Raw genomic sequence first — 72,089 nt, forward strand, 5'->3', positions numbered from 1 at the left:
TTTATGTTTTTGTAATTTTAGTTTTTTTATTTTAAAATAATTTAAAAACTCCAACTTGAAACTACTCTCCAATTTGATGAACATTGAGTGATACAAAGTCTTTCATCCATATAGGTGGTTTCTTGCCTCTGCAGGATTTTCTGAGTTTTGACTGTTCTGAAGATATAACAGGTATAGTCTGAGACTGTTGAGTCATTGGTGCTTGTGTAGTTAGTGTCTGCTGACCAACTGTTGTTGGTGGTTTTGGAGGCAGTGAATCATGTAATTGTTGAGTTGCTGGTGCTTGTGTGGTCAGTATCTGTTGAGATGTTGAATCTGAAGGAAATGGATTACTTGACCGCGTGACATTATTTCATGTTGATTGTGTATGCTTGCTACAAGATTGAGGAAAGTCCCAGGACTTGTGTGTAATGAGGATAGATCTTCAGTAAATTGTAGGTTATACATAAATTGATTGTTGCTTTGAGGATGAGTAAAAATAAGTTGTCTATTGCATTGCTTGCTTTTAAAAGGGAATATCTTCCTTAAACATGACATCTCTGTTGATAAAAAATATTTTATCAGCTATGTCATATAGTAAGTATCCCTTTTGGACAGAAACATATCCCATATGAATAGAAGGCTTTGATCTAAGCATTAGTTTATCATGTTGTTGAACTATCTTAACATAGCATAAACATCCTATAACTTTCAGATGCTGCACAGATGGCTTCCTGCCATATAACTTCTCATAGGGAGTTTTGTTTTCAATAGCTGTGCTAGGCAATCTATTGATAAGGTAAACAACAACTTGAATGCAATATCCCCAGAATTTGATAGGAATACCAACCTGAAATCTGATTGCTCCAGTTACCTCTAGGATATGTCTATGTTTCCTCTCAGCTACTCCATGTTGCTGAGGGGTATATGGACATGTTTTTTTGATGAACTACTGCTAGACTACTGAATATATCATTGCAGACTGAATTAACAAACTTTGTTTTATCTGTTCTAACCACTTTCACTGATTTATCAAACTGTGCTTTCGCAAATGCAAGGAACTGTTGCACAATCATACATACATCAGGTTTTAATTGTAGGAGAAATATCCATGTCATTCTGCTGAAATCATCAACCACAGTTAGGAAGTATTTGTTGCCATCAATAGTAGGTACTTTATAAGGCCCATATGAATTAGCTCAAACCAAGTAGTAGTTCTAATGCTACTGACAGAAAAGGGTTGCCTTGTTTATTTTGCATAAGGAGATATACTACACTTATCTACTCTAGCAGATATTATTTTTACTTTTACTGGGAGTATCTTCTTCAGAACAGTAGTGGAGACATGGCCAAATCTTTTGTGCCAAAGGTCTATATCATTTGAAGTAATCTTTTTATTGAACTCAAGTTCCTTTGCTACTAGGCTAACTACTTCATTTCCTTGTGCTGTTTGTCTACTCAGAACTTACAACCCACTGTCTTCTTTACCAATCGCTTTTACCCTCCCACTGAAGAGTTCCTGAAATATACAAAAATCAGGAAAGAAATCAATTGAATATTTCAGCTCCTTGGTTACCTTAGAAACTGACAAACGATTATACTTGAATTGGGGAATATAAAACATATTGGTTATAATGTTTTGATATGTTATGGTGCTAGATCAAATATGAGTAATCTGTGTTGTTTCTCCATTTGGTAGATATACCTTCATTGGTTGACTTGTTTGAGCTATGGAAGCTTTGTTTAATAATTCTAAGTCAGCTACCATATAGTTTGTAGCTCCTGTATCTATTATCTATTCTTGCAAACTATTTGATGCAAGTAATGCACATGGTATACCTATTGCATTTGCTGTAGGAAGTGTTGCAGAAGATGTTGTGTTGTTTTTATTCAGCAGCTGCACTATGTGATCATACTGCTCCTTGGTGAATGTGCAGTTTCCTAGTTGAGGCAAATGAAGTTTTCTGCATTTGTGTAGTTGTGTTACCTCATGTGTTGGTTGTCATCTGTAAATTCTGCAGATTATTTTCTGTCCAGCCTTGAGTGGTAGCTCTTGGTAGTTGATTATTCTGCAACATTATTTCAGACAATACATTGTAGGCAGCATGTGGATTAACATTTTTCTTCCTTGACCTGCTGGATATCCCACTATTTTGTAGCAGTTTTCTTTGCTATGACCCTTCATTTTGCCGACCTCAATGTAAGCATCTAATTTTTGACTATATTTAAATTTTTTCCCGCTCATCTCACCGATACACCATTTTCCACTCCACTTTTCTTGCCCCCACTCTTTATCCCCACTCCACTTTCTTGTCCCCACTCAAAAAACCAAAAAACCCCCGTATCCCATTTTCAGCCGTTAAAACACACATAACACACAAAGGAAAAACGGACCAGACCCCCTCTTCTACACCAAAAAAACTAGCGCCTCATGCTCCTTCACTAAGGCAGCCGCGAAAAGCTGCCATCTTCTTCCTTAAACCACCAGCAAAAGACTAGCCAAAATTCCAGTCCCAACACCACCAAACACACTCAAAAGATCGAGGTTGCTGGGTTATTCGGTGGAGGTATCCATCGTGGTTCTCGTTTTCGGTTTCGGTCGCCAATGAGTTCTCCGTCCATAGCTCAAAGTCCCAATTGTTGTCCTGTCCGTGTCTCTATTTGGTCGTCAATTTTGTCGCTTCTGTATACTCGTTTATTTCTTAATAAAGGAATGTTTCTACTAATTAAAAGGTTTTTTTTCTCTCTCACTTCAATTCATTCTCTAATCATCAATGGCTCAACATCATGTTTTGTTTTACTAAATCCATCAAATTTTTGGGTTGCTCTGTTTTGTTGAATGCCGAGTTTGCTCTCTGTTGCTCCATTTTTGTGGAATATTTTAATATCTTATCAGCTCTTGTTTGTTAGAATTTGAGTTATTATTGTGTTCATTTAAAATGTATTGTTGGGATAATAACTTGACTGTTATTGGTGAAAGGTTCGAATATCCAGTTGGGTTTTAGTTTAAGAGATATTGAATTGGTATTTGGTAGGCTAATTTACTAATCTACTAATGTTTCTTTGATTACTTTAATCATGTTAATCTTGTTTCATGTTAAGTGCTTTTTCTACGAAATGTTTAATGCTATAATAACTTATTTGTCTGGATAAGTTGAATTAGTAGAGGTCATTATCATGTTTCGTTGGTTTCTTTTGTTAAAGTCAAAAACAATGATGGAGGAGGAAGACAACAATTTGTTTAAATAAAATAGACCATGTTCATAGGTAAAGTGGGGTTTAGGTCCGGGGATATTGGATTTGGGCCAAATGTTTACTAGGCCCAACATCAATAAACAAATATGTTAACCTTTATTAAGGGCTTTAGATATAGATGAGCTTCTCAATAATAACAATGACTAAATCTTACACTTTGTCCGCAATAACTTTTATGGTTCATGGTCTTATAATAATCTCAAAACTAGTTTAGGAAGAATAGCTCATAAATCGTTAGTATGCTTTTAGGCATGCTCTTAATATCAAATTATCATGATTATGTATATGTTCGCGTGGCATAATTATGACTTTTAAAATTAAAATCAAAGTATGTGTTCGCGCAACTTGGAGTAAAACAATCTTAAATTAATAAAGTGTTATTAGTCATGTATATGTACGCGTGACATGACTTCGAAATACCAAACAAAACGAATACACATATACGTGATTCGTTTCAAGATAATTCTATAATTACAAATAGCAAGCAATAAAAACAGATATGGATAAAACATAGAAATCAATAAATCACAGTATGTCCAAAATTAATTTAAGTCAAGTTGTAGTCAATAAAATGACCGTGCTAGAACCACGAGACTCGGGGAATGCCTTACACCTTCTCCCCGGTTAACAGAATTCCTTACCTGAACTTTGTTTTCGCAGACCAATAATAAAAAAGTCAAACTTTTCTTTGACTAGAGATTCAAATAAAAGGTGACTTGGAACACCAAAAATCAATTCCAAGTGGCGACTCTGAATAATAAATAATCCCTATTTAAAAATTGTCACTTTAATTGAAAAAACTCTATTACCCACGTACCATACATATATCTTTTTTGGGGTATAAAATGGGTGTGACACTCACCGTACAGATTGAAATACTTTCTTGGCTTCTAATAGTTGCCTCCATTTCTAGTGTACATGGCCACATCATATTGTTGTAGTAGTAGTGGGGTTTGCCCCCAATAGCCCTGCAATTGCTGCAACAGACTTCTGAATTTCATCACTAATAACCATAACATATTGTCACGGGCCCAAATCCTTACATTGGGTAGCGGCACCTGCTTGCCTGTGCGGCGCCTGCAGCTCCCCTCGCTGTAGGCCAGCCTTGTTTTCTTTCCCAGGATTCCAAGCACGATCCTGTGCTTGTTGGTGGGACTCGCCCGTAGGCTCGCCCCAACTCGTGCCGCCCGTAAGATGTCTAGGCCCTTGGCCCTAGACATGTCGTGGCGCTCCATCTTAGGATCTCAATCCATGCGCGCCCTGGGGGGATTGGACTAGGACATGCCTTGTCCTTAGCCCAAGACTGAGCATTGCTCCCGCGTGCACAACCCAATCCTCAAGCTAGACACTCGCCTAGTGCATCCGCGACTAGCTCGTGCCTCGCCAGAGTAAGGCAACCTTTACCTTAGCCATTGTCATGCGCGTCTTTCGTGCCATGCCCATACATAGCCCTCTTGCAGCACGCTTCCATTCCGAAGTAGTGCAGTATCGCCCACACCTGCACCTTTAGGCCAACAGACCCTTGATTGCATGGTTGAACCCAAGCCATGCTCAAAAGTCAACACATGATGCCCCTATGACAGGTGCGTCAAGTATCCAATCGGCACGAAGGTCTCCTTCCAACATTCGGCAGCCCGCGGGGCTGGCCGTCCCACACTGCGAGCCTCCAGCGCCACTTTGATGCCCAACGCTTGCCCGAAGGTGTTGCGCCGCCCATAGAGTTTCCCTAACTCGTATAGGTACCTTTGAAACTCCTTTGAGTCATCTAGGCAGGCCCTTGAGGTTGCCCCAAGGTAGCTCGTTCTATACGGCTCGGTGACAGCACGTATGGGGGAGGCAGGTCGGAGCTTTTATCACCTATACCCCCCTTATATATGCTTAAAATTAAAAAGCCCAAGTTGCCCGAGTAGACAGTTTTACGTTAGACCATCAGAAGGACCTTTTCTCACCAGTTCTTGGCCGAAATCACAACTCCAAAGTGCGAGTTGTGACATCCTCCCACACTCATAATGTCATCGTCCCCGATGACACATCATGGATTAGGACATCCCGGAGTCTGCCCCCTCAGGCATGCCTTTTTCAGCTCCCTTTGTCCTGTGGGATGGACTTCCTCGAAGTCCTTTCTCAAAAGGAGTCGTGCCCCATGCACTTCTCCCCCAAGTATCTTCCAAGCGTGCCTCTGCAATTCACCTCCATTCGGTGTTCACTTGGAAAGTGCCTCCGCACTTGCACCCTCTGGTGTCTAACTTTGTGATTGACCCACACTAGTCAATCACACCATGACCCTCACGGTCTTCATGTCCGTCTGAAGCTTTCCTTCATAGGTTAGCACATCAATGTGCTCTTTTGACGTCGCTCCCGTAGCCTTAAGATGCCCTCTTTGGCATGGCTCCCGTAACCTTTTGCTCCCGTAGCATTAAGACGCCCTCTTGGCATAGCTCCCGTAGCATTCCGCTCCCGTAGCTTTCCTTGCCCTCACTACCTTGAAGATGTGTTCGCTTCCAGACCCACGACTTCGCCCATATGCCTCTTGCATAGGCGGGATCCTCCCACACTCAATGTAGAGGATACATATTTAGCACTGTCGTCCCATTTGGCATTCGGCCAGCACTTGGGACGACCTTTGGTGAGTACTACATTCCCAAAGTCATAGTATCGTCGCATTTCCGAACAAAGCTCTTTGTTTTTCAGTTGTCACTTCCTCAGCAAGTAGCCAATGCTCCCGATAGTACTTCAATACTCTCCCTTTAGATAGCCACCCTCTTGGTCCTGCTAGCACAGCTTCCCGGTTCGGTGTGCCTCGCACCTGGACACTCACGGTCCCCGATCATTCGACATACTCCTTTCTAGAATGATGACACCTTGTAACTTAGAAACTCGCCCGATTCCGAAGCTTCGCTATACCCTTGAATTCGTTTCCTCACCTTGGCAATGCCCTCAGGCAACCCAAAGGTCTTCTCCCGTAGGAAAGACACTCAACTTGATGCGTTGCACGCATCCTTGGTAAGATCTCCGCTATGATCATGCCCAAGTTTATAGTCCATGGCTCCCACTCTTCGCAATATGGTTGCACGACCTGGCAAATATAGCTTTCTCTTGGCCATCCGACTCATCGGCATATCACCTCATTCAGTAGCACCTTAGACTCTTGAAATACAATGGAATCACCCATTTCTTTCTTTAACCATCAGTATCGGGTTCTCGATCTCTGGTGGCATATGAACATCAATCTCTGCTTTGACGTGATCTCTGCACTAACATCCAAAATGCGCTCGCCATATCCACACCTTTGCCTTGACATTGTGCCATGGCATAGTATGGCCTTAATCGGCTCTGATACCAAGTGTCACGGGCCCAAATTCTTATATTGGGTAGCGGCACTTGTTCTCCCGTGCGGTGCCTGCAGCTCCCCTCGCTGTAGGCCAGCCTTGTTTCCTTTCCCAGGATTCCAAGAACGATCCTGTGCCTGTTGGTGGGACTCGCCCGTAGGCTCACCCCAACTCGTGCCGCCCGTAAGATGTCTAGGCCTTTGGCCCTAGACATGTCGTGGTGCTCCATATTAGGATCTCAATCCATGCGCGCCCTGGGGGGATTGGACTAGGACATGCCTTGTCCTTAGCCCAAGACTGAGCATCGCTCCCGCGTGCACAACCCAATCCTCAAGCTTGACACTCGCCTAGTGCATCCGCGACTAGCTCGTGCCTCGCCCTAGTAAGGCAACCTTTAGCCCTTGACCATTGTCATGCGCGTCTTTCGTGCCATGCCCATACATAGCCCTTTTGCAGCACGCTTCCATTCCGAAGTAGTGCAGTGTCGCCCACACCTGCACCTTTAGGCCAACGGACCCTTGATTGCATGGTTGAACCCAAGCCATGCTCAAAAGTCAACACATGATGCCCCTATGACAGGTGCGTCAAGTATCCAATCGGCACGAAGGTCTTCTTCCAACATTCGGCAGCCCGCGGGGCTGGCCGTCCCACACTTCGAGCCTCCAGCGCTACTTTGATGCCCAACGCTAGCCCGAAGGCGTTGCGCCGCCCATAGAGTTTCCCTAACTCATATGGGTACCTTTGACACTCCTTTGAGTCATCTAGGCAGGCCCTTGAGGTTGCCCCAAGGTAGCTCGTTCTATACGGCTCGGTGACAGCACGTATGGGGGAGGCAGGTCGGAGCTTTCATCACCTATACCCCCCTTATATATGGTTAAAATTAAAAAGCCCAAGTTACCCGAGTAGACAGTTCTACGTCAGACCATCAGAAAGTACTTTTCTCACCAGTTCTTGGCCGAAATCATAACTCCAAAGTGCGAGTTGTGACAATATGCTTGGTTAAAAGAAGGCATAAGTCTCATTAGTAGAATTTGGCTTCTTGCTTGACTGTAAGAGTCATGAAGCCCCATCAAGAATTGGAATAACTTGAGTTTTTGCAGATAAACTACAAAGTCTCTTGACTTTGGGCAATCACACCCTGGTGCAGGAACTAAAGCTTCAAATTCTTCCCACAAATCTTTAAGCTTTGAAAAATACAGATACTGACGCAGTCCCTTGACTTAGAGTAGTTATTTCTTTATGTAGATTATATGATTTAAAGTCATCTATTTGATCAAATCTCTCATGTAAATTATTTCACACTACTTGAATACTCGAGGCATACATTATACCTCCAAGAAGGCCATTAGTTACAGAATTCATTAGCCAAGATAACACAATAGCATTTACTCGTTCCCAGCGATTCCACATATTTTCTGAAAATTTTTCTTTAGAACAAGTACCATCAACTAACCACAATTTATTTCTCCCTAACAAGGCCATCCTCATAGATCTATACCACATAGAATAGTTTTCGATACCTGTTAGTTGAAGCAAGATCATTTGGATCCCACTCACGTCAGATGGGCTCAAGAACAAGGGATGATTGTAGTAAAGATTTGGTGTGAGACCTAGCATAACACCTGCAGATTGATTCACAATAGAATTGACTGGATTGACTGGTGGCATAGCACCTGCAAATTGATTCACAACAGAATTGACTGGTGTGGGTTGTTCTTCAATTGCCATTGCCTAGAATCTTCAATAGGCTGTTAAATTGCGATGATTGTTTCTTGAACAAGATTGCGGAATTTTGTATGATCGAGTTTCAAGCTCTTAAAAGCTTGTTGCTTTGATACCATGAACTGATACTTGGGATTTACCCAGATGAAGAATTGAGAGAGAGACGAGAGAGATGAGAAGAATGAGGAGTGAAAAGTATTATCTATTAGCTTAATCCTTCACCGATCTATATTACACATTACTTATATAGAGTTAAGAACCCAACTAACAGTTAACCAACTCATATAGCCGTTAGGCTTTTAGCTAACTAACTAAGTGACACTATGAAATGACTAGTTTACCCTTATGTCTAATTATGTTACACCTTTCTCTACCCTCCCCTCAAGCTAGGTACTGAAAAAACATGAAGAATCTATCATGTTTCTCTTTTATACGCCCCTTAAAAAATATTAGTTAAAAGGAGGGTTTGCCTATTTTACCCTTATTTATGTCTTTAAGATATAATCTCTTTATATTGAATATTTATTCTATATATGTGTTTTTTTCATCTTCAAGGATAATTATTACTAAGGATAAAAAAGGAAAAAAACAATCAATTTTGTATTGAACTTCTAAATTGACAAATAATGTGAGACAACTAAGTCGAGGGAGTACTTTAGTTGCCATAATTAGAAAAGGAAATAACTGTTGTAACCTTTCATAGCAGGCATCCTTCAAATTTCAACGGTTATTCTTATTAATTGTTGCAACCGTTCGACTCATTTTGGAAGAACATGACCTTTGATAATACAAATAGCAATTAAAAAAGAAGGAAAAATGCCCAGGAAAAAGATAAATAGCGATCCTCATCTATGCAGATGCCACATTACTATCCTTTATGTCCCTCCTTTATATAAATATACAGATTGGACTGTATTCTTATTTAGTTTTTGCTTGTTGGCCTCTTCATAGGAGGCAATTTTTTTTGTCAGCTTGTATTTTTCACTTAACAGCTTTGTTGAATCCTAGTCAAAAGATATCATATATGTAATACTTATTTCCAGAGTACGGGAGTTTTGAAATTGCGTGTCTTGTTACTATTATCAAGCAGAATGCAATAAATGCAAACGTAATTCATTTTTTCGACCGAAAAGAAGTGGACTGCTGATGAATGATCATGCATTTTTTGTTTGGATAGGTACAAGTACAACTGTACAAGTAGGAGAGACTGAGATTGGGTGTGGCACGCAATGGGCAAGACTAGCAAGTTCCGTTCGGCTTTACCATAAAAATACTTATACTTCAAAATGCAAGCATTTAACTCCTTTGAGCCTTTGCCAATACAAATCAACAAGAATAATTTCCATATTTTCAATTGAAGTTGTGTTGTTGATCACCTATATATCAACTTTGCAACTATTCGTCATCTGAATGGCAATTTCCATCAAGACTTTCCCATGTAAATGATCTCGCGCTACCTGTAGCAAGATCAATTGAATCACTTCATGTGGGCTTCAATACTACATTTGGAGCTTTCACCGCCTTTCTCATCTACCAAGCTCTCCCAGATGAGAGCAATAACTTTGAAGCATACTTATAAAATGTACTCTGGCAACAAAGAGAAGCAGATTAACGTCAGAAAAGGCCAAAAGTGAGTTCAAATATAATTGACTGTTCCTAATTTCCTTATTTCTGTTTTAAAACTCTGAACAATATACCATTAGATTGTCAAACGTTGGACCTACGAAAATGATGGAGTTCCAACGGTTAAATTTGAAGAATAAACTGACATGCCTGCTTGGGAATTGCAGGAGCATGAGAAAGCTGAAGCAGATACATGCCTACGTCACTACATCTCCTAAGCTCTTTACCACTGACCGTTGCTTCCTAATCTCTCGTCTTATTTTCTTCTGCGCAGTTTCTCAATCAGGGTCTCTCATCTATGCCAACGCCGTATTCAGATTCGTCCCTCGCAAAACTCTCTTCATTTACAACTCCATGATCAGAGCTTACGCTTCAATAATCCATGACCCCGACTTCATTTCAGCCCTTAATTTTATACAAATAAATGTTCTTTGATGATATTACACGTGACTGTATTACATTTCCCTTCGTGTTAAAACATTGCGGGAACATAGTTGGTGAATTGGTCGGTGTTAGCCCAAGTGAAGTTTGTTTTGATGATTAACAAAAAAATTCAAGCATGAACCAGGTCCATACAAAGTGAACACAAACACGGGCAGAATTCGAGCACAAGACATGCACGTGAAAGAGATAAACTTAAGTGGTTATATATGATATCTCATGAATGAAAATGTTGCATAAGTGAGAAGGATAAGGACTCCTTACTTGAAGAGAACTCTATCCTAGATAAGGGAAGAGTTAGAAGTTGAAGATAACAAGAACTCTTCCACCAAGGAAGAGTAAAGCATTAGACTTCTAGTTATTTCCTATTCTACTAACCCTAGTGTGAGTATTTAATGTGTCTTGAATTTTAGGGCTTAATTATTTATGGGTTAGTGATACTTAGCCTAATTCATGCTAAAATTGTAGAATTAGTGGTTGCAAACACTGTTTCATGCCTTTATGACTTAGGCCCTTCTTGAGAAAGAGAGACTAAGTCTAGGAAAATTAGGCTAACAAGGAATTGGGGTGAACTCAAGAGATTGATAGCCCCAATTAAAGGATCTAACCTAGAGGTAGTAATACCCGACTTGAACCAATTTCATTTGGATTATATGAACACCCATTTGGGCTTGAAAAAGCCAAATCAAGCAAAGTCACTCAAACTACCGAGAGGTATAGAGTGAGCACTTATGTGTGATGGTTATATCACGACCCCAATCATAACAAGCTTGTCCTAGATTCTTGATACCCATTAGATACTCACCTAGGCAGAAGTGACTACCCTAGTGTCTTTTAACACTTGAAAACTTTTACCAAAAATATTATACTTAGCTTACACTTGGCATACAATAGTATAAAATTAGAATAGAATCAATCACAATAATATTTGGAAGTGCAATTAGTAACAACACGCACGTCTAGATTAGTTAGATACACGACTCCAAACCAAATTAACTCCTTGTGGAAATCGATCCCGACTTTATCGGGTAAAACTACATCGACCTCTCCTCGCTACTATATAGTGGTGTAGGTTTGGCCTCGATCACTTTTTGGCGCCATTGCCGGGGAGTTAGACGGTGTTGGCTATCTATCTAACTATTTGTGTGTCTTGTTTTTTCTTTCCTTCTGTTTTTCTAACTTTTGTGTATCAATCGCTTTAGGTACCAAATGGCTCATAATGATGCTTTCGGACATATTCTTCCAGGGGAGGAGGTAGATGACAATGGCGAGGATGTGGTTAATCTAGAATCTCAAGTCCAAAGAAGAGGCCGCCATGCTAATGACAACATTCCAAACCCTCCCCCACCTCCTCCATGGGCAGCACACCGGGTGCTACCCAACGAAGGTTACGCAAGTACAATTGTCCAGCCCCGGATTCGAGCGGGCAATTTTCAAATTAGAAATGTCATGCTGACCCTATTGGAGAAAAGGGGCCTTTTCACTGGAGTCCCTCATCAGAGCGCATACAAGCATCTAAAGGGTTTTGTAGACACATGCTGGGGGAGCAAGCAGACGAATGTGTCGTAGGACGCTCTGAGATTGAGACTTTTCCCATTTTCACTTAGAGGGAAAGCTTTGGACTGGATCGAGAGGCTACCCAACCACTCTATACACACGTGGGATGAGTTGGCAGAAAAGTTTACAGCCAAGGTTTTCTCACCGATTCATATGGCAACATTGAGGGATGAGATCTTAGCCTTTAAACAAGAACCTAATGAACCCCTACATGAAATCTGGGAGCGATACCGGACAATGGTTAAGGAATGCCCAAATAATGATATGACTGAAGCAATGATTCAGCAGACATTCTATAGGGGCATCAACACGACCAACCAATGTGTGGTGAATCAACTAGCTGGGGGAAATTTTATGAAGACGCCTTATGCCGATGCTTGTGACATACTTGATGAGATAGCTGACACATCTTCAGCTTGGCAGAGTCGGGCAAATGTTCCTCAGGGTGATCCTAATGTCATCCATATTCACAAGGAACTTCATGATCACGGACAAACCATAGCTGAGTTGACAACTAATATGAATCAGTTAGCAAAGGCCCAACTTCAACAAGTTCAAGGGTCAAAGCAAGTAAATGCCATGGAAGAGGAAAATGTCATGGTCAACAGGAGAAGACAGCGTGATCAATAAGTGCAAAACAATCAAGATCAATATGAGCAAAGTGGTAGTGGTGACAATCAAGACGATTCTTATGATGATCAAAGTGAGGAAGTGTTATATGCCAATAACTACCAAAGGTCAACAGAGCAATGCTCCAAATCAACAAAGGAGATCGCAAGGGAACAATCAAAATTGGGGCAACCAAGGACAAGGGAATTAGAACAATGGAAACAACAACTCAAAAAATTGGGGGAACAACAATCAGAATTGGGGGAACAACAATAACAATTGGGGCGGAAATGGAAACCAAGGGTCTTGGAATAATAATAATCAAGGCAACCGGGGGTCGGGCGTTTAGAGGCCCCCGATGTATCAACAACCAAACAATCCGCCTCCATATTCATCTCAATGGAAAAGTTCTTCAAACAATGAGATGGGGCAGATAGAGAATATGTTCAAATAAATGATGGAAAGGAATGCTGACTCCGATGCCCAAATAGCCTCCCATACCACCTCTATTATCAACTTGGAAGTACAAATAGGTAAAATTTCTCAAGCATTGAATACTCGCCCTAAGGAGGCATTACCAAGTGATACGGTAGTAAACCCGAAGGGTGGGAACAATACAGGCCATGCTATGGTGGTGACCACAAGAAGCGGTAGAGGTGGAGATGCAAGTACCTCAATCCAAAGAAGATTGTGAGTGAAGATGTTGTGTTGCAAGAAGATGATGAGATTCAAGCTAATAATGAGAATGTGAATGATGAAGTGAGGATCGATAGCAATGACAACATGGAGGAGACTCAAAATGATGTGAACCCGTCTAGGGAACACGTGATAGACATACCAGAAACGGTAGTGCCTAAAGCCAAGTCCCCTTTGCCAAGGCCTCCTCCACCGTATCCTCAAAGTCTTGCAAAGCAAAATAATGAAAACCAATTCAAGAAGTTTATTGAGATGATGAAAAGTTTGTCAATCAATGTGCCCTTGGTGGAATCTCTCGAACAAATGCCGGGATATGCCAAGTTCATGAAGGACTTGGTAACTAAGAAGAGATCTATGAATTGTGAGACCATCAAAATGACTCATCAAGTGAGTGCAATTGTGCACTCGATGGCTCCAAAGCCTGAACATCCCAGTGCCTTTACAATTCCATGCACCATTGGTAGCGCCGATTTTGCAAAAGCCTTGTGTGATCTGGGAGCAAGTATTAATTTGATGCCATATTCCGTGTTCAAGACACTAGGTATTGGGCAACCAAGAGCTACTTCCATGAGATTACAAATGGCGTATCGGACAATGAAAAGACCGCTTGGTATTATTGATGATGTTCTAGTCCAGGTCAACAAGTTTATTTTGCCTGCTGATTTTGTGATTCTCGACTGCGAAGTCGACTATGAGGTGCCTATAATATTGGGGAGACCTTTCCTAGCAATAAGGCGATGAAACAGTTGTATTCCACGTGTGCAAATCAATGAGGCAACCAAATAGCAATGAAGTTTGCTCTTTTGTGGATCTTGTGACGGAGGTGATAGTTGATGACACGAGTGCCATGATCAATGTGGAAGACCCTTTGGAAGCTGTGTTGTTAAACCATGAGGATGATGAAAAGGAATGCTTGGTTGAATGTGCAAATGCGTTGCAAGGAATGGGATCCTACTCATATGGTCCCCGTAAACTTTCCTTGGACTTGGAAAACCGGAAGACTCCACCAACAAAGCCCTCAATCGAGGAGCCACCAACATTGGAGTTGAAACCTTTGCCTTTACACCTCAGGTGTGAATTCTTAAGCCCTTCTTCCACATTACCTGTTATTCTTTCTGCTTGACTAACTAACGTGCAGGTAGACTCCACCCTTGCGGTGCTTCAAAGAAGGAAAAAGGCAATTGGATGGACTTTGGATGACATTCAGGGTATAATCCCCGCCTTTTGCATGCACAAAATTATACTAGAGGATGATGCCAAACCCTCCGTGGAACATCAAAGGAGGTTGAGCGAGGCTATGCAAGAGGTCATCAAGAAGGAAATTGTCAAGTGGCTTGATGCAGGGGTTGTGTACCCTATTTCGGATAGCTCATAGACTTCACCGGTACAATGTGCGCCAAAGAAGGGGGGTATGAATGTGGTCAAAAATGAGAAAAATAAGTTGAACCCCACTCGTACTATCACCAGATGGAGGGTATGTATGGACTACAGAAAACTGAACAAAGTGACCCGCAAAGATCACTTTCCATTGCCCTTTCTTGATCAAATGTTGGACAGACTTGTCGGGCGTGCCTAATATTGCTTTTTGGATGGGTACTCAAGATACAACTAGATTCTCATTGCACCGAAGGACCAAGAGAAAACCACCTTCACATGTCCGTATGGCACATTTGCATTCCTACGGATACCGTTTGGTTTGTGTAATGCACCGGCTACCTTTCAGCGGTGTATGATGGAAATATTTACGGATATGGTGGAGGACTTCCTCGAAGTGTTCATGGATGATTTTAGTGTTATGGGTGACTCATTTGAAGAATGCTTGGACAATCTTGACAAAGTGTTGGCCCGATATGAAGAGACCAACCTAGTGCTTAATTGGGAAAAATGCCACTTTATGGTTGAGGAGGGCATTGTCCCCGGCCATAAGATCTCAAAGAACGGTGTTGAAGTGGACAAAGCTAAGATTGGAGTTATTTCAAAACTCCATCCTCCTACTTCTGTCAAGGGAGTTAGGAGCTTTCTTGGGCACGCGGGGTTCTACCGAAGGTTCATCATGGATTTCTCAAAAGTGGTGAACCTCTTGTGCAAGCTACTAGAAAAGGATGCAAAGTTTGTGTTCAATGAAGATTGCATGAAAGCTTTTGAGCTTCTCAAATATAAATTGACAACCACTCCCATCATCACCACACCTAATTGGAGCTTACCATTTGAGCTCATATGCGATGCTAGTGACGTTACGGTAGGAGCCGTTTTGGGGAAAATGGTCAACAAGATATTTCATCCGGTCTATTATGCAAGCAAAATGATGAATGATGCCCAAGTCAATTATACGGTGACCGAGAAAGAGTTATTAGCCATTGTCTTCACCATGGAAAAGTTTAGGCCATATCTCATGGGTGCCAAAGTGATAGTGCACACCGATCACGCGGCACTCTGTTACTTGATGACCAAAAAGGACTTGAAGGCTAGGTTAATAAGATGGGTTCTTCTGCTTCAAGAGTTTGACCTTGAAATCATTGATAGAAAGGAAGTGATAATCAAGTGGCGGACCACTTGTCCCGCTTAGAAGTGGAGGGGAGGCCCCACGATGGCCTCGAAATTAATGATTCGTTCCCGGATGAACAACTCCTCTCCGTGTCTTTGAGTGGTATGCCTTGGTTCACCGATGTATCTAACTTTCTTGTGACCGGTATTGTCCCGAGTGAGCTCTCTTCTAACCAAAGGAAGAAACTCAAACGGGACAACTTGGATTATTATTGGGACGATCCCTATCTTTTCAAGATTTGCAATGATGGTGTGATCCGGAGATATGTCCCAAAAAAGGAGCAAATGAATATTCTTGATGCTTTCCATTCCTCTCCCTACGATGGTCATCATGATGGGGCAAAAATTTCTTCAAAAGTTCTTAGATGTGGATTTTATTGACCTACCATGTATAAATATGCAAGTGATCTTGTTAAAAGGTGTGATGAATGCCAAAGAGATGGTGGAATTTCCAAGAAGGATGAAATGCCTCTCACCGCTATTCTTGAGATCGATATTTTTGACGTGTAAGGGATAGACTTCATGTGGCCATTTGTGAGTTCCTGTGGTAATACTTACATTCTGGTTGCTGTTGATTTTGTTTCCAAGTGGGTTGAAGCTGTAGCTTTGCCCAACAATGAGGCACGAAGTGTGGTGGCGTTCCTAAAGAAAAATATCTTCACACGGTTTGACATTCCTCGGGAAATCATCAGTGATGAGGGTTCTCATTTCTACAATAAGGCCTTCGACACTTTACTTTCCAAGTATGGTGTCAATCATAAGGTGTCAACCCCTTATCATCCCCAGGCTAGTGGACAAGTTGAGGTCTCCAACAGGGAGATACAGAGCATATTATCAAAATATGTCAATGCAAACCGGACGAATTGGTCAAGGAAACTTGACCATGCTTTGTGGGCTTATAGAACTGTGTACATGACTCCAATTGGTATGTATCCGTACCGGTTGGTATTTGGGAAAGCATGCCATCTTCCGGTTGAGTTAGAGCACAAGGCTATGTGGATGCTCAAGAAGTTAAACCTTTAACGGGATGTAACAGCCAATCTCCGAGTAGAGCAACTGAATGAACTTGATGAATTCCAGTTTCATGCCTATTCCAGCTCGTCCTTGTATAAGGACAAGATGAAGTACTTACATGACAAATATTCCCGGAACAAAGAATTCAAGGAGGGTAACTTGGTTATTCTATTCAACTCCCGGTTACGATTATTTCCGGGAAAGTTCAAGTCAAAATGGAGTGGCCCTTTAAGGTGGTGCACGTGACTCCGTTTGGTGCTCTTGACTTGAAAAACAAAAATGGTGAAATCTTCAGAGTTAATGGGCACCGAGTGAAGCATTACCTCGGCAAGTTTGATGACATCCATGTGGTGGCCTTGATCAATTTCCAATGATGTTGGTAACATGCGTCGTGCCGCGACGTTAAATCAGGAACTTCTTGGGAGGCAACCCATGTGTTTTTATTTCCTTTTTATTTTCTTCTTAGATCAGGCTTTATTTTGAACTAACTGGTTGTGAGCTTTGTGTAGGAATTGTTTATGCAGTACAAGACTGTTGCTGGAAAAATTTGCCTAAGTGTGGAGAATTACGCAGACCGCATCAGCGAGAGCTTTCCGCGGGGGCGTAAATTGTCAGCGGACGTGGACTTGAAAAGTCCAGAATATCAACTCTCTACAGTTGTATTCGCGCCCGCGTTCGTAATTTCGCGGTCCGCATTGATATTATGCGGCCGTGCTTATTATTCCACTCTCAGCGGACCTGTTTCTGAAAAGGTTCTTCGAAAGGTAAAAAGCGCGGACGCGGTGGAATTACGCAGACTGTGTTCAGGTGACCTCTAGGGTTGGTATAAATAGGAAGTCCTTAGGATTTTATTCACTTTTTGAACCCCACGCTCTCATCGAAATAGAGCAATGTTCATTTTCCCCTTCTTACACTTTCAATTTCATATCTCATTAACCAAGAGGCATTTTCCTACTACAAATCCACATCTGGTATGCTCAAATCTTTGAATTAATTTCATCTTTTGATTTTCTTTTCTTCTAGTTTTAATTTTTCTTTTTAGTTAGGGTTTAATACATGCCACAATCTCAAAATCATGCTTAATTAACGCTTAACTTAATGTGGGTAATTATTTTACATGCCTAATGGGGGATAGGGTTATTAATTAGGCATGTTAATTGTATTAATTTAAAGCCCTAGGTTTCAATTGTGCCAGTGCCAGTTTTGTTTGAATTTCGCGGACCGCGGTCCGCATTCTTTAATTTGTGAGAGCTGAGTATGTTTGCATGTACGCGGACGCGGTGATTTTTCCGTGGTCCGCATTTGAACTTACGCAATCCTGTCCAAAAATTTGCGGTCCGCGTTTGATCTTTCGCGGCCGCGTCCCAAATTTCGCTGTTAGTGGAAACCAATGTTCAGAGAGTTAGTAGTCTGATCCCAACTCTTTCGCGACCGCGCTCATTTTTACACGGACCGCGATGACCTTTCCGCGACCGCTCTCCCTTTTACGCTGTCAGCGAACCCCTGCTTTGAGAAACACTATGATCATTTCATCTGTTTACCTTTACTAATTCATTGAACCACAATACTAATGACCTTTCTCTGATTGTGTGTGCATATAATGGTGTGATCTCGTGGTGGTCCCGACAAATCAAAAGGGAGGGGAGAATCCTCCCGAGGCCGAGGCAAAGGGAAGCAGACTGCACCCTTAGCACCTCAGAAGCTTATTAGCAAAAGGCCCCACCTGTGAGACCTCAGGCTGACTCTTCGGACACTAGTGAATACCTCCCTTCCCGGGAGATTTTCGAGGGAGAATCTGCATACAACCCGAGGTTCAATCTCAACCTTTCCGTCTCATTGATCAACCCACCTCCTTATCTGAGCCAGATGATAGCTTAGAAGGAGATAGAGAGACTTCAGCACCTTCTCCCCCACCTGCTGTAACTCCGGCCTCAACAACTTCTCCTATTGATATTGATGATGAAGAAGAAGTTCTGGATGATGGGAGAGGAGGTGATACACATGTGGAGGGGGGTGGGGGTTGAGTAGATCAAGGAAGCTGGCAGTGTGGAAGATAGGTTTGTGCGTGAGAAGGCCTACCACAAATTCCAGGAATGGTGGCCACAAAGGTCGCTTACCCTTGAGCGTCATTTCATAGAAAGAGATCTTCTCCCTCACAACCCGAATGTGAAGAGACAATTTGATGAAAGAGTGGGGGTGCAAATTCTTTACTAGCAAGTTGCTGGAAGCAAATGAGTACCTAGTCAAGGAATTTTACGCCAATGTTGCCCACATCAAAAAGGGTACCCATGTGACTAAGTACGAAATAAGAATATCCGGTTCGATTGCAAAACTTTGAATACCTATGCCGGGTTTGATGATGTAGATGTTGCTCTATACATACAGAAGTTGGCATTAGATAAAGCAAACCGTCCATGGGTAGCAGAGGTGATAGCCATACCAGGGACAACACCGCCTTGGCTTATACCGAGAGTCTCAATTGCCAGAAACACCCTTAGCTTTGAAGCCAAAGGGTGGTGCACCTTCATCTGCAACCGCCTTGATCCATGCCAGCATGACAGTGACATTCCACTCTCCCGGGTGATTCTCAAAGCGTCCATCATGGCGGGGTACCCGATAAATGTGGGGAACCTTATGGCCCAGAACATATCCAAGGCAACCGGGAAGGAAGAATGGTCCTACCCTTACCCCAATTTCATCACTATGTACCTAGAGGACCAGCGGGTTGAGGGGAGACACTTTGACATGAAGGTGAAGCCAAAAAGGCCCATCTCTTGGTACAGCCTTCAGGGAGTAGACAATCCCAAGCCCAAAGGCAAAGCCACTACCTCCGCTGGCCAGTCTAAAGAGCCAAAGGTAGTGGCCACTGGGTCCGAGCCTTCTACAATTGAAGGTTCATCTGTTGCTATGCCACCTCCTTCTTCAGGGCCATCTATCTCTGCCCCACTATCTGTGTCATCCTCCTCAGCTCACCCTCAGACTGCACTGCGGGTTACTCAGAAGCTATCCAGCGTCAACAACTGGTTGCAAGCAGCTACATCAAAGCTGTCTGTCTTATTCAGTGCAGTCGCAGCACAGGCAACACCAACACAGTTTCAGGTACCTTCATCAGTGGAGGATTCATTAAAGAAGGTTCTAAAAAACCAGAAGAAGCTCCTGGACAACCAAAAGAAAATCCTGGAGACATTAGATACTCATGGGAAGGTGATCAAGGAGCTGGGCAAGCAGGTCAAAAAGATGAAGAAGACTCAAGCTTCAAAAGAGTCTGTGGAGCTGCTGAAGATGGAGGTAGAGAAGTTAGCTTCAATCGAGATATTCCACTGGACCTGCTTATGGAGGAGACTGCCCCTGCAGCACAGACAACACAAGCATCAGAGTAGGAGGCTGACATAGAGCCGGTGAGAAGATTTGTGGTACCCTAGACCGAGGACTTAGAGATTCAGTTAGAGGATCATGATGGAGTTGATGAGCCTACACAGTCTGAGGACCCTACCAGAGTACCTGAGACTACATAAGGAGTTTTCTTTAATCTTTATCCCTTCCCTGAGCTTATTTTTACTTTTAGCATTGAGGACAATGCTAATTTCTATTTGGGGGGGGGGGGGGTCTTATTTTGATTTGATGACTGGCATGTAATAATTATGATACTATATTTCATTATTTTTTACTTTTGGTATGTATATAACCTTACCATTTCATGTATATATTCATCCCCATTTTGTGTATATTTGTTTCACTCTCCTATTGTACATATTCATTTTACTTTCCGTATTTTACTATATAACTTCTTTTGTAATTTTCCTTAATAGCTTAGCTTCTTACTTCCTTTAGTAGCTTCTTTTTGAGTTTGTAGCCTCTTTTTACATTTCTGTGTGATCAATAAGCCTTTGGTTTTCTTAATGCCTCGGTTCTTTCCAAAGGTGGATGTTGTGTGAACCGGGTGGCTCTTCCTAACGATGGATGGCATGACAACTTTCTTAAGGGATTGAGTCTGTTTTTCTTTCTATTTTGATATTTAGTAGTAATGAATAAAAGTGTCTCAAGCAGGCTTCACTTGGTACCAACACATTTACCTTCGACCTCATGGTTAGAGACAGGTTTGTTGAAGAGATTAGATCTAGTTGTGACCTTTAGACTCTTGAGTTGACTAAAACTATGATCAAGTGGTTTCTGTGAGCCATATGTGATCTTCAATCTTAGCTAGGGTTGTTGTGGGCCCTCATCTCTATTCTCTTTAACAATCCAGTAACTTGAGAGGTGAGGTATTTCATTGCAAGTCCAAGTTCCGTGCCAACAAGTCTAGAACATGCCCTGAATGTTTGTCTAGGCGAAATTCTAAGTGTAGCTCGACTTGCGAAGTGATTGTAGGCTCTCCTTGGTCCCATTTGAACTGTGAATGATTATGTAGCCTACCAATGTGATATCCCTAGTCAACCCCTTTGAGCCTAAGCCTTTTTCATTCAATAGCCACATTACAAGCCTTCATTCATTTTATAATGACCATCTATTGGCACCCAATCTTTCCTTAGCATTCATGATGAGAAATGAGCAAAAACATAAGTTTGGGGGAGAAAAGAGGAATTTCAAAGTGATGAAAGGTACAAAGAGCAAAAAGAGTTGATGAAAAGGAAAGGCAAAGAAAAGGATAAAGAGTTAAAAAGAAATATGTCAAAAAGAAAGAAAAGGTTGAAGGGATTCAAATAAAATAATGTTGAAAGGCATGGAATGATGAGAAAAGGAGAAAAATGATTGTCATGAACAAGAAAGAGTGACAATGTGTCTCTCTAGTTCCCCTGAGGAAGAAGAAAATGACTCAAAGAGTCAAGAAAGTATGAACCGAAATGACAAAAATAGAGTGCTTAAGGAAATATTAAACCATCATAGTTCATTATGTCCTACCTTGATCCAAAAAGCCTTCATTATATCCCGTTAATGCCCTATATGATTTCAAGTTGAGTGAGCTTATATTAGGGGTGATATACATAAAGGGTAAGCTTATTGTACTTAATTAGAGCCAGACTTGTGGCATTCTTTTGAGAGTGATGAGCGCACTTCTTTACAATCCTTGTTTTGAGTGTCACATTCTATAAAGTGAGATTTGCTCATGGAGAGTAGAGGAGGAGGAGTTTGGGATTCACAATGACCTACGTGAGAGAGAGAGAGAGCTTCCTAGATGAATTGAGTCAACTCTTGATGCTTTTGTGTCACATTAGAACTATGGAACTCAAGAAATCATAGCATGCTGTTGTTGATAATGCATTTGTGTTGAGGGTAGTTGTTAGTCCCAATTGATGCTTGATGAAGTCACCTTAGAACAGCTTAAATTTTTCTTTCTTCTTTTTGTGGAGGTGGGAAGTACCTTGTTTGCTTGAGGACAAGTAAAAGCTTAAGTTTGGGGGAGTTGATAACTAGGGGTTTTAGCCTATTATTTGCTCTCTTTTGCTTAGGTTTTGGGTCAAAAATGCGTAAAGGTATTCCCGAAAACTAACTTAATGTGCTTTCTTGCATGGTTTGGTCAAAATGAGTCAAAGAAGCCATAATCAATTCATGAAGGAGTCAAACTTGCACTAATCCAAGGCTGAGACTAGAGCACTGAGAGCGGCAGAAAAGCGCGGCCGCGTAAGAACCACCGCTGAGGCGGCCACTATTACAGGTCCGCGAAAGTAGATTCAGAGAAGTTGCTTTGAGTACTAAAATAATCGTTGACCACATTGGAAAAGCGCGGCCGCGAAGGAAATTTCGCTGAGAGCGCATCTTGAGGTGCAGAGACCTTGCAAGTCAGGATTAATTGAAGAACGCGGTCGATGTCCAAATTACGCGGCCGCGAATTGATCTTACGCGGACGCAAAGGAAATTTCGCTGAGAGCGCATCTTGAGGTGCAGAGACCTTGCAAGTCAGGATTAATTGAAGAACGCGGTCGATGTCCAAATTACGCGGCCGCGATGGAAGCACACACAGATGCGGTTGAAATTATGCGGTCCGCGAAACTAATCCCAATCCAAGCCCAGTATTGAAAAAACATGGATCGCGCTCATTATTACGCGGCCGCAAAAGCTAAAGCGCGGACTCGGTTAGAATTACGCGTCCACGAATCCTCCATTGGGGCAGTTTTGTTCGAAAATTTCAACTGTGTATAAATAGTTCTTTTTGACATTTTTAGGTTAAGTTTTGTTTAGCAGAGCACGTGAACGGCTAGTTTTTTTCCTTTTTGGGCAATTTTATAATAAATTTACCTTCAAACTTTAGGTTTTCATCTTGTACTTTAATATTATGGCTTATATTTCATCTTTATCTTTGATTTCTGCTGTTATTATGAGTAGCTAGACCCCATAGCTAGGGTTCTGACCCAACCCTAGTGTGGGTATTTAATGGGACTTGAATTTTAGGGCTTAATTGTTTATGGGTTTGTGATATTTAGCCTAATTCATGCTAAAATTTTAGAATTAGTGGTTGCAAACACGAATTCATGCCTTTATGACTTAGGCTCTTCTTGAGAAAGAGAGACTAAGTCTAGGAAAATTAGGCTAACAAGGAATTGGGGTGAACTCAAGAGATTGATAGCCCCAATTAAAGGATCTAACCTAGAGGTAGTAATACCCGACTTGAACCAATTTCATTTGGATTATATGAACACCCATTTGGGCTTGAAAAAGCTAAATCAAGCAAAGTCACTCAAACTACCGAGAGGTATAGAATGAGCACTTATGTGTGATGGTTATATCACGACCCCAATCGTAACAAGCTTGTCCTAGATTCTTGATACCCATTAGATACTCACCTAGGTGGAAGTCACTACCCTAGTGCCTTTTAACACTTGAAAACTTTCACCAAAAATATTGTACTTAGCTTACACTTGGCATACAATAGTATAAAATTAGAATAGAATCAATCACAATAATGTTTGGAAGTGAAATTAGAAACAAACCGCATGTCTAGATTAGTTAGATACCCAACTCCAAACCAAATTAACTCCCTGTGGAAATCGATCTCGACCTCATCGGGTAAAACTGCATCGACCACTCCTCGCTACTATATAGTGGTGTAGGTTTGGCCTCGATCAAGGTTGTGACTACAAAAGAAAAGAAAATCAAGACTTCCAAAAGAAGTCTAATTCGAAATCAAAGTCAGTACCTGGAATGATCATCTACTAGTGTAAGAAAGTACTTCTTCCCATCATGAGTAGTTACCCTATAGGGACCCCAAACATCAGCATGAAGCAAATGAAAGCATGTAGTAGCAACAAAAGTACTAAGAAGAAATAGAAGTCTTGTTTGCTTAGGAATAAGACAGACAATACATTGCTTAGTTTCACTATTACACTTTAAATATTGAAAACAACTTAGCTTTCTCAGAACATCAATTGGCACATGACCTAACCTCCTATGCCACAGAGATACATTTGATCTATCATCCTTTATTGTATTTATAAAGGATCTTCCAACATCTGACTTGTTATTTTCTCCTCCACTTGCTTGGTCTTTGTTGCCTGATATGTAGATGTAAAGACCTTCATCCTCTTTACCAATCCCCCCCACTCTCCCATTGAAGAGATCCTGGAAAAGGCAAAAGTCAGGATAGAACAAAGCCAAGCACCTAAGCTCCTTTGTTAATTTTGAAACAGACAAAAGGTTATATTTGAAGTCTGATATGTGTAACACATTGGTAATTTTCTGGCCTTGTAGCACACTTGTAGATCATATATGCCTTACACTTGCTATTCTTCATGTAGGCAGGTGTAATTTTCTAATACTGGATTCATCAACAGTCTTAGATTCTTCTAGAACTGTAAGACTCTTTACCATGTGATTAGAAGCACCTGTATCAACTATCCACCTAACCTCAACTTCAGTAACTATAGAGGGTGAGATCATACCTGCAGACATAACATTACTTGTTTGATCACCTTGGCATGTAGAGTTGATACTAGACTTGCCTAACAGATGCAAAATCTGATTGTACTGATCAACTGTAAACTGAGGTACTCCTGCAATTACTCCTTGACTACCCTGACTAGTTGGGGTAAGGCTACTCTGCTGAGAATGTCATGCACAATTAGTTGCAGCCTCAAAGCCTCCATTTCTAGAACCAATACTCGTTTGAGCCCTTGTGTATTAAGAAATATTGTTAGGTCCAGTCTTCCCTTTTGGGTTGAAGTCTGTAGGGTAGCCATGAAGCTTGTAGCAAGTATCTCTTGTGTGACCCTTGTAATTGCACTAGTCACAGAACAGATTGTTTTTCTTAGGCTTATAGCTAGTTGAAACTTAAGGAGTTCCTTTTCCACTGAACATAACTATTCCCTCATTTACTGCAGAAGTTTGAGCAAAGTTGGCCACAGATCTTCTACTTTCTTCTGCTATTATCATAGAATAGGCTTTGTTAATAGTTGGAGTAGGACTCATCATCATAATCTGGTTGTTAGATTGAGAATAAGTCTCATTCAGGCCCATCAAAAACTATAACAGGTGTGATTGCCAAAATGTTCTGCATATCTCTTCGACTCCTCACAGACACAGCCAGGACAAGGCATGAGTGCATCAAATTCTGCCCAAAGCTCCTTCAGCTTTGAGAAATACACTGACACAGATGAAATTTCCTGAGATAGAGTAGCAATTTGTCTGTGCAGAAATAGAATTCTGGATCCATTTACTTTGTCAAAACTTTATCTAAGATCAGCCCACACCTTTTGTGTACTAGATGCATACACCATGCCACTTAGCAACTCATTACTAACTGAGTTCATGATCCATGACAAGACTATGGCATTACATTTTCCCCACAATTCATGTAAAGAAGGAGAAAATTTATCCTTAGTGTATCTATCATCAACAAACCCTAACTTGCTCTTGCCAAGTAGACTGACTCACATAGAACTACTCCACAGGGCCTGGAGTATCGCATGGTTGAAGGAACAATAGATGATGTTGATCGATGACTACAAAAGTTATGAATCCCTCTGAAAGTCCAGTGTTCAAATCAGTTGTGTCTGAACCCCTAGGAGAGTTGTTTTCCTCAATCACCATTGATGATCGAACCAAACTTGGAGAATTGACTCACTAGAAACTGAGATTTTGTTGTTCTAAGATAATACAAACCCTAACTTGAATGAATTGATAATGAGCAGAAATGAAAGAGAAATTGAGTTGTATCAACTAAGAAGTGGTTCGACTGAGCTTGATAACTATGAGAACGACGCAACTTGAATCAATTACGTCGGCTTTAATACCATGTTAAGAGATTGAGACCACCATAGTTGCAGACAAGCTCGATGAAGAAGGAAAAATAAAAATGGAATTCTACTGTTCCATTGATTTTTGAATGAATTAACAAGAGGAGTATATACTCTGTTATATACACATCTAACCGACTACACTTCCTTAACTTATAATTGTCACTACATGATTGGATAACTGGATAAATAACTAACTAACTCTAACCATCTACTTAACAATAACAAGAAATTTTTAGCATTGAAGTTGAAAATCCCGGTGATCATCACAATTATGTGGAACTCTGCTATTCATGTGTTCCACGAGCAGTTTCACAGTGAAAATGGCCCAGGACATGTAAATAAATTACGTGGTATTGATAAATATGCCGCCGCCAGAGGTTGTACATCTCTCTCTTTCAGTCATTTTCACCTATCACGCCAATAAAAGTTGATGTCATTAAAAATATTATCTACCATGATATTGCCAAAGGTAAGACTATACCCCCTCTGGTCCTGTCACGACCCAATTTCCCCTCCGTGTGATGTCATGATGGCACCTAGTCTCTACAACTAGGTAAGCCTAATATTTTGTGGAATATTAAAATAAAAATATAAATTTAACCAATTACTCAAAGATACACAACAAATCCCAAAACCCGAAACATCGTGAATCACAAACTACATAAGGAAAAATTTAGTGACTCTATACATCAGAATCTAACAAGGAAAAATACAGAAGATGATGGACATGAGAAAGAGTAGAAGGGGACTCTGAGGTCTGCAGATACGGCAGATATACCTTGAAGTCTCCAAAGCTGTCCCGACTCACTGATAGTGCAGCTGATAAGGTGCACCTGGATCTGCACACGAAAACCATGTGCAGGGAGTAGCATGAGTACACCACAATCGGTACCCAATAAGTGCTAAGCCTAAACTCGGTCGAGTAGTGACGAGGTCAGATCAAGGCCCTGCTCGTAAATATATAATAAAATAATATAGAGTGTAATACCACAATAAAATAAAGGCTGAAATTTAACTAACAATGAAATCAAAGAAGGTAACAACTTAGTACACAGAAACACAACAGGGGATCTCCCGAGATACCGTCTCGTAGTCCCAAATGTAAATATGCAGGGGGATATCCCGGAATACCGTTCTGTAGTCCCAAAGTAAATGTGCAGGGGGATCTCTCGGAATACCGTTCTGTAGTCCTAAAGTAAATGTGCAGGGGGATCTCCAGGAATATCGTTCCGTAGTCCCAAAGTAAATATGCAAGACAAGGGGATCTTCCGAAATAACATTCTGTAGTCCCAAAGTAAATATGCAGCGCGAATGATAGAAATACTACTATATCACGAAGTTCTTACAATTTAGCACGAATGATAGAAAACTCGCTCTCCAACCATGAATGCCACATCACGAACCTTCCGGTCCGCATAACTCTTCTTTCTGCACTGGGCTGTGCGAAGTCTATCCTGAATCACCTTCACTTTTTCCAAGGCATCCTGAACCAAATCCGTACCCAATAATCTGGCCTCACCGGGTTCGAACCAACCCACTGGAGACCGACACCGCCTACCGTACAGAGCCTCATACGATGCCATCTGAATGTTGGACTGATAACTGTTATTGTAAGCAAACTCTGCAAGTGGTAAGAACTGGTCCCAAGTACCTCCAAAATCTATCACACACGCACGGTGCATATCCTCTAATATTTGAATAGTGCGCTCGGACTGCCCGTCCGTCTGAGGGTGAAATGTTGTACTCAACTCAACCCTAGTACCCAACTCATGTTGTACAGCTCTCCAGAACCGTGATGTAAACTGCGTACCCCGGTCAGAGATAATAGATACTGGTACGCCATAAAGCCTGACAATCTCACGGATGTAGATTCGAGCTATTTGCTCGGAAGAATAGTTAGTCATCACAGGAATGAAATGAGCCGACTTGGTCAACCTATCCACCATCACCCAAACTACATCAAACTTCCGCTGAGTCTGTGGAATAAAAACAATGAAGTCCATAGTGATCCGCTCCCATTTCCACTCTGGAGTCTCTATCTTCTGAAGAAACCCACTCGGTCGCTGATGCTCATACTTCACCTACTGGAAATTTAGACATCTAGCCACATACTCTACTATGTCTTTCTTCATCCTCCTCCACCAATAATGTTGCCTCAGGTCCTGATACATCTTCGCGGCACCCGGATGAATGGAGTACCACAAGCTGTGAGCCTCCTGAAGAATCAACTCACGCAAACCATCTACATTGGGAACACATAGCCTGCCTCGCATCCTTAATGCACCATTATCTCCAATAGTAACCTCATTAGCATCACCGTGTTAGACCGTGTCCTTCAGGACAAGCAGATGGGGGTCATCATACTGACGTTCCCTGATACGATTATAAAGAGAAGACCGAGAGACCACACAAGCCAATACTTGACTCAGCTAAGGTCTGAACATCCAACGCAATGGCCTCTCTGTTGCTGGTAGATATGCTAAACTCCCTAAACTCTCTGCCCGGCGATTCAAAGCATTGGCCACCACATTGGCCTTCCCAGGGTGGTACAAAATAGTGGTATCATAATCCTTAATTAGCTCCAACCACCTCTGCTGACGTAAGTTAAGATCTTTCTACTTAAATAGATAATGCAAACTCCGATGATCGGTGTAAACCTCATAAGGAACACCATACAAATAATATTGCCATAACTTTAAGGCATGAACAATAGGTGCTAAATCAAGATCGTGGACAAGATAGTTCTTTTTGTGCAACTTCAGCTGTCTGGACACGTAGGCAATCACCCTACCGTCCTGCATCAATATCGCGCCAAGACCAATCTGCGATGCATCACAATATACAGTATAAGACCCCGAACCTACAGGTAATACCGATATTGGGGTTGTAGTCAAAGCTGTCTTGAGCTTCAGAAAGCTCTCCTCACATTCCTCTGTCCACCTAAACGGAGCACCCTTCTGGGTCAGCCTAGTCATAGGTGTTGCAATAGAAGAGAATCCCTCTACAAAGCAACGGTAATACCCCGCCAAACCAAGAAAACTTCGGATCTCTGTAGCTGAGGACGGTCTAGGACAACTCTGCACTACTTCAATCTTCTTTGGATCTACATGGATCCTGTCACTCTATACTATATGACCCAAGAATTTCATTGAGTCTGGCCAAAACTCACACTTTGAAAATTTTGCATATAACTTCTTTTCTCTCAAGGTCTGAAGTGCAGTCCTCAAGTGCTGCTTGTGATCCTCCCGACTCCGGGAGTATACCAGAATGTCGTCAATAAACACAATGATGAATGAGTCAAGATAGGGCCGGAACATACTGTCTCTACCTTGGCAAAAAGAACTAGGTCTGCCTTGAATTCCACAAAAGTGAGTAGTGGAGGAAAAAGAGAGTGAAGAAGAAGGAGAATTTGATGCAGAGAAGGACAAGATGGTTAAGTTTGGAAAAAGAACCATCTTGAAAGGTAACTCCTTAGGGACTTGGAGGAAGAAGGCATGATGCTGCTGCTGGAAAAGTCACAACTGCAGGGTTGGAAGGACATGGTCCTTCAGATGGATGGAAAGCTTACCATAACTGAGATTGTGGAATTCATGGCAAATTGTGAGATCAAGAATGGAAGAGTTACCAGTGTGGTAAATGGGGTGACTGTGAGCTTTGATGACAAGGAATTGGGAGAAATTCTGGGAGTACCTACTGAAAGGTACAATGACTACAAAAAGTTAAAATGGCCAAGCTTAGAAAACCTCCCCACATCACTTGACATTACAAGGAAGTTTGGTGACAATGAAGAAGAGCTTCATCCACCTTCTTGATAGGGTTCTGACTGGCACCAAAACTCATGCCATACCCTATGGTTTCATTCTCACGGCCGTACTTGCACACTTCAAGGTACCCATCAAGAAATGGGAAATTGGTACAAGCACGGATCACTTTAGGGCAAACACTTTGACTGTACGTGACTTTGAAGTCCACACCACTCCCAAAGAACCCGGTTCATCCAATAAGGTACCTGTGAACAAAAACTGCGAGCTTTGGTGCAGGAGAGTGGGGCTAAGGATGTTGAGAATGAGAGGTTGAAGAAAAGGCTGGCTGAAGTAGAAACTGAGAGGGATGCTCTAAGGGTTGAGCTTGCAAAGGAGAAGGAGACGAATGATGACATTCTTCATGATATGCTGAAACTACTTCAAGTCAGAAACCAAGAACCTGGTCCTTCCCAGCCTTGAAATCTTTCTAGCCTAGTTAGACAAACCAGTGACCCGGATGTGATTTTGTTTTTGTTCTTTTTGCTCATGATCCAGTATTTTTATTTCTCTTTATGCTTTGTGGATGACTAGTATCGATGACAATCAACTATTTTTGTGCTCTAACTGTTTGTTGATACTTCTTAGATGTCTAATATCATTAGATTGATAAATGATACTTGACTCCATAATTACATTTGAAGTAGCCCTAGTGGCCATGAGTAATTTCTATTAAAATTTGGTTATCTAACATAATTATACAACTTTTCGATGATGCCAAAATGGGGAAGATAATTGTGCTTTTTATTTTGGACGGCGATGTTTATAACCTAATGAACCTGGTCCTTGATGATTTGTGACTTTAAAATGGAAAGTGTTCTAACATTGTGTTGATGTTGAGCTGAGTTGACACAGGGCCTATGCTTATGAAAAGCACATAGTGTGTCATCATATAAAATAGGGAATTTGTTAGCCCAAGTGAAGTTTGTTTTGATTATTGACAAAAGAACTCAAGCATAAATTAGGTCCATACAAAGTGACACAGACACTGGCAGAATTCGAGCACAAGGCATGCACGTGAAAGGTTGCATAAGTGAGAAGGAGAAGGACTTCTTATTTCAGGATGTTCTCAATTTTACAGGGATGCACAAACGCCGAAGTTAAATGTGAGTTGAGAGAAAAATAGCAAGGCATTTTACAAGCAATTCTTGTGTGATTCAAGTATGCGAACCTGAAGCTACATGAACCAGATAGAAGAACCAGTTCTAAGTGTCTGTCTTTTATTCTAATTTTATTGTAGTAGGTGTTTCAAGTTGTACCTATCATCTTTATCTAAAAGCAATTATATTAGGTACTCTGAGTATTATATTCAAGTTAGAGTTAACTTGAAAATGTCACAACAGTTAGAGGCTTGTTTCTACAACGGGATTAGAGTTAATCCTAGGTTTACAAAGAGTTTTGTAAATGCTGTTTTGGCTAAGTAATTTAGTGAAGTGTTGGAGAAAATCCTAATAAGTAGTAGGTTGTGGTTTTTTCACCTTTTGAGCCGGGTGTTTTCCACGTAAAATACTTGTGTTCTTTAATTTTCGTATTTACTATTTCCGCAACAGTAGTATAAGAAACACAAAGAAGAACCAAGTTCTTGTATAATCAGTGCACGCGAAAATTGGACACTACACAAATCACCCCCCTCCTATGTGGCATTGAAGTATAAAACATCAGTCAGACGAAGTGTTCATGCTCACGTTGTTAAGTTTGGGTTTCATAGTGATGTTTTTGTGTAGAATTCTTTGATAAGTTTGTATTCACAATGCAGGTCAGTGGGAAATGCAAGGAAGGTATTTAATGAAATGAAATGTCAAATCGGGATATTGCTTCGTGGAATTCTATGGTAATTGGATGTCTGAGAAACGGAAAGTTAGATATGGCCTTTGAGTTGTTTAGGAGGATGAAGAAGCGGAATATTATTATTTGGAATTCAATTATCACGGGGTTTATACAAGGAGGTAGGCCAAAATAAGATTTATAATTATTCTATGAAATGCAAATTTCAGGTGATGATATGGTTAGTCAAGATAAAATGACAATTGCTAGTGTAATATCAGCTTGTGCTTCTCTTGGAGCGGTTGATCAGGGAAGGTGGGTGCATGATTACATGAACAAAAGCGGAATGGAGTGTAATATGGTGATTACAACAATATTAGTTGACATGTATGGCAAATCTCGGAGTGTTTCTCGAGCACTTGATGTTTTTAAGGCAATGAAAAATAAGGATGTTTTGACATGGACAACTATGGTTTCCGCTTTTGCTCTTAATGGGAATGGTAGAGAAGCTTTCGAGCTTTTCTTGGACATGAAAGAGGCTGGAGTGAGGCCTAATGCTATAACTTTTACTGCTTTGTTGTCTGCTTGTGCACATTCTGGCCGTATAGAGATAGGGTGAATGTGTTTTGATGTGATGAGGTGTGCTTATCACATAGAGCCACAAGTTCAACACTATGCTTGCATGGTTGAAATTCTTGGTCGAGCTGGTCTCTTTGATAAGGCAGAAGGGCTAATCAGAAGTATGCCAATGGAGCCAGATGTTGTCATTTGGGGTGCACTACTTGGTGGCTGCCAAATGCACCAAAGTTTTCAGTTAGGAGAAAAGGTTGCTCGGTATTTGATTGCTTTGGAGCCTATGAACCATGTTTTTTATATTAATATTTGCAATGTATATGTCAAAGCTGGTAGATTTGACCATGTTAAGGAGATTAGACCCTTATGAAGGAGAAAAGGATTGAGAAGACAGTTCTTGGATGCATCACGATTGAAGTTGATGGAGTTGTCCAAAAATTTTCTGTAAGAGGACTATCTCAAGTTTTGATGACCGAAATAAAGTTTGTATTAACTAGTTTGAGTGATGAGATGGGAAGGAGAGCTTGTTAAGAGAAGTGGAACTATTAAACTACACTTAGTTTGGGTGGTTAAGAGTAGAGTTAGCTAATCTTATTAGTTAAACAACTAGAAAGGTTGTTAAGAGGTTAGTAACGAATTTGTAGTATAAATACACTGTAGATACTAAAATCTAGAGACAATTAATTTTCTTCAACTTCAATAAAACAGTAATTCTGTTTCTCTGAATTCTCTCTTAGCTTCTTCTCCAAGTCGAGCTTTCAGCTAAGAGCTTCCATAGCCATGAAAGCTAACATAGTATTAGAGCTCGCGATGACGATCTAAATCTAATTCCTTGCTCAATTGTGTGTATGTGTGTTACTGTGATTTAGTAAAGCTATACTGAATTGTCTGAAAGTAACAATACCTCTGAGCTAGGGTTTGCGATTTAGTCAACTAGAAAGCTTCATCAATGGCGATTGGAGACGAAACAAATGTGAGTACATCGAGACATGTGAATGCACCAGTAGCACTTACTGTCTTCCCCACCTCAAGTTTTGATGACAGAAATAAAGTCTGCATTAACTAGTTTGAGTGATGAGATGGGAATGAGAGTTTGTTAAGAGAAGTGGAACTATTAAACTACACTTAGTTTGGGTGGTTAAGAGTAGAGTTAGCTAATCTTATTAGTTAAACAATTAGAAAGGTTGTTAGGAGGTTAGTAACTAATTTGTAGTATAAATACACTGTAGATACTAAAATATAGAGACAATTCATTTTCTTGAACTTTAATAAAACAGTAATTATGTTTCTCTGAATTCTCTCTTAGCTTCTTCTCCAAGTCGAGCTTTCAGCTAAGAGCTTCCATAGCCATGGAAGCTAACATAGTATTAGAGCTCGTGATGACGATCTCAATCTAATTCCTTGCTCAATTGTGTGTATGTGTGTTACTTTGATTCAGTCAAGCTATACTAAATTGTCTGAAAGTAGCAACACCTCTGAGCTAGGTTTTGTGATTTAGTCAACTGTAAAGCTTCATCAATGGTGATTGGAGATGAAACAAACGAGAGTACATCGAGACATGTGAATGCACTAGTAGCACCTACTGTCTTCCCCACAATTGATCATAATTATCCTCTCTTCCTTCAACCAACCGATACACCAGGTAGCTCACTCATTTCTCTTCAGCTAACTGGCTTAGATAACTATGCTTTGTGGAGTCGATCTATGAGAATAGGTCTATTAGGTAAAAGCAAACTAGGTTTTGTAGATGGCCGATACCTAAAATCTAAGTTTGAACCTGAATTCCACGAGCAATGGGATAAGGAAAATGTTGTAGTGCTCTCTTGGATTATGAATGTTGTGCACCCAAGGCTATTGAGTAGTATCGTGTATACTTCTAATGCTCATAAGGTGTGGAAAGACCTAAAAAAGGGTTCGATAAGATAAATGGGTCTAGGGTTTTATACCTTCATAGAGAGATTCATACTCTAACATAGGGAACAATGAATGTGGCTGATTACTTCTCTAAACTAAGGGACCTATGGGATGAGTTTGATGCCCTCATGCCCTGTCGTGGTCGTCCCTGCCCAGAATCAAAGAAGTATGTTGAACATTTTGAGTATCACAGATTACTCCAGTTTTTATGGGATTGAATGATACTTATTCTTAAGCTCGAAGTCAAATCATGATGATGTCACCAATGCCTAGTATTAACAAGGCCTACTCTCTACTTATGGATGTGGAAAGCCAAAGGAATCTGGCCAATTTCTCTCAAATAATGCAAGTAGCAAAAGTTGCTGACAACACTGCTCTGTATAGCAACAAAAATCCAACTACTGGTAATGGACAATTTATAGCTTAGAAAAAGACGGTGGTTTGTGAGTTTTGTAACTACAAAAGACACACTAAGGAAAATTGTTTCAAGCTAATATAATACCCTCAAGACTTGAAGTCTAACTTTAAGAGAAAGAAGAAATTGGGCAACTCTGGTGCATATGCCAATCATGTCAACACTACTCCTAACTACAACCCTGCTATGCAAAACACTCAGATGCAGTTTGGAGGTTTACAAGGCAGAGCAGAAGGAATAACATGTGGGCTGCAACAAATGCAAGTGCCTTCATCAACTGGATTTCAGCATATGCCTCAGCAAATGCAGATGCCTTCACAAATTGGATTTCATCACATGCCTCAGCAACAAGAACCAACTCCGACTCCAACTCCTTTCTTTACTCATGAGCAATATTAACAAATAGTTCAGCTGCTTAACAAGGGGGCAGATGAAGTTCCTTCTGCCAGAGCTGCAATAACAGGTAGGCTGATAACTCTATTATCTAATCATGCTAATAACAACTGGATAATAGATTCTGGAGCTTCATATCTTATGACATCCACACTAGAGATGTTAAATTCCTATCAGTCAGTTCCATCTCAAAAGGGAAGTAAGGTTCACTTGCCTACATGAAATGTTGCATCTTTTCACATATAGGAAAAGCAAGTGTGTTTAACTATCAGGATATCAGTAATGTGCTATACATACAAGAGTTTAAATACAACATATTGTCTGTGTCTAAACGGACCAAGGAGTTGTAGTGTCTTGTGGTATTTTTTCCTAACTTCTGTATCTTCCAAGATCTTTACAGTGGTAAGGTGAAGGTGATTGGTAAGAAGGATCGGGGACTGTACCTACTACAAGGCAAGTCATTACTAAGTGGTATACTACAATATGATCCAACTCAACTAAGGAATAAAACTCCTCAACAAGTATCTGAGGTGAAGTTTGTAAATAAAACTACTAAATCTGGGAATAAGTTTGCTTGTATGGTTAATGAATGTTCTAATTCTAGTATAATCTGGCATAGAAGGCTAGGTCATGCACCTCTAGATATAATCAAGAAGTACACATCACTGAGTAACCTGAAAACACCAATCACACTCACTGCATTGTATGACCTTTAGCCAAGCAAACAAAGTTACCTTACAAACTGAGCACTACTACTTCTAATGTTGCTTTTGAACTGCTACATTGTGATGTATGGGGGACCTATAAGGTACCAACATATGATAGTAAAAGATTCTTTGTTACTATAATGGATGATTACTCTAGGTTTACATGGATATTTTTGCTTGTCTCTAAGTCATATACAGTGGTTTTTCTAAAAGATTTCCTAACAAAGGTGAAGAATATGTTATCTATATCAGTTAAGACTCTTAGAACTGATAATAGAAGTGAATTCTTTAATCATGAAGTACACAATCTCTTGTCATCCATAGGCATTATTCATCAATGTACCTACACCTACAGTCCTCAGCAAAATGGAGTTGCTGAGAGGGACATAGGACAATTTTAGAGATGGCCAGAGCTCTGAGATTTTAGGCTGCTATCCCTTTAAAATTCTGGGGAGAATATGTGTCTACTGCTATTTATTTGATCAACAGACTTCCCTCAAGAGTCATTGGTGGAAAATCACCTTTTGAGATACTTTATTTGCATGATCCATCCCTCTCACATCTCAAAGTATTTGGTTGCTTGTGCTTTGTAACCTCATCCAAGGAATTGGACAAGTTTGCTTCAAGAGCAGTACCTAGAGCTTTTCTGGGCTATTCTTCAAATCAGAAGGGCTACAAGATCTATGACTTTCACTCAAAATCCTTTATTGTGAGTAGAAATGTGATATTTCAAGAAAATATTTTTCCTTTTAAACATCTACAAATCACTGGCACTCCCATGTTTCCTGTTCTAGATCTTCTTCCTTCTACCACAGAAATGCAGCATATGCCTGAGCCTCATGGTACTCCTTTGTCTCCTGATCCATCTCAGAGTCCAACTATGGACACATTCACAGCTTCTCCTTCATATGCACAACAACATTCAGAGGAACTTCTTCTTTAGGTTGCTCTCCTTCTATGAACCTTAGAAGGTCATCAAGACCTAGCAAACCACCCTTGTGGCTACAAGATTATGTGACCAAACCAGTCACCTCTCATACCTGTAAATACCCTATTTCCTCATGTGTGTCTTATGACACTCTCAAACCAGCTCACATACATGTTCTCTCATCCTACTCTTACCTCACAAAACCAAAATCCTTAAGAGAAGCAGCTACAAATCCCAAGTGGATTGAAGCTATGAAACTTGAAATAGCTTCTCTAGAAGACAACCACACATGGAGTATTGCGGATCTTCTTGCAAGAAAAATACCTATTGGGTACAAATGGATTTTCAAGATAAAGTTTAAGGCTTCAGGGGAAGTTGAGAGGTACAAGGCCAGACTGGTAGCCAAAGGCTATAACCAGAAGGCTGTAACAGGTGTAGAAAGTTCAGAAGCAACAAATGCAACACTTAAGGATCCAAGCATCTATCAAAGGCTTGTAGGGAGGCTACTTTACTTGAATATGACCAGACCAGACCTAGCCTTTGTGGTTCAAGTCTTAAGTCAATACATGCGCAATCCTAAGGTGTCTCACATGGAAGCAGCCTTAAGAGTTGTAAGGTACATAAAAAGAGCTCCTGGGCTAGGACTCTTTATGCCAGTACATAATACTAATCAGTTGTCTACATACTGTGACTCTGACTGGGGTTCCTGCTTACAAATTATGAGGCCAGTCATAGGTTATTTAGTAAAGTTTGGTGATGCATTGATCTTATGGAAATCAAAGAAACAGGCGATTGTGTCCAGAAGTTCTGCCGAAGCTGAGTTCAGAAGTATGGCATCATGCACTGCTGAGATAGTTTGGCTAATTGGGTTGTTCAAGGAACTTGGAATTCAGCTAAACTCACTTGTGTAGCTTATGTGTGATAGCAAAACTGCAATTCAAATTGCCGCCAATCCCATCTTCCATGAAAGAATCAAACACATTGATATAGACTGTCATTTTGTTCGAGAAAGAATACTGCAAAGCATAATGAAAACCCAGCATGTGTCCACCAAGGAATATCTAGCAGACTTACTCACAAAGAACTTGGGAAAGACTCAGCATGACTATTTACTAGACAAGCTTGGAGTGAAGAACCTCTTCAAGCCTTCAGCTTGAGGGGGAGAGTTAAAAGAAGTAGAACTATTAAACTATATTTAGTTTAAGTGGTTAAGAGTAGAGTTAGCTAATCTGATTAGTTAAACAGTTAGAAAGGTTGTTAGGAGGTTAATAACTAATTTGTAGTATAAATACACTGTAGATACTATAATGTAGAGACAATTCATTTTCTTCAACTTCAATAAAATAGTAATTCTGTTTCTCTAAATTCTTTCTTAGCTTCTTCTCCAAGTCGAGCTTTCAGCCAGGGCCGGCTCAACCATAAGGCAACTAAAGCAATGGCTTGGGAACCCAACTTTTTGGGCCCCCCACTTTTTTCCCTAAAGTTATATGTTATACTCCCTCTGTTTCAATTTATGTGAACCCATTTGACCAGGCACAAAGTTTAAGAAAAGATAGAAGAATTTTGAACTTGTAGTGTAAAATGAGGCACATATAATTTGTGTGGTCATAAATCATTGCATAAAGGTAAATTTTTTTCAAATAAGGAAATATGTCATTCTTTTTGGCACGTACTAAAAAGAAAATATATTCAAATAAATTAAAACGGAAGGAGTATATTATAAAAATAATTCGTGCATATACTATTGGAAGCTAAATATTTGGAAGAAAGTAACTTTTTACCTTTTATGTGGGGACCGTTGGTGTCTAATTTCTTGCCTAATTATATCCTACCACCTAACATGGGCCACATGACTATTCCTATATTTTTATCTTTTTCATTGTCTCTTTCACTTATTCTTACTCTCTTCTTATTAGCTATTCCTATATTCCATTCCAGAAAACTTACCGTTGTGTGCTCACAAAAGATCAAAGTTTGCTTTTAGGTGCCTTTTTCAAAATTTCAAGCATTGCAACAAGACAAAAGCAATCGTTATTTTGAAGTAGTGCAATACTATTTCGATACCGTTATATCAACTTATCAAATTCTTGAGCCATGTTTTATTATTCTAACTTTATATTATATGTTTTCATTGAAAATTTGTCATTATTGATATTCTTACTTTCAAAGTATATATTCTTGTTTTAGTTATTATTAGATTTTATTCAATTTAAATATGTCAACTAAAAAATATGAATTCGGTTATGCAAAAAGAGAAAAAAAATATGTGAAGAATTAATTAAATCCCAAAAGGGAGCATCCCTTGATAGATTTTTAAAAAATAATTAAAATCTTGAATCAGAAAACATGTGAGGATGTTCTTTAAATGAACCAGTCACTCTTAGAGTTGAGTTAGATGATAATAACATCCAAGAAGAAAATCTAGAATAAATTACTACGAAATCTGACATAGTTCGAGAAAATCAAGAATTCTTAAACGATTTGAATAACTGCATCTCTAAAAATATATACGATCCAAGTCAATGGAATATGGTAGATACAAAGTTGAGAGATCTATTAGTAGAAAATGGGCCAATTAGAATAATTGTTGCCTTAGCCGAAAGAAGTTTTTCAAAACTAAAATTAATAAAATCTTATCTAAGATCAACAATGTCTCCAGAGAGATTGAATGGATTAGCTATATTATGGATTGAAAATGAATTATTAGAACAAATCGATTATAAGATAATAATTAATGATTTTGCATCTAAAAAAGTTAGAAAAACAGTTTTAAATTAAAATATATATGACGATCTCTTCTTTTTTTTTAAATTAGGACTGAAGTTTGGCATTAGGCCCCCAATCTTGTCGAGCCGGCCATGCTTTCCACTAAGAGCTTCCGTAGCCATGGAAGCTAACTAACAGAGTTAATATGAGCCCTTCTCTCGAATGATGAGGAGATAATTTAATTAACATGTGAAAATACTTACTGGGTTTTCAACAATATGTCCTCAGAGCATAGCATTCCATCTGAAGACATTAACAATCGCACTTTGGCTATCCCACACTTATGGTCCATCCTTTGAGGCTTGATGACCTTTGCATTGATATTGCTTGTCTGGTTTTACAGTCAACACCAGCCAGTATCACCAGATCAGAAGACTTTTTTGGTGCCAGAGCAAACTGGCTAGGGATCTTACAGCCTGCTTTGGCTTCTAAGTCTTTCATGCCCCAAAATGAAGAAAAAAAGAAGGTATTCTTTGTCTTGAAATGTGATTGTTGTTGGTTATCATTGTGAGAATTAACCTACACCTTGTAAAAAACTAGTATATAAAACAGAAAAACAATCTTGAGTTTGGATTGAAAAATACAGTTCCAACTTCTAAATGTTGGAACCATTTTCACACTTTAATTTTATCCATCAAGAAAAGGGAGATTTTTAAGGGGTAGTCTTAGAAAACTTGAGGCGTAGTTAATTGGTAATTGATGGTCCAAGAATCTTTGAAACTAGCTAATCAATTGCATCTATTACATGTCTCTCAGTCTGCTTATGGACCAAATCCCATCTTTTAATTCAGCAAACAAAGGAAAGTATTATCCTGTTAATTTCACAAAAAACAAGAAGTTTTTCAAGATTCATTGTAATAACAAATCACTAGAACTCACTGCAAATATCTAGTGAAGTTTCCGTTGAAACGTAGAAAACTAGTAACCTTTAAATTTCCATGTGATGCAGAATTGCCCTATTGAGATCAAAGACCATGAAAATAAAATCACTGTTAAAGTGTGCTTGCAACACTTGATATTAAGAAAACACAAAATTCTCCAGTACTTGCACCATTTGGTTTATGTGTACATAAATCTCAAAACTATTCGTAGCAGTAATAATGTGATATTCGTACATAACATCTCCCAAATTCTTATTTTCCAACAAAACAAAAAAAAATGAACGAGATTAGAAAAGAATTTCCCAGTTTCCCAGACTAGAACTTTGCAGGGTTGGCTCCAATACGGCATCTTTAGTAGTGCAGTTTTCAGAACTAGTGCAGTAAAACTTGCTCAAAAAGTATCTGAAGCTGTGACTGCAAATCAAGCAACAGAAATTCAAGTATGGAACTTCAGTTTGCTCTATGGTAAAATGAACAACTTAATAAACTAACTCTCATTTTTCGGCAGGACTTATTTACGAAATCAACACTGGAGACAGTATTAAAGATTTTACTTGGTGTGGATCTTGACACTACAAGCGAAGAAGGCACCCTATTTTCCATTTCTTTCGATGAAGCTAGTGCATTAACTTGTTATCGCTACGTTGACACGTTTTGGAAAGTGAAAAGATTTCTAAACGTTGGGTCAGAAGCCAATTTGAAGAAGTGTATTAAAGTGGTTGCTGAATTTGTTTACAAAATTATCAGCAGCAAGACTGAACAGATGAACAAATCGCAAGATGACAGGGTGGTAAGTTCAGGCAAATAACTGTCTTAACTTTTTTCCCTACATCAAAAGCACCAGATGGTATTTGAATTTTCTTGAATGGCAGATGAGCAAATCAGATATTCTATCTAGGTTTCTGGAAATGAACGAAAGGGATCCAAAGTATCTTAAGGACATAATCCTTAGTTTTATAATTGCTGGCAAAGACACTCCAGCTAGCACACTTTCTTGCTTTTTCTATATGATGTGCAAGTACCCTTTCCTACAAGAAAAAATTGCAGAGGAAGTCAAGAAATCAACCTTGGGCTATGGGCAGGATGAAATTTATATGGGGTGATGATGCAGAGGATTTCCGGCCAGAGAGATGGTTTGATGAAAATGGTTGCTTTCGGCGAGAAAGTGCCTTTAAGTTCACAGCCTTTCAGGTAACACAGAACCTTACAATCTGATAATCATTAGTTAACGACTATAATAAAAACTTCTAGGAGCTTGGCATCATTAAACCGAATTAGTTTTTCCTGTCCAGCCTTGATAAAGAATCAATCTAATCGCTAAGGTTTACAGCCTTAAAAGATTATGATTGATGAGTGGTAAAATTTTGTGATAAACTTATCCAAAGATTTTAATGGAAAAAGGTAATCTACGGATCTAACTCATGTAATGAATGGCTAACCTGTTTGGAAACGCCTGTTGCTTAATAAAATTGTTTAATCATCAACCAACAGTCCCTACTTTTCTCGCCACCTCTCGGTGGTGGGATGGGATGTGGAAGTATCTGGCATCCAATTGAGTTAGACCCAAGATCTATTTTCTTATCGAATGTTGGGCCCTCATATCATAAGCCAAGGTCCATTTCTTATCAGTAATAATATTGAGATAGACAATTGAACCAAACTGAGACACTGCTAGATGCAACTCAAACTGAAGGGCTTATTTATTTACTTGTTGCTACAGTTGCATCCCAAAGAATTAACAGTACTAGAGATCCTTCACATTGGGTGCCCAATTTTCGAACTTAACCACAATTATTGGATTTGAGCCTTTTTTCCTAGTTGATAAATGGTAATAAAGCACAATTATTCTTCAAAATCCCAGTGGGAGATTGTAACTTTAACATGCTTTAGATTTGTAGTTAAGAAATAAAGGTTTGAACACAACGGTACGTAATAATTTGAGTTCATAAACGAACTACAATAATTGGATAATTAGATGTTAACGCCGACGTTGAAGTTCTCACTTGGTTAAAAAGAACAAAAAATATGAGCACTGGAATCTAGTACACGTGCCTTTTTTTCTTCTTTTAAACCATTGGAACTGTATATTTCTAAGAACAATCTTAGAAATATGCGGACTATATATTTATCACGACTGCGAAGTGCGAACTGTCGCACGACTTCGTTCGTTTCTTAATGAACCACTTTGCACAGTGTTTATGCGAACTATTATATATTTATCTATACTCTTTACTTTGCATCAAACCAAATAATTTTATCTTGAGTTTCACAAATAAAATTGAAAATACATACTCCCTCTATTTTAATTTATGAGGCAATATTCCTTTAGTCCATTTCAAAAAAGTGATAACTTTTTAAACTTACTATTTTATCCTTAATGAGTAGCTTTTGTAGCCACACAAATATTTATGGCTTATTTAGACCATAAATTTAATTTCAAAGTCTTATATTCTTTCTAAAACTCTGTTTAATTCAAACTTTGTTACATAAAATATAACGATAGGAATATTACTTAATCACAATAAAAGTTTATGTTCAAGATATATGTTGTTGCATTCATTTGTTAGATAGAAATCATGTTTTCATAATAAATATTTGTGCTATTTCTATGTTTTGAAGATTTAAAAGAAAGAAAAAGGATATTGACACGAGAAACTGCGCGCGTCCCTGTCATGAACTTGTCATCAATTGGTTTCCTTTTCACTTTTTGAATGGGAAAATGTGTTGGAGATAATTATCAAGTTGTCTTCTTCCTAGTACATGATTGATCGCTATAATGTAAAGGAACAGCCGGTGTGACTTCCCAAGAATTCATGTTTTTTTTAGAGAATGTCTGTTTAGAATTTACACCGTACACCGCAGACAAAATAAAATGAGGACAGCTCCAAAGAATTCATGTTTTTTTAGCCTTTCCTTTAATTCTTTTTTAGCTTACCCTTAACATATAGGGTAACGTATTGCTTAACATAAAAATAAATTTTGAGTTTGATTCAACTGATCTAAAAAGTAGTTCATAAGATGAAATTATCAAAAACTATATAAAAAAACCAAGTTCCCATCCCACAACTGATATGAAACAAACTCGACACAGTTTGTGTTTACGCTACTGGCCTCAAAGGTTTATTTTCTTATATGCTTAATGAACGTTTTGTGCATAATCTAATTTGAGACACTAATAAGCTCCATCTTCAAATGGGAGTTGTGACTTGTGCCTGCAATCACATACTTCTCCTCAAATAGTTTTTTTTTCTCCAGTTCCAATATAAACTAAAAGATATAGTTTTATTTCTCCAGTTCAAATATAAACTAAAAGATACCCCCTCAATCCCGTTTTATGAGCATCTAATTTGTGATATAAAAAAAGTATAAATTTTTCAAAATAAAATATACACATTTAAAAATTACGTGAAAATACTATCAGTTAGAATAATTAATGAATAATTTAAAATTATTAAAAAGAGTATGAAAATATTATTATAAATTGTTTTTCGACTCCCTGAATATTAATAATTAAACATAAAAAGGGATAGAGGGAGTATAATGAAAAGACACGGCGTTTTGGTTAGTCCGCCGTACCATACCAGGCCAAGCTGCATATGAAAGGGTACTAGAATTAGCAACTTCAACACTTTATTGTGCATTTATCACTTCCTTGTTTCTACTTTATAAGTCTACACTGAGACAAGAATTAGGCACAAGATATAAGCCCACATGGGATCAGCAGAAAGTGCTAAATTAAAGTGGACCATTATATCATGTGGCTACTTAACTTGCCCATTTGAATTCCAAAAGGGATCAAAATGAAGACCAACTGATGAAATCAAAGGGATTGCCCTTGATTCAATTATCTTGATCCTCACACTATAAGCATTCACCATTCCCTTTTCTAGCCTGTGAAGCTTCTTGTATCCTATTGTGGTTCCATTTGCAATTTTAATCCCATCTACATAAATTTCATGCCCTTTGATCCTTTGGCCTAGCCCTATTGCTTCTTGAATTCTTAACACATTAAATCTCAATGGTTTGTCCTTCGCTTTGAACTCAATCCAATGGTCATCTTTATCTTCATCTCTTGGAGCCCAATATGTCCACAAATGGTCATTGTCTAGCACGTTTTCGGGTCCAAAACCTCCATTTTTACCACCTCTCTGACTACTTGCTTTAATCGAACACTTGTTGGCCAAATTGGTGGAGAATATTGTGTCAATTGCACTTCTAAATTCTTTGAGCCTTTGCACGTCACTGTCAGATATTAATCCTTGTGTATTAGGAGGCACATTAAGTAGCAATACGCAATTTCTTCCAACGGACTTGTAATAGATTTCGAGCAAATCGCTAAGGTTCTTTGGTGCTTGTGATTTATGCCAAAACCATCCTTTTCGAATGGATACATCGCATTCTGGTGGTAGCCAATCTGTCCCTTTTGGATCTCCACTGTTGAGATAACTGCATTTTGTTTAGCAAAGAAAGCATTTAGCACTATATTTTATAAATTATAATCTTTGATATCACTCAATTTTTGTAAAAGGAATCTTTCCCATTAGTACTATATTTCCTCAGCTTTTTTAATGACTAATAATTTTCCATTTGTACTCTATGAAAATGTCCCACCAAATGACTGGACGTAACAGCCACAATCGAATAATTGACATGTATCTTCTTGTTTTCTTCATACAAAGGGTAATTGACGTATATTGTTTTCCAGTGACGTCTTTTCCTCTAACCAAAAATCAGTTTTCAATATTAATGATACAGCTAGCACAAACTATATTAAGGAAAATAATTGTATTTAGGTTAGGAAAAAATAGTTTACGTACTCGGCGTTGCTATTGCCAATAGACAGTAATGTTCGATTAATGGTGGACCAACTTGTGCTTCCGGCGAATCCGTCCTCATTTCCGACCCATCGGATGCCCGGGCCGGCATCGGAAAATATGTTGATTGTGCTTTGCAACTCCCTCACCATTGCGAACCAATCATCGAAGTAGTAAGTCATGTTTGGTGCGTTCGAACCCTTTGCTCCATCAAACCAAATCTCTTTAACATCTCCATATCTTTGAACAATTAAAAAGAAAATTATTAGCTCCATTATTCTTTTTTTTAAGCAGCAGGTAATTAACCCTATATAAAGAGTGAAACTAGTAACCTAAAAAATTAGACGTGTTATCTGGTATAACATATTAAAATATACTGATAGTATGCAAAATTCTTTATTAATAGCATGTCAATGTATATATAGGTTAACTCTTTTTTTGAAAGGGACTTCCTTATCATAAAACTATCATTGAATGCTAACTAAGGGTATCTCCAACCTTTACTCCCATTTTGGGTATCATTGAATGCTAACTAAGGGTATCTCCAACCTTTACTCCCATTTTGGTCCCCAAAATGGGGATTTTCCTATTTTGGGGACAACTTACTCCAACCATCCCCATTTTTCCCCAAAAAGAGAATATTCATTTTTATATTGTTCTCTCTCTTCTATATTATATTATTATCTTTCATTTCAATTTGATTTTTTAAATTTTCATTAAACAAATTCCATCTTTTATTTTCATTAATTTGTAATTTTCATTAAAACAATTCCATAAAATTTTAAATAATATAATTTGTAAGCAATTATTATAGATTAACTAATAATTTAAATAAAAGTGAAATAATTGCGATACAAGATTAATTAAATACATATTACATAACGATAAAATTCATTTAAAATACTACATGACACATAATAAAATTAACTACCAATTTTACATAAAAAAAAAAATAGATGCACGATAATTAATTTTTCAAAATTATACGTCAAAGTTAAGATGAAAAATTAATTAGGTAAATATATTATATAAACATAATTAAGTATATATAAACAGTTAAATTAAAAGATTAAATAATAAAAATAATAATATTTTAATGGACACTATTTACTCCCCATTTTGTCCCCAAAAAATGAGGGAATCCCCATTTTGGGGACAAGGTTGGAGTTGCTCTAATGCGGCCGGAGCGACTGCGGTAAGTATCGTCACATCGCCTCAGACATGTACCATATCCATGTAACATGTCGAATTGAAACTTAACTTGACAAAGTAAGCGGTAAAAGATCAAAGGCTTACTTATTCAGAAGTTCTTGCAGTTGAGCCACGTAGTGTTCATTGTACTCCTTATTTTTACCATATCTCTTATCATGTCGATCCCATGGCGAAAGGTACAAACCGACGTCCACGCCACGAGCCTTGGCTGCATTGACAAACTCTTGAACCACATCACCTTGGCCATTCTTCCAAGGACTTCTTATGACTGAATGATCAGTGTATTTAGAAGGCCATAAGCAGAAACCGTCGTGGTGCTTAGCTGTGAGTATAACAAGTGACACTCCTGCTTGGACAGCCGTGTCAACCCATTGGTTAGCATCTAGGCGGGTCGGGTTAAAAATAGCAGGATTTTCATGTCCGGTGCCCCATTCCCTATCCGTGAACGTGTTGACACCAAAATGAAAGAACATAATGAGTTCTCTTTGCTGCCATTTTAGTTGAGCGTAATTTGGTAATGGAAGAATTGGCAATGGAGGTGGTGTTATTTTCACTTCTTGGCTAGGAAATATCAATTGCAATAAGGTGAAGGTTGTAATGATTAGACATGACATAGAACTATAAGGCTTAGCCATGAAATGTTTGCAATGTTGATAAGTATGGTCATCTAATAATTCAGTTCTGAATAAGATAAATATGGAGAAGCTAGAGAATGAATATGTGCCAAAGTGGGGACCTTTTTCTTTTCTCTTATGTGTGGTGTACCATATAAGGAGATTCTTTAGTAGAAGCTCCAAAAATAAAAGGAGGGAGAAAAGAGGAGAAATCTTGAAAAGGTTTTTGTTTGATTGTTGAAAAAGAAGTAAAAGGTGATGTAGATGAAATTGGTTTCTTACTTTTCTGCCCTTAATTTGCACACTTTCACGGGTTGGCCTCTCTGTGTCTGCAGCATTGCATTAGGTAATTGACACATTTTGCTGTTTACTTCCCAAGGAAGAGTAACAGTTTGCATTATTATTCAGAAAGGAACAAACACCAACTAGCTATCTTTATATGTCCATTCACATGAAAACAGTTTATGCTTAATGCCATGTCTACATTAATTTCAAGTGCATCATTAACTTGATATATAATGCCTTAATGGAAACCACTTGAAATCAATGTGGAAGAAATTTGAGCCCCCCCCCCCGGTTTGATTTCAAAATGCCATATATAAAAGGTTTCCAATATAGCCCAAATCATGTGGCATATGAACTCATAGTCTCTTCGTCAAAGAAGGTATTTCATGTATTATTTTCTAGAATTAGTCTAATATTATTTGTTGGCACTCATACTCTAAAAAGATCAAATAGTGCACTAGATTGAATATTGAGTTACTTACTCAGACGAACATGGATTCTCACTTAGAATTTTTTTTCTACATTTTTAAGTGGTGCACCCATATTCAAGAAATTTTAGATTCGTTGCTGCTCATAGTCCACAAGAGATCACGGGTTCAAGTTATGCAAACAATATTTTTGTAAATATAAGGTAAGACGTACAATAGATCTAATGTGATCGGATATTTCCCAAATCCCGCACATAACCATAGTTTAGTCCACCGAATTATGATTCTTTTTTAATTTTTTTTGTAGTGTCCTTGTCAATCTTTCCGTTCATCATTTGAAGGATACACTACTAGAGATCCGGTAAAAACCGACCAACGTTGGTCTGTAATGGCCAAAAATTGACCAAAATACGACCATTTACGTGTGGACGGTATTTTTGTGGTCGGAAAGGAATACCGACCAAAGTTGGTCGAAAATTACCGACTAACTTTGGTCGGTCAATTAAATTCAAAAAAAAAATATTGCAAAAAAAAAACCGACCAAAGTTGGTCGGTATTTTAGTTATGTAATAAAAAGATTCACCATCTGGGAATCGAACCGGGGTCTGTATTGTGGCAGGATACTATTCTACCACTAGACCATTGGTACATTTTATTTTAAGACTGTTTTTTATTTGATTTATACTCTTTAATTGTATTTTCGCACGAAAATAACCGACCAAAGTTGGTCGATTTTTTTAAATGACCTGCCGAATTAACCGACTAATTTTGTTCGGTTTTTTTAATATTAATTTTTATTTATTTTAATTGAAAAACCGACCAAAGTTGATCGGTTTCTTGAAACATAAATTTCGCGGGACTCAAAAATAGTTTCCCGCATTTTTGCGCCAAAGAAAACCGACCAAAGTTGGTCGATTTCGTAAAAAAAAAAATATATTTTGAAAAATCGACCAACTTTAATCGGTTTTTTGGTCGATTTTTTGACCGACCAACCGACCTTGGTCGATTGTTGCCGAATTTCGAGCAGTGATATAAAATAAAAGGCCAAGTCTTCTATCTCTACATCTAACGGGGATGAGTGATCGACAGCAGCATATTGCTGAAGCAGGGTCATATTTCACCAAGTTAAAGAACAAATATTAAGTTCTCATAGTTTCTAAACTCTTAATGACTCAGTCTCTAGTTTATCATCTACCTGATATCATATCGTCCACATAGAACAACATATTATCAAAATCACAACAGCATCCTTTTGAATCTAGTTCATTCAATTACTTAAATATTTTGCTTTAATCCTTATGCTAGAACTGTAATTAATACTTATGATACGTCTTATAACTTGTTTGGCCAAGCTTCTAAAATCAACTTATTTTTATTTTTTTTCAAAGTGCTTTTAAAAAAGTACTTTTGGTGAGAAGTAGTTTGCGTTTGACTAATTAATTTGAAAAGTACTTTTGAGCAACAACTAGAGTTTGATCAAACTTGTAAAAAGTGTTTCTAAGCAGTGGCGGACCCAGGATTTGAAGGTGACGGGAAACCATTATGTTTCAACATAGTTACGTATATCTCTAGCTTAAAGTTTAACGTGCAACTCTCTTAAAGGATATATGGGGTCTTTTGATTTAGGGATTTAATTAGAAGTAGAAGGGGGTGGGGAAGTCGGGGGGAAGTAAAGCAAAAAAAGTAATTAAAAAGAGAAAAAACATGGGCAGCTGTATAGTAGCAAGGAATGTGGGCTATGGACCATTGGGCTCATTAAGTGCAGCAATAGCCATTTTAAGTCCAATATTTAAAATATATTCACAATGTGTAATATTTTTAAAGATTAATCAATTCATCCAAACTTCAGGACTAAATATCCTGAATTTGGAAATTCATAACTTAGCGTCCTGAATTTTTGAGCTGCTAATTTGAAATTGAGGATTAAGTGTCCTGAATTTTTGAATAACTAATTTAAAATTCAGGACATAAGATTCGAACTTCTGGACATAATTTTTGAACTTTAGGACACGATGTTCTGAAGTTTGAGCTTTGAGGTTTAAACTCTAGGACGTTGTGTCCTGAAGTTTGAGCGAAATTGGCTAATCTTTAAATACATTATAAACGGTAAATATACTTAAATAGCATGATTAAAAGTGGCTACTTGATGTCATTTCTCCAACTAAAAATATGGGCCATTGGGCTGGCAATATCAACTTAACTAACTGAAAAACGTAAAAAAATATAGAAAGCAACTGTGTAGTAGCGCAAAATTGATCCGGGGCATTTAGAATGAATGCAACGCTTTCTACCAGTGCCCCGAAAGAGCTTTGGTGTTTAAGAGGTCCCGGAATATATATGTACTATTTTCAAGGTATATACATAAATACCCAAATAAATTTTTTGAAGTTATCGGGGACCGGTGATCCCCCTTCCTTCAATGTGGGTCTGCCTCTGCTTCTAAGTATACCTTTCTCAAAAAAAGTAATTTCGGAAAGAGATTATTTTTTTCTGCTTTTCAAAAAATAATTCTGCTTTCTACTCAAAAGTATTTTTTTCGCCTTCTAAAATTTTTTCCAAACACCTTAACTTTGAAAAAAAAAATAACTTTTTATAAATAAAAAAAAGCTTGGTCACTATTAATTGCCTTTCAAATTTTGAGCAATCGAGGTTATTCACTGTATACTTCAATTTCAAAATCCTTTTCCTCCAAAATGAATGAAAGTAAGGATAAAGCTTTTATTTGTTATGTTTCTCTTTTACGTATAAGCCCCTTAGAAAAATAATAATTTTGAGGTATTTTTGACTATTTTACCTTCGAACAATCATAATATTACCCTATAATTGAGGTGTTTGTAGTATGCAAGAGTAATTACTGCTAAAGGTAAAATAAGAAAAATAATAAAGTTTGTCTTGAACTTCCAAAATGACAAAATAATTTGAGACAACTATTTTTAAAAATTACGGAAAATAATTTGAGAGGGAGAGAGTAACATTTAAGCAAATATCTCACTAATTAAGGCACATGATTCCGTTGACTGCCATATGGAAATAATATCTTGCAATATAAGGACTGCAAATGCAGAGTAACAATGTAAAAGTCTATCGCCTACATAGTAAAAACTAAGAAGGAATTGGAAAAGTTTGTAATGTAAAATCTTAATCTACTTCTGGAAAATAATTTTCTGCAGTCTATCAAAGTATCAAAGCTTTGAAATAAAATCGACCCTCTGTAAAAGATCATTATTGCAGTTATAAAAATATTTATTAGGCAACTCATATCATAGTTTAGGCTATCTCCAACCCTTACCTTCATTTTCTCCTCCAAAATGAATTAATCTCCAAAATGCAGAAAGTTACTCCAACCATTACTCTATTTTTTATTCCAAAAAAGAATATTATATTTTATATTCTTCTCTCTCTTCAATATTATATTATTATCTTTATTTAAATTTTATTTTCTTATTTCTATTAAAGAAAATCTATCTTTTTTTCTTTTTTACATATTCATCACATATAATTTAATATAAAATTATTTTACACCATAAATTTTTAAACAATATAATTTGTAAGCAAATATTATACATTATATATATATATACATTTAATATATTTTCAATTTTCACTTTTCAATTTTAGCAACATCTAATATTTTAAATTTGCACCTTTCAATTTTAACAACATCTAATATTTTATATTTGCACCATTCATTTTTTGAGATGATTATATATTCTTTGTACAATTATAACTTATAATAAAATTAACTTATAATTTTACATAAAAATAATAAATGCACGAAAATTAATTTATCAAAATTATATGCCAAAGTTAAGATGAAAAATTAATATTATAAAGATATTACATAAATATAATTAGGTATATATAAAGAGATAAATTAAAAAATTTAAATAATAAAAATAATAATAAAATATGCGTAGGGGGAGATGAATAGTGTCCCCATATTTGGAGAAACACTATTTATCCCCAATTTTGGAGGCAAAAATGGAGAAGGGTTGGAGCTCCATTATGGAAAAAGTTGCCTGGAGATGGCTTAGGCAGAAAAAGCTTCATCTATTCTGACATGGAAACTTTCCTTTTTCTTACGACTAATTAGAAGAAAGACAATATATACTACTACACAATATTGCCAGCCTAAAAACTTTCTTTCAAAAGTGAAGTTGATTATGTATGTGTATTGTTTTATCGAATGATCTTTCCTACAAATTTTATTTTTTTTATATGTAATTTACTATAGATAATAATTTTTTGGCTTATCCATATTATGGGAGCAAGAAAACTAAAGAGCACGTAAAATAAATAAAAGCTAAATAGCAAGTTAAAAGTTAAGCTAGACAAAAAGAAATTTTCTTGAAATAAAAGAAATTCTATTGAAATTAATCTTAGAAAACACTAAGCTCTTTCTATAGTACCTTTACTGTGGCTTACTCCCTTTTCTTCTTGGCTGATTGAGATTAATAACTTTTATTATATTATGTTTTAAAAAGACTAAAGATTTAGTTTGTGAGACATGAAATGTAAAAAGGAACTATGTTTTAACTTACCTGATAAATTCCACCATTAAAGGGTGGAGAATTGAAGCTCCGATCGAATCGAAGGAAGAAGAAGAAGGAGGAGGTTCTGGAAGTAATTGAATCTCAATTGCAGAGAATGAAAGTGATTACAATGGCTAATTACTCTAACACACTGTACACGTGAGCATATATATAATTAACACTTACTCCACTAATTATCTAACTATATCACATACAGTACACAACTGTCACCTAATTAACTTTGTCACCCGCTAAGCATTCAGCTTCACAACTATCACCAGCTATCATTCTAACCATCTCAACACCCCCCTTCCTCCCCCCTCCCCCTCAAGCTAGGTGCCATGAAGATGTTCAAAACACCTTGCTTGCACATTAGGTGATAATAATGTACACCCAAGTCCCTTAGTTAACAAGTTTGCTGCATCTGTTGGGACATACACAGGTTGAATCAATCCCTCTTGCACCTTTTTTCTTATAAAATGGCAATAAATCTCTATATGTTTGGTTCGTTCATGAAATACTTTATTGCTCGCTATCTGCATTGCTGCTTTACTATCAGTGAATAGCTGAACTGCAGTGAATAATTCAACTCCCAATTCCTTGAAAACTCCCAGCAGCAAGATCAATTCAAAGACTATTAGTGTCATACTCCTATATTTTGATTTTGCTGAACTCCTTGCTACTGTATTCTGCTTCTTTGACTTCCATAAGACTAGAGACTCTCCAAACTTTACTAAGTAACTTGTTACTGACTTTCTTGAGTTTGGGCAACTTGCCCAGTCTGCATCACAGTATGTTCTTAAAGTCATATCACCATCTGCACTCATAAGAATGCCTAATCCTGGTTTATCTTCAAATATCTCACCAATCTATGTGCTGCCTCCAAGTGAGACTTTTTAAGGACTTGTATAAACTAGCTTAAAGTCTGCATTATATAGGCAATATCGGGCCTAGTTATTATCAAATATAGAAGCTTCGCTATAAGGTTTTGATATCCTTTTACATCAGTGAGTGTTGGATCATCCTTCAAGTTGCAATGTGCATCATATTCGACTATTGTCAACTTCCTATTTTGCTCCATTGGTGTAATTGGAGGTTTAGATCCTGCTAGTCCTAATTTTGCTATAAATTCCACTGCATATTTCCTTTGACATAGTAATATACCCTTCTATGATCTACTAACTTCAATTCCCAAGGAGACCCAAGTACTAAATTTTGAAGGCCTTGTAAAGTATGGTCTTGGCTTCTTGAATCAGAGTTGTATCATTTCCTGTGATAAGAAGGTCATCAACATAAACAAGGATGATGACAAGCTTAGTATCTTTCTTTAAGGTGAACAGAGAATGATCATACTTGCTTTGCACAAAGTCTGCCTTCAACAATGCTTCAGTAAGTTTCAAGTTTCACTGTCTTGATGCTTGTTTAAACCCATACAAGGATTTGTGTAGTATACAAGCCTTGTTCCCCCCTTGACTACCAAGACCCGGTGGAAGCTGCATGTAGACTTCCTCCTTAAGATCACCTTGAATGAAAGTATTGTAAACATCCATCTGATAAAGGTTCCATTGGTTCATAGCTGCAAGAGCAATGACCACCCTCAATGTGGCCATTTTAACTACTGGAGAAAATATCTCATGATAGTCCAATCCCTCTTGCTAACTATAACCCTTTGCCACTAGCCTTTTTTTGAACTTCTCAATCTCTCCATTTTATTTATATTTGATCTTGTACACCTATCTAAATCCGATGGGAACCTTTCTTTTAGGCACTTCAACTATTTCCCAAGTGTTATTTAAGAAAAGGCCATCAATTTCTGTCTGCATAACTTCAATTCACCTAGGGTCCTTAATTGATTCAACATAAGATATAGGCTCCATCTCAGATGTGGTAACCAGAAACGATTGATATTGTGTTGAGAGAGAAGAGTAATCCAAGTAGTTGGACATGGGATAGATACAGTTGGAGGATAAACTTCCTTTCCCTGGATAGACATAGTCTTTCAGCCATGTTAGTGGTCTTGGATCTCTTAAAGATCTCCTTAGTTGAGTTGTTGGAACAACAGGCTCAGTGTCAGGCAATTCATTATGTTGAACCTGTTCAACAGATGCATGTTCATCAACTGCTGCTAACTGATGTCATAAGCTGGCTCATCATGCAACAGTTCTTGTGTGGTGACTGCATTCTGTCCTGCATCAAATTCATTTTCACCCTGAGTTGTTACTTGTGCAGGTGCCCTTTTGTTAATCATCTATCTTGAGGGGTGTAACAATAAGGATCCGGGACCTTGAAGATTGGTTCTGGAGCATAGTATTGGGTATTTGGAACTTTGAACGCGAGTTCACTAGAAGATCGATGGATGGTAGCTTGTGGAGGGGCTAGAAAGATAGGAGTGGATGTTGGAGCAGGGTATGGGGTTGTTTTGGCTGGTGGAGCATGGAAAGGTTGGGATGAGGTACCAGGGTAGTTTTGGTAAGGGGTAAAGCCTGGTGCATGTTGAGAGGAAAGATCACTGGCAGTAGGAACCTGAGCTTGTGGCAGTGGTGGGATAGAGGCAGGGTTTTGAGTGTAGTTAGCGAGAAATGAGGGTGGAGGATGCCCATCGATCCAAGCCTAATACATTTCCGCCATCTGCTATTTCAACCTTTGGACCTCCTCTTTCAATTCAGATTCCGACTCCACTATCTCTCTCGATGGGTCAACAACTCATGTGTCCGATTCTTTGCTAGTCATGACTATCTTGTGCTTTGACCTGGTGTTGTATGGATGACTCGCCAGAATGCCAACAAACTAACCACCTGAACTGAACCTGGCTATTTTCACACCTAACAACCTTGTTAGTTTTGAGACGCTTAACATATAGAAAATCGTATGTTGGGATGCAATGCACCTAAACAGTTAAACGCTCCTACCATGTGTTTGAACGATTGCATGTTTCATCCCGGCCTTAACTAACCCTTTTTTCACTGCTCCAGAAACAATGACAAGTCTACACCTCTCTTCATTGATTGAAAAGGAAAAATATTCTCTTGGAATGTCATATCTTTACTCACAAAGAATCTCTTGGCCTTAAGATCATACAACTTGTAGCCTTTCTGAGATACCGAGTACCCCATGTGAACTGCAGCTATAACTCTAGTTGAAAACTTGTCAATATTTTCTGTAACTGTGGCATAGCACAAGCAACCCATGAACCTCAAATGCAATAGACTTGGCTTAAATTTGTGAAACACCTCATAAGGAGATCTTCCACTCAGAACTAAGGATGGTACTCTATTTATAAGGTAGACAACTGTTAACACACAGTCTCCCTAGAAATGTAGTGGAATGCTGCCTTGGAATCTCAGTTCCCTTGCCACTTCCAGGATGTGCCTATGTCTTCTTTCCACCACTCTATTTTTCTGTGGAGTATGTGGACAACTGCTTTGATGAAGGACCCCATAACCTGATAGGAAATCCTTACACTATTTACTAAAGAATTCTGCACCATTATTAGTCCTTAACATTTTAATGACCTTTCCAAATTACACATGTATCAGTTTAAAAAATGATTTCAGCAAAACAATAGTGTCACTCTTCAATTTCATTAGAAACACCCAAATCATCTTGGAATGATCACCTACAAGTGTTAAGAAGTATCCATTACCATTGTATGTTGGAACTCTATATGGCCCCCAAATATCCACATGAACTAATTGAAAAACATCACTTGCTCTACTGCTGCTAAGAGGAAAAGGTTTTTGAGTCTATCTAGCCAAAGGGCATATAGTACAGTTATTAAGACTACAACCTAAGAAGTCTTTAGCCTTTAGAAAATCGAGCTTCTTCATGACTGCTGCTGGAATGTGTCCAAGCCTTCTGTGCTAGGTGCCAACATCCATCTTTATTCCTACTGTAAGACAACTTCTAATCCTTTGAGTCTCCTTGTGTTTGTCTTTCTTTCTTAGGATTAAGAGATACATGCCATCTTTTTCCTTACCAATCCCCTTCACCCTCCCAGTGTACAGATCCTGAAAGACACAAAATGTTGGGAAATAATTCACTGAACATTACAACTCTCTTGTCAGCTTTGAGACTGACAGTAAGTTATATTTAAATTCAGGCACATACAACACATCATGTATGGTATCATCTTCTGTGAGATTATAGCTGCCTTGATAAGTAACAGGAACAGACTTACCATTGGGTAGGCTAAAATTACATCTCCTATGTTCAGGTAGTCTTACCATATCATTCAACATGTTATGATCTGAAACCATATGGTCAGTTGCTCCAGTATCTATGATCCAAGGATCCCTACGATTCTCCAATAAATATGAATTATTATTACCTGCCATATTAGCTGTGTGCTCCTCTGCCTTTTATTTGTTCAACAACTTAATTATCTGACCATACTGTTCCTCAGTGAAGAAGTTTGACATTCCTTGAGGCATTTAAGCTTTCCCTTTGTTCACGACACTCTCTTGACCATGACTGTTATTATTCATAGCTGCATTTGCTTGTCTGTATTGCTGCTGTCCTTTTCCTTTGTAACCAGGTGGATACCCATGTAATTTGTAACAAGTGTCTTTTGTATGGCCATTGAAAAGGCAATACTCACAATACAAGTTATTGAACTTCTTAAATTTCGTCTGATTCCCCCGGTTACTCATGAATACTATAGAATCACTCATCTCATTTGCCAAACTAATATGGGAATTAGACACACAGACTTTCCTCTAATTCTCTTCATTTATTAGCATTGCAAAAGCATGACTAACTGAAGGTGATGGAGATTGCAACGAAATTTGACTCCTAATTACCCCATATATTCATTTAATCCCATTAAGAATTAAAAAGGCTTTTGTTGTTCTAAATGTTCAATGAAATCTCTTGTTCCAGCAGTAACGGGAAGTGAGGGTATAAGAGAGCGATACTCATCCCACAATGACTTCAACCTAGAGTGATAAATAAAGATGCTAGAGGTACTTTGAGAAACTGTAGCTATATCTCGTTGAAGATCGTAGACTCTAGAACCAGTGACCTTGTTGAATCAATCCTTAAGATCCAACCATACCTCATGAGCATTTTCAGTATACACAATCCCAGTGACCAATTCTGGGGATACAGTGTTCATAATCCATGTCAACACTGTTGCATTGACTCGCTCCCAGTCCTCGCCTAGATCTTCAATGAACTGAGATTTCATGCAACTTCCGTCAATGAACCCTAATTTTCTCTTCGCTCGCAATGCAATCACCATCACATTGCTAGGATTGTTTGACAGCTGCATGAATAACGGATGTCTAGGGTTATCAATGTCTAAAGTCGCCATTATTGAATTTCTGAAAGCTCTGAGAAAAAAATACTTCGACGAACAGAATTAGCTTCACAAAAGCTAAATTGAATCTACTCTGACCTCGATCGATTCACTCAAGCTCTAATACCATGTTAAATTCCACCATTAAAGGGTGAAGAATTGAAGCTCAGATCGAATCGAAGGAAGAAAAAGAAGGTTCTAGAAGTAATTGAATCTCAGTTGCAGAGAATGAAAGTGATTACAATGGCTAATTACTCTAACACACTGTACACGTGAGCATATATATAATTAACACTTACTCCACTAACTTATTAACTATATCACCTTCAGTACACAACTATCACCTAACTAACTTTGTCACCTTCTAAGCATTCAATTTCACAACTATCACCAATTGTCATTCTAACCATCTCAACATTACCAAATGATAGAAAGGTTGGGGGAAAAGGAAAAAATAGACATCTTAAGGTTAAATGTGGCGCCTTATATATTTTTGGAACAAAAAAATAAATTTAGTATTTAGAGTTTTGATTCAAATTATTAAGAGTTTCCAGTAACTATGGTCTAAAGAACAAAGGTCATCAGTCAATTGCAGTTGTTTCAAACGATGAACAAAAATTAAGTTGGAAAACTAATAGAATGTGCAGGATATATATAAGATCAGGCATAATCAGGTGGCTTAATAAGGTGTAAGTCTCTTTATTTATTACTCCCTCCGATCCATTTTAAATAATGCTTTGGCTTTTTCTTGTGATCCACAATATTTGATTTTTTTCCGATATCAAGAATGAATTAACTTCTTCTTTCCAACGTTGCCCTTGGACTAAATAGTCTAGGAGAAGTTTGTTATATTTCCAATGATCAAATTAAGGTTAATATGATTAATTTTATTATTAATTAATGCTAAAAGGTGATTCTTTAATATGTGTAAAAAGAGTTAAAAAATCACTTAAAGTGAACCTTTAATGATCTGGCCGGTCGTTTTGAGAATTAGAGCCCCGATCCCCTAATATCTGCTTTCCCCACATTTGTTTCTACTTTTGGGAATTTTCGGAATGAGTGGTTATGGAATTCGGAGAGTTTTGGGACACTTAGTCCCTAGTTGTGAGTTTAAGCCTTAGAAATTAGACCGTAGTCGGAACTGTGTGAAGACGGATTTGAAATGGAATTCCGTCGACTCCATTAGCTCCGTTGAATGATTTTGAGCTTAGGAGCGCGTCCGGAATGTGTTTTGGAGGTCTGTAGTAGATTTAGGCTTGAATTGGCGAAAGTTAGATTTTTCGGCGATTTTGACCGATAGTGGAAATTTTGATATCGTGCTCTGAATGGATTTCTGAAAGTGGATGTAGGTTCGTAGTGTCATTTGTGACCTGTGTGTAAAATTTGAGGTAATTCGGACGAGATTTGACATGGTTCGGCGTCGTTTGTAGAATTTGTTGGAAAATTCTAAGTTCTTAGGCTTGAATCCATGTTTAATTCATGATTTTTAGTGTTGTGCGATATGGTTTGGAGGCTCAACTAAGTTCGTATGGTGTTATAGTATTGGTTGATATGTTTTGTTGAGGTCCCGGGGGTCTCGGGTGTGTTTCGGATGCTTAACGGAATGAAATTGGACTTGGAAATATCTGGTGCTTTTGCTGGTTCTACTGTAATCGCACCTGCGCAAGGTTGCCCGTAGGTGCGAGCAAATTGGCGTAGAAATGGGAAAATGAAGGAGTGCCAGGGGTCGCAGGTGCGAGGTGTTTTCCGCATCTGTGATGCCCGCAGATGCGTTAGGGGTCTTCGCATGTGCGCAAGGTCCGCAGAAGCGGAAGGGAATTCCGCAGGCGCGCAGGCGCAGATGTGGACCTTTCATCGCAGGTGTGAAAGTAGAGAGGGCAAGTGAATTGCGCAGAGGCACACAATTTTCGCACAAGCGCACCCGCAGGTGCGGAAATACCTGGGCAGTGGTTAAAACCGAAGGGCTTTGTGATTTTTGTCATTTTTAACTTTGCAAACTCGGTTTAGGGCAATTGTTGAGAGCATTTTCGAGGCATTTCTTGAGGTAAGTCCCTTGTGCTTATTTTTGATTAATAATATTGCTTCCCCATGTATTTTCCCACCTAGTTAGTGTGTATTTAAGGTGGAAATTGAGAATTGGAGGCTAGAGATTTGGAAGTTTGATTTGTGGATTTGGAGGACCATTTGATGTCGGATTTTAGTAAATTTGATATGGTTAGACTCGTGATTGAACGGCCTTTCGTATTTTATGACTTTTACCCTATTCCGAGATGTGGTCCCCACAGGCGATATTTGAGTTAATTTTGGAATTTTCGTTAAAATATTGATTTCGTTAATTAGATGAGTCTATTATTGTTGTAGTTATGATATGTAATTGCTTTTGGCTAGATTTGGACCATTCGGAGTCGAATATTCGTGGGAAAGGCATTGCGACCGATTGATTGAGCTTGGTTCGAGGTAAGGGGCATCCCTAGCTTTGTGTGGGGGGAAATCCCCTTAAGATTTGAAACTATTGTGATATGTGAGCGTCGTGTACGTGAGGTGACGAGTACATACATGGTCTAGTTGTGGTAAAACCCGATTTTCTTACTGAGTAGCAACATATTTTTCTGTTATTTTGAGTTATACCATTTTAATGAGAACTAATCTATTTTTATTCTTAATTGAGTTATTCCAATATGTGTAGCTATCATGTTTAGTCTAATACAATATGTCTACGTATCTTAATTGTTTATGTGAATTATATGCAACATGCTTAGTAAATTTCCTGCTTCTTCCCTGACTGGTACTGTCACGACCCAATGTTCCCTCCGTGTGACATCGTGACGGCACCAAGTCTCTACAACTATTTAAGCCTAACATTTTGCAGAATAATAAATAAAAATATGAATTTAACCAATTATTCAAAAATACACAACAAATCCCAAAAACTCGGAACATCGTGAATCATAAACTACATAAAAAAAAATCTAGTGTCTCTATACCTCAGAATCTAACAAGGAAAAATACAGAAGATAATGGACATGAGAAAGAGTAGAAGGGGACTCCGAGGTCTGCGGACGCGGCAGCTATACCTTGAAGTCTCTAAAGCTGTCCCTGCTCACTGATAGTGTGGCTGATAAGGTGCACCCAGATCTGCACACAAAAAATATGTGCAGAGAGTAGCATGAGTACACCACAATCGGTACCCGGTAAGTTTCAAGCCTAACCACGGTCGAGTAGTGACGAGGTCAGGTCAAGGCCCTACTGGTAAATATATAATAAAACAATATAGAGTGTAATACCGCAAGAAACTAAAGGCTGAAATTTAACTAACAATGAAATCATAGAAGGTAACAGCTTAGTACACAGAAACACAACAGGGGATCTTCCGAGATACCGTCTCGTAGTCCCAAATATAAATGTGCAGGGGAATCTCCCGGAATACCGTTCCGTAGTCCCAAAGTAAATATGCAAGACAGGGGGATTCCGGAATACCGTTCCGTAGTCCCAAAGTAAATATGCAAGACAGGGGGATCTCCCGGAATACCGTTCGGTAGTCCCAAAGTAAATATGGTGCACGAATGATAGAAATACAACTATATCACGAAATTCTTACAATTTAGACTAAGTACCAGTCAGGGAAGAAGCAGGAAATTCATTAAGCATGATGCACATAATTAACATAAACAATTAAGACACGTGTTGTGTTAGACTAAACATGATAGCTACACATATTGGAATAACTCAATTAAGAATGAAAATAGATTAGTACTCACTAAAATGGTATAACCCAAAATAACAGGAAAACATGTTGCTACTCAGTAAGAAAATCGAGTTTTCCACAACTAGCCCATGTACGTACTCGTCACCTCACATACACGGCGCTCACATAGCACAATAATTCCAAATCTTAAGGGGATTTCCCCCCCCCCCCAACAAAGTTAGGCAAGCCACTTACCTCGAGTCAAGCTCAATTAATCGGTCACAATGCCTTTCCCACGAATATCCGGCTCTGAATGGCCCAAATCTAGCTAAAAGAGATTACGTATCATAAATACAACAATAATAGACTCATCTAATTATCGAAATCAACATTTAACAAAAATTCTGAAATTTAACTCAAAAATTGCCTGTGGTGCCCACTTCTCGAAATTGGGTAAAAGTTATAAAATACGAAAGCTCATTCACTCACGAGTCTAACCATATCAAATTTACTAAAATCCGACACCAAAATCTCGGTCAAAACCCCAAAATTCGGCCTAATAACGTTTCTCAAATTTTTCACCACAAATCCGAATTTAAATGATGAATTCAAGCATAGATTAGTGGAATATAACCATAAGGGAGTTAAGAATCATTACCCAAAAACTTCCTCCGAAAATCTCTCCAAATTCTGCCTTCTACCGAGCTCTCAATCAAATTTGTGAAGTGAACTTCAAACCCTCCAATCTGCCCCTTTTCTGCCTAGTTATTCCGCATCTGCGGACCTTAGGTCGCACCTGCGACGCCACACCTGCGGAATTTGCTTCGCAGGTGCGGAAACAACTTAAGAGGGATGGGTCTGCTTCTACAGAAAAGGGCCGCACCTGCGAGTGCGAGCCTGCGGACTATTGTCCACTTCTGCGATCTCCTCCGCGCTTGCGGGTCCTGTAGCGCATCTGCTAGCATCGCAGATGCGGCATTTCCCTTCGCACCTGTGACTTATGATCACACATCCCAAATCCGCTTATGTGCTTTCCTCTCCGCATGTGCGATCACGCACCCGCGGTCTCTCCACCGTAGGTGCAAAAATGACAGATGCCTGAAGACTTCAGCAGCAACACAAATCCAACTTTTGATCCGTTAAGCACTCGAAATTCACCCGAAGCCCCTGGGACCTCAACCAAACGTACCAACCAATCCTATAACACCATATGAACTTAGTCGAGCCTTCAAATCACATCAAACAACACCAGAAATCATGAATAAAGCACGGATTCAAGCCTAAGAACTTAGAATTTTCCAAATTCTACAAACGACGCCGAACCACGTCAAATCTAGTCCGAATTACCTCACATTTTACACACATGTCACAAATGACACTACGAACCTACAACCACTTTCGGAAATCCATCCCGAGCTCGATATCAAAATTTCCATTATCGGCTGAAATCGCCGAAAAATCTAACTTTCGCCAATTCAAGCCTAAATCTACTACAGACTTCCAAAACACATTCCGGACGCGCTCCTAAGCTCAAAATCACTCAATAGAGTTAACAGAACCGACAAAATTCTATTCTAGAACCATCTTCATATAGTTCCGACTACGGTCCAAATTCTAATGCTTAAGCTCTCATTTAGGGACTAAGTGTCCCAAAACACTTCGAAACTCAAAACCAATCATCCCGGCAAGTCACAATAGCAGAAATAGATATGGGGAAAGAGGTTAATAGGGGTTCGGGGCTCTAAGTCTCAAAACGACCGGCCGGGTAATTACAGGTACTTAGTCTAAATTGTAAGAACTTCGTGATGTAGTTGTATTTCTATCATTTGTGCTGCATATTTACTTTGGGACTACGGAACGGTATTCCGGGAGATCCCCCTGTCTTGCATATTTACTTTGGGACTATGGAACGGTATTCCGGGAGATCACCCTGCATATTTGGTATTTCAGGAGATCCCCTACACATTTACTTTGGGACTACGGAACGGTATTCCGGGAGATCCCCCTGCACATTTACGTTTGGGACTACGAGACGGTATCTCGGGAGATCCCCTGTTGTGTTTCTGTGTACTAAGCTGTTACCTTCTATGATTTCATTGTTAGTTAAATTTCAATCTTTAGTTTATTGCGGTATTGCACTCTATATTGTTTTATTATATATTTACTAGTAGGGCCTTGACCTGACCTCGTCACTACTCGACCGAGGTTAGGCATGGAACTTACTGGGTACCGATTGTGGTGTACTCATGCTACTCTCTGCACATGTTTTTTGTGTGCAGATCCAGGTGCACCTTATCAGCCGCACTATCAGTGAGCAGGGACAGCTTTGGAGACTTCAAGGTATATCTTCCGCGTCCGCAGACCTCGGAGTCCCATTCTACTCTTTCTCATGTCCATTATCTTATGTATTTTTCCTTGTTAGATTATGATGTATAGAGACACTAGATTTTTCCTTCTATAGTTTGTGATTTACGATGTTCCGGGTTTTGAGATTTGTTGTGCATATTTGAATAATTGGTTAAATTTATATTTTTATTTCAATATTCCACAAAATGTTAGGCTTACCTAGTTGTAGAGACTGGGTATCATCATGTCATCACACGGAGGGGAAATTGGGTTGTGACAAGTTGGTATCAAAGCTCTAGGTTCGTAGGTATCGTGAGTCACAAGCGGATCGGTACATAGATGCCTGTACTTATCTTAGGGAGGCTATGAAACTGTTAGGAAAATTTCACTACTTTGACTCTTTGTCGTGAGAAAATTGTTGACTTCAGAGATTCTAAATTTCTGTATTCTATTCTCTCATAGATGGTGAGGACACGTACAAGCGGATCTGATGAACATGCACCCGCGCCCCCTGCTTGAGCCGCGAGAGGCCGGGGTAAAGGCCGAGGACATTCACGTGCTGCCAGAGTACCCGCATGAGCTGCTACAGAGGAACCCTCAGTAGCTCAAGCTGGAGGGCAGACACTTGAGATACCTATTGCTGCACCAGCCCTCCAGGAGACTCTACCCCAATTTCTGAGCATGTTCAGCACCTTAGCTCAGGCTGGATTGATTCCAGTTGCTCCTGCCACATCGCAGGTCGGAGGAGGAGCACAGACTCCCGTCACCGGTATTCCAGAGTAGCGGGTTCAGGTCGACCAGGTTCCAGAGATTGTACCAATATAGCCGGTAGCTCTAGCTCAGCCCGAGGTTAGGGCGACAGCTTTTGAGGCGGAGCAACTCAGACTTGAGAGGTACAAGAAGTACCACCCACCTACTTTCAGCGGATTGGCTGCAGATGATGCTCAGGGTTTTCTGGAGGAGTGTCATCGTATTCTCCGTACTATAGGTGTAGCGGAGACGAGCGGGGTTTCTTTTACCACATTCCAGCTTAGAGGAGCAGCCTATCAGTGGGGACGTGCTTTTGAGTTGAGTAGTTCGGCTGAGGCATCTTCACTTATATGGACTCAGTTCTTGGACATATTTTTGAGAGAGTATGTCCCTCGGAGCCTCAGGGACTCATGGCACGCCGAGTTTGAGCAGCTACGCTAGGGTGCTATGACTGTGTCAGAGTATGCAGTTCGCTTCAGTGATTTGGCTCGACATGCACCAGCCTTAGTTGCCACAGTTCGAGAGAGGGTTCGATGGTTTATTGAGGGTCTCCATCCTAGCATCCGGAGTAGTATGGCCAGGGAATTGGAGATGGATATTTCTTATCAGCAGGTTGTGGGTATTTCCAGGATATTCAAGGGCATGTTTGCCCGGGATAGAGAGGAGAGGGAGGCCAAGAGGTCTCGAGAGGCTGGTTATTATTCTGGAGCTCGTGCCCCAGTAGCTTGCCATGGTAGGGGTTATATGAGCTGCCCCATTCATTCAGCTCTTCCAGCCTCCAGCGGTATTCCAGCTCCTTCTAGACCCCAAGAGCCTTATTATGCACCGCCAATATCTAGTGTGCCTCCTGCATGGGGTGTTCCTAGCGGCCTGTCTAGCAGACCTGGCCCGAGCAAGTCACAACAGCCACGCCCTTCCAGAGCTTGTTTTGAGTGTGGCGACACTCGCCACATGGTGAGGGATTGCCCCGGGATTAGGAGGGGTGCACCTCCACAGACTTTTCAGCTACAACGTGCTCCATCGGGTCCTCAGACTATGATTACAGCACCAGCTGCCACCCCACCTACTCAACCAGCTCGAGGTGGATGTCGGGGAGGTCGCTCTAGAGAGGGAGGCCAGACCAGATATTATGCACTTCCTGCTTGTACAAAGGCAGTTGCTTTTGATTCTGTCATTACAGGTATTGTTCCAGTCTGTCATAGAGATGCGTCGGTATTATTTGACCCAGGCTCTACATATTCTTATGTGTCCTCTTATTTTGCTCGGTATTTGGGCGTACCTCGGGATTCTTTGAGTTCCCCTATTTATGTATCTACTCATGTGGGAGATTCTCTTGTTGTGGACCGTGTGTATCGGTCATGTTTGATTGCTCTTAGTGGTTTTGAGACCAGAGCCAATTTATTATTGCTCGGCATGGTGGACTTTGATATTTTTTTGGGCATGGACTGGTTGTCACCCCATTATGCTATTCTTGATTGTCATGCTAAAACTGTGATGCTGGCTATGCCAGGTTTACCGCGATTAGAGTGGAGAAGTACCTTAGAGTATACTCCCAGCAGAGTTATTTTTTTTCTTAAAGCTCAACGAATGGTTGAGAAGGGGTGTGACGCGTATCTAGCTTATGTGAGAGATGTCAGTATTGATACCCCTACAGTTGAGTCAGTTCTAGTAGTGAGGTACTTTCTAGATGTGTTTCCAGTTGATCTTCCGGGCATGCCGCCCGGCAGAGATATTGATTTTGGCATTGATTTGTTGCCGGACACTCAACCCATCTCTATTCCTCCATATCGTATGTCTCCTCTTGAATTGAAAGAGTTGAAAGAGAAGTTACAAGAATTACTTTATAAAGGATTCATTCGGTCCAATGTGTTACCTTGGGGTGCTCCTGTCTTATTTGTGAAGAAGAAGGATGGTTCTATGCGGATGTGTATTGATTACTGCCAGTTGAACAAAGTCACAGTGAAGAACAAATACCATTACCTCGTATTGATGAATTATTTGATCAGTTACAGGGTGCCAGAGTGTTTTCCAAAATTGACTTACGTTCAGGTTATCATCAGTTGAAGATTCGGGAGACGGATATCCCGAAGACTGCTTTCAGGACCAGATATGGTCACTATGAGTTTCTTGTGATGTCTTTTGGGCTGACCAATGGCCCATCAGCTTTTATGCACTTGATGCACAGTATGTTTCGGCCCTATCTTGACTCATTCATCATTGTGTTTATTGACGACATTCTGGTATACTCCCGGAGTCGGGAGGATCACAAGCAGCACTTGAGGACTGCACTTCAGACCTTGAGAGAAAAGAAGTTATATGCAAAATTTTCAAAGTGTGAGTTTTGGCTAGACTCAATGAAATTCTTGGGTCATATAGTATAGAGTGACGGGATCCATGTAGATCCAAAGAAGATTGAAGTAGTGCAGAGTTGGCCTAGACCGTCCTCAGCTACAGAGATCCGAAGTTTTCTTGGTTTGGCGGGGTATTACCGTTGCTTTGTAGAGGGATTCTCTTCTATTGCAACACTATGACCAGGCTGACCCAGAAGGGTGCTCCGTTCAGGTGGACAGAGGAATGTGAGGAGAGCTTTCTGAAGCTCAAGACAGCTTTGACTACAACCCCAATATCGGTATTACCTGCAAGTTCGGGGTCTTATACTGTATATTGTGATGCATCGCAGATTGGTCTTGGCGCGATGTTGATGCAGGACGGTAGGGTGATTGCCTACGCGTCCAGACAGCTGAAGGTGCACAAAAAGAACTATCTTGTCCACGATCTTGATTTAGCACCTATTGTTCATGCCTTAAACTTATGGCAATATTATTTGTATGGTGTTCCTTATGAGGTTTACACCGATCATCGGAGTTTGCATCATCTGTTTAAGTAAAAAGATCTTAACTTATGTCAGCAGAGGTGGTTGGAGCTAATTAAGGATTATGATACCACTATTTTGTACCACCCTGGGAAGGCCAATGTGGTGGCCAATGCTTTGAATCGCCGGGCAGAGAGTTTAGGGAGTTTAGCATATCTACCAGCAACAGAGAGGCCATTGGCATTGGATGTTCAGACCTTAGCTGAGTCGAGTATTGGCTTGTGTGGTCTCTCGGTCTTCTCTTTATAATCGTATCAGGGAGCGTCAGTATGATGACCCCCATTTGCTTGTCCTGAAGGACACGGTCTAACACGGTGATGCTAATGAGTTTACTATTGGAGATAATGGTGCATTAAGGATGCGAGGCAGGCTATGTGTTCCCAATGTAGATTGTTTGCGTGAGTTGATTCTTCAGGAGGCTCACAGCTCGCGGTACTCCATTCATCCGGGTGCCGCGAAGATGTATCAGGACCTGAGGCAACATTATTGGTGGAGGAGGATGAAGAAAGACATAGTAGAGTATGTGGCTAGATGTCTAAATTTCCAGTAGGTGAAGTATGAGCATCAGCGACCGAGTGGGTTTCTTCAGAAAATAGAGACTCCAGAGTGGAAATGGGAGCGGATCACTATGGACTTCATTGTTTTTATTCCACAGACTCAGCGGAAGTTTGATGCAGTTTGGGTGATGGTGGATAGGTTGACCAAGTCGGCTCATTTCATTCCTGTGATGACTAACTATTCTTCCGAGCAAATAGCTCGAATCTACATCCGTGAGATTGTTAGGCTTTATGGCGTACCAGTATCTATTATCTCTGATCGGGGTACGCAGTTTACATCACGGTTCTGGAGAGCTGTACAACATGAGTTGGGTACTAGGGTTGAGTTGAGTACAATATTTCACCCTCAGACGGACGGGCAGTCCGAGCGCACTATTCAAATATTAGAGGATATGCACCGTGCGTGTGTGATAGATTTTGGAGGTACTTGGGACCAGTTCTTACCACTTGCAGAGTTTGCTTACAATAACAGTTATCAGTCCAACATTCAGATGGCATCGTATGAGGCTCTGTACGGTAGGCGGTGTCGGTCTCCAGTGGGTTGGTTCGAACCCGGTGAGGCCAGATTATTGGGTACGGATTTGGTTCAGGATGCCTTGGAAAAAGTGAAGGTGATTCAGGATAGACTTCGCACAGCCCAGTGCAGAAAGAAGAGTTATGCGGACCGGAAGGTTCGTGATGTGGCATTCATGGTTGGAGAGCGAGTTTTCTATCATTCGCGCTAAATTGTAAGAACTTCGTGATATAGTAGTATTTCTATCATTCGCGCTGCATATTTACTTTGGGACTACGGAATGTTATTTCGGAAGATCCCCTTGTCTTGCATATTTACTTTGGGACTACGGAACGATATTCCAGGAGATCCCCCTGCACATTTACTTTAGGACTACAGAACGGTATTCCGAGAGATCCCCCTGCATATTTACTTTGGGACTACAGAACGGTATTCCGGGATATCCCCCTGCATATTTACATTTGGGACTACGAGACGGTATCTCGGGAGATCCCCTGTTGTGTTTCTGTGTACTAAGTTGTTACCTTCTTTGATTTCATTGTTAGTTAAATTTCAGCCTTTATTTTATTGTGGTATTACACTCTATATTATTTTATTATATATTTACGAGCAGGGCCTTGATCTGACCTCATCACTACTCGACCGAGTTTAGGCTTAGCACTTACTGGGTACCGATTGTGGTGTACTCATGCTACTCCCTGCACATGGTTTTCGTGTGCAGATCCAGGTGCACCTTATCAGCCGCACTATCAGTGAGTCGGGACAGCTTTGGAGACTTCAAGGTATATCTACCGTGTCTGCAGACCTCAGAGTCCCCTTCTACTCTTTCTCATGTCCATCATCTTCTGTATTTTTTCTTGTTAGATTCTGATGTATAGAGTCACTAAATTTTTCCTTATGTAGTTTGTGATTCACAATGTTTCGGGATTTGGGATTTGTTGTGTATCTTTGAGTAATTGGTTAAATTTATATTTTTATTTTAATATTCCACAAAATATTAGGCTTACCTAGTTGTAGAGACTAGGTGCCATCATGACATCACACGGAGGGGAAATTGGGTCGTGACAGGACTAGAGGGGGTATAGTCTTACCTTTGGAAATATCATGGTAGATAATATTTTTAATGACATCAACTTTTATTGGCGTGATAGGTGAAAATGACTGAAAGAGAGAGATGTACAACCTCTGGCGGCGGCATATTTATCAATACCACGTAATTTATTTACATGTCCTGGGCCATTTTCACTGTGAAACTGCTCGTGGAACACATGAATAGCAGAGTTCCACATAATTGTGATGATCACCGGGATTTTCAAATTCAATGCTAAAAATTTCTTGTTATTGTTAAGTAGATGGTTAGAGTTAGTTAGTTAGTTATCCAGTTATCCAATCATGTAGTGACAATTATAAGTTAAGGAAGTGTAGTCGGTTAGATGTGTATATAACAGAGTATATACTCCTCTTGTTAATTCATTCAAAAATTAATGGAACAGTAGAATTCCATTTTTATTTTTCCTTCTTCATCGAGCTTGTCTGCAACTATGGTGGTCTCAATCTCTTAACATGGTATTAAAGCTGACGTAATTGATTCAAGTTGTGTCGTTCTCATAGTTATCAAGCTCAGTCGAACCACTTCTTAGTTGATACAACCCAATTTCTCTTTCATTTCTGCTCATTATCAATTCATTCAAGTTAGGGTTTGTATTATCTTAGAACAACAAAATCTCAGTTTCTAGTGAGTCAATTCACCAAGTTTGGTTCGATCATCAATGGCGATTGAGGAAAACAACTCTCCTAGGGGTTCAGACACAACTGATTTGAACACTGGACTTTCAGAGGGATTCATAACTTTTGTAGTCATCGATCAACATCATCTATTGTTCCTTCAACCATGCGATACTCCAGGCCCTGTGGAGTAGTTCTATGTGAGTCAGTCTACTTGGCAAGAGCAAGTTAGGGTTTGTTGATGATAGATACACTAAGGATAAATTTTCTCCTTCTTTACATGAATTGTGGGGAAAATATAATGCCATAGTCTTGTCATGGATCATGAACTCAGTTAGTAATGAGTTGCTAAGTGGCATGGTGTATGCATCTAGTACACAAAAGGTGTGGGCTGATCTTACATAAAGTTTTGACAAAGTAAATGGATCCAGAATTCTATTTCTGCACAGACAAATTGCTACTCTATCTCAGGAAATTTCATCTGTGTCAGTGTATTTCTCAAAGCTGAAGGAGCTTTGGGCAGAATTTGATGCACTCATGCCTTGTCCTGGCTGTGTCTGTGAGGAGTCGAAGAGATATGCAGAACATTTTGGCAATCACACCTGTTATAGTTTTTGATGGGCCTGAATGAGACTTATTCTCAATCTAGCAACCAGATTATGATGATGAGTCCTACTCCAACTATTAACAAAGCCTATTCTATGATAATAGCAGAAGAAAGTAGAAGATCTGTGGCCAACTTTGCTCAAACTTCTGCAGTAAATGAGGGAATAGTTATGTTCAGTGGAAAAGGAACTCCTTAAGTTTCAACTAGCTATAAGCCTAAGAAAAACAATCTGTTCTGTGACTAGTGCAATTACAAGGGTCACACAAGAGATACTTGCTACAAGCTTCATGGCTACCCTGCAGACTTCAACCCAAAAGGGAAGACTGGACCTAATAATATTTCTTAATACACAAGGGCTCAGACGAGTATTGGTTCTAGAAATGGAGGCTTTGAGGCTGCAACTAATTGTGCATGACATTCTCAGCAGAGTAGCCTTACCCCAACTAGTCAGGGTAGTCAAGGAGTAATTGCACGAGTACCTCAGTTTACAGTTGATCAGTACAATCAGATTTTGCATCTATTAGACAAGTCTAGTATCAACTCTACATGCCAAGGTGATCAAACAAGTAATGTTATGTCTGCAGGTATGATCTCACCCTCTATAGTTACTGAAGTTGAGGTTAGGTGGATAGTTGATACAGGTGCTTCTAATCACATGGTAAAGAGTCTTACAGTTCTAGAAGAATCTAAGACTGTTGATGAATCCAGTATTAGAAAATTACACCTGCCTACATGAAGAATAGCAAGTGTAAGGCATATATGATCTACAAGTGTGCTACAAGGCCAGAAAATTACCAATGTGTTACACATATCAGACTTCAAATATAACCTTTTGTCTGTTTCAAAATTAACAAAGGAGCTTAGGTGCTTGGCTTTGTTCTATCATGACTTTTGCCTTTTCCAGGATCTCTTCAATGGGAGAGTGGGGGGGATTGGTAAAGAGGATGAAGGTCTTTACATCTACATATCAGGCAACAAAGACCAAGCAAGTGGAGGAGAAAATAACAAGTCAGATGTTGGAAGATCCTTTATAAATACAATAAAGGATGATAGATCAAATATATCTCTGTGGCATAGGAGGTTAGGTCATGTGCCAATTGATGTTCTGAGAAAGCTAAGTTGTTTTCAATATTTAAAGTGTAATAGTGAAACTAAGCAATGTATTGTCTGTCTTATTCCTAAGCAAACAAGACTTCTATTTCTTCTTAGTACTTTTGTTGCTACTACATGCTTTCATTTGCTTCATGCTGATGTTTTTGGGGTCGCTATAGGGTAACTACTCATGATGGGAAGAAGTACTTTCTTACACTAGTAGATGATCATTCCAGGTTTACCTGGATTTTCTTGTTGCCCTCTAAAGCTGAAGTGATTATTGTTATTAGATAGTTCTTCATTATGATTAAGAATGTCTATTCTTGTACTATAAAGTTTCTGAGAACAGATAATGGTTGTGAGTTTTTCAACTCACAAATGATAGAATTGTTGCAGCCTCTAGGCATTGTTCATCAGAGTTCTTGTGTCTATACTCCATAACAAAATGGAGTAGCTGAGAGGAGGCATAAACACATACTTAATGTTGCCAGGGTACTGAGGTTTCAAGAAGGTGTTCCACTGAGGTTCTGGGGGAATTGTGTATCAGCTGCAGTCTATATCATTAACATACTGCCAACACAAGTGTTGCAAGGAAAAACGCCCTTTAAACTAGTACTTGG

At 39.3% G+C, this 72,089-nt stretch overlaps 2 protein-coding genes and 2 long non-coding RNA genes across 4 annotated transcripts; 1 reads left to right on the plus strand and 3 right to left on the minus strand.

Annotated features, from left to right (window-relative positions):
* Positions 1-9,498: 9,498 nt before the first annotated feature.
* On the minus strand, positions 9,499-39,602 carry LOC138907071 (uncharacterized). The gene is made up of 2 exons (XR_011414787.1): positions 39,463-39,602; positions 9,499-9,872 (listed from the first exon to the last, which is right to left on the minus strand). It is a non-coding gene; the product is annotated as an uncharacterized lncRNA (long non-coding RNA).
* On the plus strand, positions 39,543-41,995 carry LOC104106801 (cytochrome P450 704C1-like). The gene is made up of 3 exons (XM_009615433.4): positions 39,543-39,725; positions 40,649-40,930; positions 41,013-41,995. Exons 1-3 carry the CDS (start codon positions 39,543-39,545, stop codon positions 41,241-41,243), a joined length of 696 nt encoding a protein of 231 aa, XP_009613728.1. The 3' UTR covers positions 41,244-41,995.
* Positions 40,246-41,708, minus strand: LOC104106802 (uncharacterized). Its single transcript, XR_688641.4, has 2 exons — positions 41,580-41,708; positions 40,246-40,554 (listed from the first exon to the last, which is right to left on the minus strand). It is a non-coding gene; the product is annotated as an uncharacterized lncRNA (long non-coding RNA).
* A 1,758-nt stretch (positions 41,996-43,753) lies between the features above and the next one.
* Positions 43,754-46,917, minus strand: LOC104106800 (alpha-L-fucosidase 1-like). Its single transcript, XM_009615432.4, has 3 exons — positions 46,251-46,917; positions 44,958-45,194; positions 43,754-44,586 (listed from the first exon to the last, which is right to left on the minus strand). The coding sequence occupies exons 1-3, from the start codon at positions 46,799-46,801 to the stop codon at positions 43,902-43,904; spliced, it is 1,473 nt and encodes a 490-aa protein (XP_009613727.1). The 5' UTR covers positions 46,802-46,917; the 3' UTR covers positions 43,754-43,901.
* Between the last annotated feature and the right edge of the window lie 25,172 nt (positions 46,918-72,089).

The sequence above is a fragment of the Nicotiana tomentosiformis genome, chromosome 3 (assembly GCF_000390325.3).
Source record: "Nicotiana tomentosiformis chromosome 3, ASM39032v3, whole genome shotgun sequence".
NCBI classification, from domain to species: domain Eukaryota; kingdom Viridiplantae; phylum Streptophyta; class Magnoliopsida; order Solanales; family Solanaceae; genus Nicotiana; species Nicotiana tomentosiformis.

Bases quoted from the DNA above. Each gene is read 5' to 3' on its own strand.
- LOC104106801 (XM_009615433.4), top strand. From the start codon at position 39,543: ATGGTCCATCCTTTGAGGCTTGATGACCTTTGCATTGATATTGCTTGT. The intron at 39,726-40,648 runs GTATTCTTTGTC...ATTTTTCGGCAG, and splicing joins AAAATGAAGAAAAAAAGAAG to GACTTATTTACGAAATCAAC. The intron at 40,931-41,012 runs GTAAGTTCAGGC...CTTGAATGGCAG, and splicing joins AATCGCAAGATGACAGGGTG to ATGAGCAAATCAGATATTCT.
- LOC104106800 (XM_009615432.4), bottom strand. From the start codon at position 46,801: ATGGCTAAGCCTTATAGTTCTATGTCATGTCTAATCATTACAACCTTC. The intron at 45,195-46,250 runs GTAAGCCTTTGA...AATTGTTCAAAG, and splicing joins CTGCAAGAACTTCTGAATAA to ATATGGAGATGTTAAAGAGA. The intron at 44,587-44,957 runs GTACGTAAACTA...AACAAAATGCAG, and splicing joins ATTGGCAATAGCAACGCCGA to TTATCTCAACAGTGGAGATC.